At 42.4% G+C, this 71,665-nt stretch overlaps 3 protein-coding genes across 8 annotated transcripts; 2 read left to right on the top strand and 1 right to left on the bottom strand.

Annotated features, from left to right (window-relative positions):
• The first annotated feature begins 13,366 nt into the window (after nucleotides 1-13,366).
• Nucleotides 13,367-16,664, top strand: LOC121190959 (transmembrane gamma-carboxyglutamic acid protein 3). Its single transcript, XM_041051982.1, has 3 exons — nucleotides 13,367-13,439; nucleotides 13,521-13,681; nucleotides 16,113-16,664. Exons 1-3 carry the CDS (start codon nucleotides 13,367-13,369, stop codon nucleotides 16,662-16,664), a joined length of 786 nt encoding a protein of 261 aa, XP_040907916.1.
• Nucleotides 16,665-24,282: 7,618 nt separating this feature from the next.
• Nucleotides 24,283-36,127, top strand: LOC121191026 (mitochondrial fission factor). 2 transcript variants are annotated; one of them, XR_005895061.1, is made up of 8 exons: nucleotides 24,283-24,437; nucleotides 25,405-25,591; nucleotides 26,248-26,372; nucleotides 26,865-26,971; nucleotides 29,145-29,348; nucleotides 29,858-29,941; nucleotides 34,895-35,457; nucleotides 35,572-36,127. XR_005895061.1 is itself a non-coding variant. In XM_041052078.1 (8 exons), the coding sequence occupies exons 1-8, from the start codon at nucleotides 24,948-24,950 to the stop codon at nucleotides 35,191-35,193; spliced, it is 918 nt and encodes a 305-aa protein (XP_040908012.1). In that variant the 5' UTR covers nucleotides 24,520-24,947; the 3' UTR covers nucleotides 35,194-35,333. The 2 variants fall into 2 exon arrangements, 1 of the variants encoding a protein (XP_040908012.1); XM_041052078.1 differs by lacking the exons at nucleotides 24,283-24,437; nucleotides 35,572-36,127 and adding an exon at nucleotides 24,520-24,956 and having other exon boundaries at nucleotides 34,895-34,964; nucleotides 35,062-35,333.
• Nucleotides 36,128-41,131: 5,004 nt separating this feature from the next.
• On the bottom strand, nucleotides 41,132-71,007 carry amot (angiomotin). 5 transcript variants are annotated; one of them, XM_041051146.1, is made up of 14 exons: nucleotides 70,748-71,007; nucleotides 57,420-57,719; nucleotides 53,892-53,952; nucleotides 51,785-52,808; nucleotides 48,237-48,837; nucleotides 47,961-48,105; nucleotides 45,871-45,963; nucleotides 45,529-45,674; nucleotides 43,394-43,543; nucleotides 42,900-43,096; nucleotides 42,581-42,706; nucleotides 41,745-41,983; nucleotides 41,401-41,655; nucleotides 41,132-41,309 (listed from the first exon to the last, which is right to left on the bottom strand). In XM_041051146.1, exons 3-14 carry the CDS (start codon nucleotides 53,950-53,952, stop codon nucleotides 41,182-41,184), a joined length of 3,165 nt encoding a protein of 1,054 aa, XP_040907080.1. In that variant the 5' UTR covers nucleotides 57,420-57,719; nucleotides 70,748-71,007; the 3' UTR covers nucleotides 41,132-41,181. The 5 variants fall into 5 exon arrangements, with proteins under 5 accessions (XP_040907080.1, XP_040907082.1, XP_040907081.1 ...); XM_041051148.1 differs by having other exon boundaries at nucleotides 57,420-57,690; XM_041051147.1 differs by lacking the exon at nucleotides 70,748-71,007 and adding an exon at nucleotides 61,775-61,882.
• Nucleotides 71,008-71,665: the final 658 nt, after the last annotated feature.

Below are 71,665 nucleotides of genomic sequence, written 5' to 3'. Positions count from 1 at the left end.
TTACTTCAGTGTTCATCAGTTGAAGCCAATATGCTTTACTTTTGATTGTCTGCCAAAACTAAATGAAAGTGATAGCCAATAACTACCAGTAATAGAAAAATGCAAATAAATAAATATAAAAATAATAAAATAAATTACACAGCCCACCTTGTTTGGGTCTGTATCACAAAAAATAAACACACACATACAACAATAGAAATTTAAAACAATAAAAATTAAAGTGCTAAATAATGTGTTCTGAGGTAAAAAAAAAAAAACACAAAAAAACACAACCAGAACCAATTATACTGAATACAGAAAAGAAGACAATGCACAAAAGCTGTGACAACATTCTCCACAATGGATAATCAGTCCTGAATGACTGCTGTGTATCCCCCACTTCTTTGCGGTCCTTTGCTTCATCCTCTGTGTCATCAAATTTCAAAAATCCAACTGCACGCGCAGAAAAAGAATAATTATTAGAAATATGTAAAGGACATCTGCAGTCATACTGTACTGCTCTCACCACGCGTACCCTTACGCAAAAATACAGTGACTACATAAATACACAATTTACATTTACATTACGACACGACATTACGCAAAATGTAATGCGACTAGCAAGCAAACTCCACTAAACAATGATAACAACACAACACAATAAACATACCACTTTGAAAACTACACACACACACACAATACTTACAGACTGTACGTTCCCTGGCTGAAACGTGTGCAACCACATTCAACTTTACGAGCCCATCTCTATGTTACTGACCGAACTTATTGACTGAAGAAACGGAACGGAGCGGAGCGGCCAAGATGCGAATTGCAACATTAACAGAAAGACTCACTCTGTCGCCGTTTCCAAAAACTAAGAAAAGTACAGAACACTCACTCTGATACAATTTCCATGAACCAACGGAAAATACACATTTTACATTTTTATACTTTTTAACACTTTTAACTTATGAACTTTAAATATTACTTTTAACCTTTAAAGACAGCACACGTACACCAAGTCCCCATATCTGCTTACAAAAATATGTTATCTTTGTGGCTCGCTAGCATGTAAAAAGTATATTCCCTGCCATGAGAGAGCCGCTAGATATAAAGTTCGCAGCTTGTTCTTTTCGCTAGCTTAGCGAATTTAGCTTAGGCTAGCTACGAGCCTAGCTCTGGTTAGTGAGCAGTGACTTAGCGACTTAACAATGCTTGTTTACGTTAATGCTTCAGCTAACGTGAATATTTTAGGCACAGTCGTTTTCAAAAGTAATTCCAATTCCATTTAAACTATGGCCAATGTTTAGCTAACGTTAGCTGATACGATGACATGCAATGCCAATTGTAGCCACAGCAGTTTTAGGTAGTTTAAAACAACAAAGCTAGAACAGCTATAAATACATAAGAGAACATAAAATGAACAAACATGACCAACTTTCAACTTAGTGGAAAACGGTGGTTTTTGGTGTACGCTGAATAGAGCCGAACGGCCACTTGCTTCCACAGAGATGAAATCAGAGACGGAGAGAGGGTTGATGAAATCCGAAGAATCGCGCCAAAAGCTTGGCGTGTTGCCTCGGCCAATAAGGGTGCCGTTTACTGGTTGGCTTATGACGACGTTCTGCCTCAGCCAATCAGAGTGGCGTTAACTGGTTGAACTCATAAGAGTTATAAAATCAAGGCTCCTATACCATGAAATTATTTTCTGAAGCCTAATTTCCAACAAGTAGCATTTCCAAATAAATATATGAATAAAAACATAAACAAATAATAAATAAATAATTACTAACAAATAATGTTTAATCACAAATAATCTATAATGTATTCATTAATCATGTTGATAACAACAATGTTGATATTTGTCATTAAAAAAATTACATTCATTAATAATGTCAATTTCCTGCACCTGTCTTAGACGTCCACGTGACGTCCAAAAAAGTTACCTAGTTCGACGTTCAAATGTTGAACTGCATATTGACGTCCAAGCGGGGTCGTGGTTAGACGTCCAAATATCGGACCTAGTTTGTACGTCGTGTAAATGTCCAGAACTGGTCATGGACCGACGGACGCAATATACACACGATCTGCACGTCCATCAGACGTCTAATGTTTAGTGGGTATCTGCTCTGGTGCTAATATTACCCCCCTGGCTTGGTGAGTGTCAGGGAGTGTGTGGATCGTTTTTTTATTGTAGCTCTGTCTGTATACAAGACAAAAGAGGCACAACACTTCCGCTCAGCACGGCTGCAGGATTTATTCTGCTGAACATAAGAATAGCTAAATATTCAACTTCCAACTGTCAGTATATAACTGATTATCTGATTATCACTTTATTTGATAATTTATTTGTTTTGCACAATTTTTCAAATGTTTTATTTATTTTCTCTATTTATTTATTATTTTTGAATTGTACTTTAACAGTCAGTTGCAGATGTTGATACAACTATATATATATATATACATACATACATACATACATATATAACTAATTCATAATGTTTGACAATATGATGTTATGACCTTCGCTTGAAGAAATTTTCTCTCACTGGACCTCTTAAAACTTTAGTTGAATACCCCTGCTCTAAGGGTTTTATGTTCCTCTCTCCCGCTAGGCGCCACCTACTGACCTGTTTGCGCATTACGCCATTAAACACAGTGGAATACCCAAAAAAATGTGGGTAGGTGTAATTCACCTACATATTCACTTTAAAGCACAATAAAAATAAAAAATTATAAGAGGTGGCCATTTTTACACATTTAACTTAATTGTTTATGTCTATATAATCTCTGTCCTCATCAGCCCATTTTATAACCCTTCACACTAATCTGACCTAAAGACATTTTCTGGTTTACTAAATTGAAGCCAGTTGAATACATGAGTCTATTGCTGACCTGTGGTTGTCTTGTTTAAATCAACCTTCATCCTCTTTCTCTCTAGCGGACCACTCTCTGGGCTAAAGCACAAACCGAGTATTCTTTGAATATCTTCAGATTTAAGAGTTTCTGTCTATTTTAACATGTAAGTAGAGAAAAATCAGAAGAGGATGGTTGTAAGAGCCTCACCTTTCATTACTCTGTGAGGCCTCAAAAGTGTTCCTCCTCATTTTCCTCAAAGGTTCAATGTTGTCTATGGAGAAGTTGAGTTGCTGAAGTTGCAGTGGATTCTGGTCTTGGATGGAAAGGTCGTGTAAGATTGCTGTAGAAATGCCCAGTACGAGGGGATGTTCTTGGGGATTGTGCCAAGCAGGAGCAACTTGGTAGGAGACATTGTGCTGGTCCATGCTGGCAGTGCTGGTGGAGGCCTGCACATTCAGCCATGGCTGCTGGACTGACTGAACAGCGGACACCCTGTTACCCGAGCTCAGACTCTGATCCCGACAGACCTCCATAACTTCACAGCACAATTTCACGCTGGAAGAAAATCAACAATAGACTAAAGCACTTACATCCATCCACAACACAGGAGAGATTCTAAACACAGCATCTTAATGTAGACTTACTAGAAGCTGTTGGGGTAACTCCTTGCAAGGTCACTCATGGTGATGAATGGATCCTCAAGAAGGAGGCTGGGTATTATCCGTTTACTGACGTTCAGATGAAGCATCTGCTTCAGCAGCTCCACAAAGCTCTCCTGGTCTTCAGTTTCTGCTGCGGTGTCTTCCTCTGAGAGATGTATGGCTGGTTTGATCTGGATCAGAAAAAAAAATCACAAAGATTGTTAGAATCTCACTGGCTGATGGCAGTGTCTCTGTCAAATGCTCTCAATTTTTAGAACCAAAAATCGTACCTTCATCAGGTCATCCAGGCAGTTGAAATAGCTCTGGGTCTGGTAAAATTGTCCGTGTTCTACAGGTGACTAAATAGAAGTAACATTCTGTTTAGCTAATCTGTCTTAAACACAAGTTAAAAGATAAAAGCAGACTGATGGAAGGAGAGAGAAAAAGAAAGTTAGTGAGTGTGACTTTTAATCTCCATCGACGTTGGCGACATCTTCTGCTCTGGAAAAACATCCTGGTCTTGGATCCATTGCTGAGCATTTGCTGTGGAAGCTGACCCTGAGTCTACACAATATGTTGAAGCTGTATGGGCAACACACAACACACAAATGTCACAACTAGGGCAAGGACTTGGACCCGCTGACGTAATTAAAAATAATAGCTTTTATTCTGACAAAGTACCAACAGAAAATCACTCTTATGAGGAAAAAAGGCTAAATAACCAACTTGACAAAGTAACAAAACAATTCTGAATAAACAAGGACTAAAGAAAGTATCAAGGAAATACAAGACCTGACTTGACGTGGACTTAAACATGGAATAAGCCAGAGGTCGGGAACCTTTTTGGCTGAGAGAGCCATGAACGCCACATATTTTAAAATGTAATTCCGTGAGAGCCATACAATATGTTTAAAACTAAATACAAGTATATGTGTGCATTTTATGTAAGACCAACACTTTTAAAGTACAATAAGTCTCTGAATTCTTTTTTAATAACGTAAAACAAAAACAAAAATGTCATTATATTTTGGTTAAAATTCACATTTTAGTGCTGTCCCCAGGTTTTCACTCATTGCTGTTATCCAGACATTTCCCCCTCTGAAAATTTTGGAACACTCCACCAGTGACAGGTTCTGCAGGAAGTCACATCATTTGGGTCTTCTGCAAGTCATGGGAAGACCAAAACTAAGTTATCTCATTTATTTTTCCTTAAATTTAATGATATATTGGCTGTGTCAGAGATGGTCAATCTAAAAACTCAGCCCTGTTACCTAAATTATCTCTTAGAAAATATTTGTTGATATCAAAATAAAATATTCAGTTAAATCTTAAGAATGCGCTCCATGTGCTCAAGCTACTAGCATAGATGCTAAGTGGCTAGATTTCACACAATTGTTAATTTTATGCTAAAAACTCATTGCTGTTACTCAAATAATTAATAATAACAATAATTAATATGATGTTCTGTGCTGAACAAAACAGCATCGGCCCCTGGGACTGTCGGCCCACCGGGAAAATGCCCGGTATGCCCGATTACCAGTCCAGGCCTGCTGGTTAGTTCCTCCCTTTGCTCTCATCAATTCACCAGATATTGGAAACCTTCCTCCGAGCTTCTGCTCCATGTTGACATGATTTATCACATCGCCAATCTCCTGTCCAACTACATGCCAAAGGTGTTCTACTGGATTCAGGTCTGGAGACTGGGGAGGCCACTGAAGTTCACTGAACTCACTGTCATGTTCATGAAACCAGTTAGAGACGACTTGTGAAAATCCCAGGAGATCAGCAGTTGATGTGAACATTAACTGAATGGTAATAATGAGAATATGGGTGCGGGTCTCTACCAGGGGTTGTCACCAAACCTGTTTGGAATTTTCATGGACAGGATTTCAAGGCACAGCTGGGGGGAGAGGAGAGTGTCCAGTTTGGAGGCCTCAGAATTGCTTCTCTGCTTTTTGTAAATGATTTCGTTTTGTTTGGCTTCACGTGACCTTCAGCATGCGCTGGGGTGGTTTGCAGCCAAGTGTGAAACGGCTGGGAGTCATTACCAGGGTGACGGGCTCCATGAGGCTGAGTTGTGCAAGGTGGGAGCAGGAAAACCAGGCCCTTGTGGCAAACAATGCTCTTTTCTGTGCCTTAAACCAACAAAAAGCAAACAAAAAGCAAAAAGTAAGACATGTGAAGAGTGACACAAATGTCCAATGAAGCTTTTGCTGAGCTGAAGAGACTAAAAATGGAAGTGGACAAAACCGTCAGATCAGTGTGGAGTGGTGAGACAAACTGAAAAGCCACTTTTCCATCACACTGATCTTTACCTTTTAAACTTTGACTAATAAACTAATAATTACATCATCTTGTTGTGCCCTCTTCTTCTGCAATGCGTTAATGGCACTGGCTGGAAATTGAGCACCACTAGCTTTTTATCTTAATTAACCACCTCCTAACATTTGTATAGCAGTGGACAGAGATGCACATTAGCATTTTTTTTTTGCCAATTTTCTGTAATTTCTTTTTCAAATTTATGCTATGTGAGGATGGCTACTGACTGTCAGCTACCTGGTTACTGACAGTCACAAGAACAAGTCAAGATCTGCATCAGCTCCTGTGGGAAATAGTTGGCACATCAGTTTTTAGGGTGTAAGGGCAACAACAAAGGCAGACACTCAGGTTGTCAGGTGCAGTGAAGTGACTTTAATAGTGAAAATCACAGTGACCACAAAGACTTACAGGAAAACAAGCAGGTTGTCGGCTACAGGTTCAGGTACAGATGCCTGTACAGGCAACAGGAACTGGAACGGGTAACACACAGGATGGCAGGAACACCCACAACATAGAGAACATTTAACTCCACGGACAACCACACTGTATGCAGCCGAAATGTAGCACTGACATTTTTTTGTAGCCCTCCCCGGATCTGTGCCTCGACACCATCCTGTCTCTGAGCTCTGCAGGCTGTTACTTCAACATCATGGCTCGGTTTCTGCTCTGACATGCAGTCCGCTGTGAGGCCTCATTTAAACAAGGAATGTCACAACACCAGAAATTTGGTAATGGGCACCAATACCACTGAAATTCCTATGATTCTAAATACCAAATTCAATACCACAATGCACCCACCCACACACACACACACATTTCATTTAGTGCTTGCTTTTGGAACTCTGCCTCATGCTCTGTCAGACCAGTGATGTCTGCTGCCTTGTCTTGTGGTGGCACTGCCGACAGAGCTGGAATCTCCACATACTGAAAGGCTGTCATTGTCCAGCAGTGACACAGCAGGCACTGGGATGCATGACTTGAGACAAACACCTGTATAATAAGAAGTGACTGGTATACCACTGCATACACTGCACTTGCATTGCCTGTTACAGTGTTACACGTGCTGAATGGTGATTCAGGTGCCTAGTATTTTAACTGCAAATACAAGAAAAGGCACAGCTGCTATCGTGACTGTTCCACATTCAGACAAAGAAAACTTCTGCTCTTATGCAAGAACTACAGCCAGCCACTGACATTACAGAGCCCTACTGCCATCTACTGGCAAAAAGTTGAGTGACGCCAACTGTGAACTATAATAAACAAAGCAAGCAGCAATTTGTGGATTCTAACCTTTTTGCGGGCAACAGAAGGAAACTACTCGATTGCCCAACTCTAAAGCTGTGAGAAGTAAAGAGCGGGTTTCAGGCAATAAAGGCATAAAGCCAGATTTTAATAACTCCTCACTCAAAGTCCTGCCATTTGTCCCTCGTTCATCTGATTCGAATGATACTCAGGACATTATGTCTCTAATGACTTTAATGAAAATTGCTCAAAAGCATCTTGAGTTACAAGCTAATATGTGATAGGCCACACCCACTTTCACCTACAATGCTCTTCAAATGTTGCTTACTACTTGCCCCCAGAGCATGCACAACAATTTGGGGTTTTCAGATGGGGCTGGCTCTAGCCATTTTGGTGCCCTAGGCAAGATTATGGTTTGGCACCCCTCCTCACGCGCACACACACCAGCCCAAGCATTAATGGTCAACAACTGTATGACAGGCCTTTAAAGTTTAATTGTTGATCAAACACACCAACACACAAACAAACACACACTATAATATAGCACAAAAATCTTATCCAAACATACCAGTGTATGTTTTAAGACCAATCTTGCTCATGCATTATAGAAATGATTCATTACAAAACGTCTGTCTCCCAGGCCTGTATGTCACACTTGGTGTTGGTAAAGTCAAAATCCACTGTTACCATACAAGATGTTATGCTGAAGATGTGATGTTGTGACATACATTGTTTCACAAACGGACTGTGAAATGGAGGGAGTCCATGCAAGAGATTCACTTAAATGTAGTTTATTAAAACTGGCAGTGTGGCAAATGATCAGTGGGTCCAGGAAAAGCATGTGTGTCGTGAGCTGTGGAGGTGCTGATGTGCAAACCAAGAGGAGAAGGTCCAGGGTGGATTTACAGTGTGGAAGATCCTGCTGGACCACCTTAGGGAATATTCCTAGAAGGGTCTTTGATGGTTCCACATATTCGACCCTACCCAGCAATTCCTAAAATGTTTGCTGAAGGTTACAAAAATGGAACTTTAAGAGAACGTTCTGATGTTCCTTCAACCCTTACAGTAAATTCAATGAAGGTTACCTGTTTGCTGGGGATTTAGTTTTCTAGAGTGAACAAGTAAGTGAAAGTTTCTGATTCTTCTGGACTGGAACTTTAAGGCCACAAGACTCATATGACCTCTCCTCCACACACACCCTCAGCCGCTCTGAGAGCCTCCTCTCAGTTCTGTCTCCCGCCCCTTCCCCCCCCCATGCATCAGTCGAGACTTCTCTGCGCTGTGATTGGCTAGTAGCAGGGATTTCTCCTCTCCCATTGGCTGGCGGATACGTGAATCACGGTCACTGTAGTGACTCGTGTGGGAGTTCCCTGGAGCCTGGAATGGAAGGGAGAAGGCTTTCACACTGTCAAAATGAAGGTAAGGAAGATTCTCTATCGCTCCTGTAAACAGGGAAGAGCGGGAGCTGAACCGCTAAGCGCCTGAATGAAGCTTTAGACTGTGAATGGGAAAAAAAAATCGGACATAACAGGTGTCGGCATGTGTCGCTAGAGAAAGAACGACTTGAAGTCAACATGAGTCTTGATGATGAATTTTTCATAATATAGAAGATGCAGACAGGGAAGCATGAAAAGGCGATGAGATGTCCACGGCTCCTGGACCCTGTTTCTGTCCTTCTGTCTCAGTATCTGTTTATGTTTCGGCTCACTGTTAAACTATACAGTATTTTTGACTTAGAGTTGGAGAAAGAAGGTACGTGATGGATAGCATTTAGTGTGTGCGTGAGTGTGTGCGCGCGCGCACGGCTGCGCGTGTGTTAAACGTCGGTGTATATGCTGTTCTAAGACAGAGATAAGATTATTTGATATTCTGTCTCTCCGGTGGAAAACTGGGTCTCCCTGTATCCTGATTATTAAGTTGTCTGAATTCAGAGCCTCCCCTGTCTCTGTCTCTGTTGCTATGGAAACCCCTCACCCCATCCCTCTCCATTTATATTTATAGTAGCCTATATTTTCCAGGAGTAGGGCTAAATGGGGGCCATCTGCACATTAGAACACACCCTGTAATATTTCAGAGAGCAGTGTAACACATTGACTAAAATATCTTAACAATATTGATAGTAAAGAAGAAAAGAATGATGCAGATATAAAGACTAGAGCAAAGAAAATATGATATTAAAGCATGTTTTCATGATATGATGAAAGATCATGTCACCTGAAAACTGCATTAGAGGAAGACTTGTAAGTAAAAGCTAAACCGTCTCATCGGTTTGACGTAGACATGTTACATCTCCACTTCCTATGCAAACTGTGTCTCAACCACCACGAGTAGTTGGATTTGCAAACACCGGAAGTGATAACTTCCCATGTAAAGGCCTATGCTTTTGGTTTTATATGTTATAATCCATGAACTACAAGTAATGTACCGGTACAGATTACTACGAAGAACTACAAGCACACCACAGGTTTCACCTAGAGTTCCTACCTTCCTGACCGCCATTGGTTTTAAAATCCCATTTGCAGACTTGAAAGAGACCTGACACAGTAACTAACTGGGGCCTAAATGAAGTATTTGTGTAGATTTCATGACCTTCAGTTGTGGATAAATTCTGAAACTAGAAAGGTTGGTTAGAGTGTGTATGTGTTTGCCATTGAGTTTATTCAGTCAAGACTGGCTCTCAAGGTTTCTGATTGTGTGTATCTGCATTATTATCCAATAATTATCAGGCAGTAATAAGTTGACAGGTGTATTGAGTTTTCTAGATCTGCAAGAACATCATCAGCAAATAGAGCCAGCTGCTGTTTCTATTGAGGGATTTTAAAAAGGCTCAGATTTCTCTATCATCATCATCATTTTGTGGTTGAGAGAACAGTTCTTCATAGACTTTTCAAATCTGCTTTCCATACTGTTAGTATCATGATATGTGTGTAAATGAGTATGATATGTATTGTTCTTCTAATTTTGTCTAGACTTTACATGTTTAGTTGTGGGATCCCTAATGGAATATGTTATGTTTGCTTCTGTAATTTACAGGCCTATAGTTGTGCATATTTACAACGTCCTTCCTAGTAGTTTAAAGTTGTTGTTTTTTTAGTTTCTTCAGTGTATCATTCATTAATCGCAAAAAAAACTCTCATCTCTGTTTTAATCTGGACTTTAGTGAATGTCCATGCTGTAATTCCAGCTGCTTTAGCTTTTTCTTCCCTTTTTCTTGTTTTTCTGTCTTGAGTTTCATCAGTCGGGATGTTAAAGCAATTACTTTTGCCCCTCATTACTGCCTCACAGGCATCCCACAGTACTGATAGAGACACCTCTGTTTCCTTTTTTATTGTTCAACCATGTGTTTATTCAGTTCCCATTATGTTAAAGTTTCATCATGTTGCTTGTTGTCTATTCCCTGTTTTTACCATGAAGTAAGCCAGGCCGTGGTCTAAAAGGTCCATAGGTCCTGTGTGGTAACTGTCCACCTTATGTCTGTCTTTCCCAAACATTAGTGTGCAGAGAAAAAAAATCATTGAACTATGTGTTTGCTAAATCTTTTTCCAGGTATCAATGATGCTACTCAGTTTGTACTTAATTTGAATGAATGTATTGAGAAATGAAAGGAAAAGACAGCATACACGGCATATGTCCAGATCAACTTCTGTGTTTCTTGTCACAGATTCTTCCAGTGCGTTGAACTATGCTGGAGGGATGAACAGCATTCTTCCAAAACACATTCCCTCATATGGTGTTGGATGACGGTGGTGTAGAGCACTGTCTAACACGGAGTCCAGTCCAATGTCTGCCATAGGTGTTTACCTGGGTAGAGTTGTGGTGACGGTGAAGGCCACTGATTTTGGTTTCAGCTAGGAAGATACTTTACTTTGTAATGATCTCATTTTCATCACCAAATAAAAATCGCTGGAATGACTAACTGGAATGTCCAAAACTATCAAAACTACAAAAATCATTTCTATCTTTCCAACGCAAGTGGTGCGGTGGCGCCGAGGGTGACCCCCCCTGACGGGGAACAGCCAAAAGTGGAACAGCAACTCCTGAGCATGACAGTCAGCTAATATTTGGAAGCGACCAGTTCTTTGTAGCATCATTACAAGGAAATAATTCAGGGGTATAAGGATTCAAGGATACAAGGGATTTCAGGATACATTGTTGGATTCCAGTGGAGATGGTGAAGCGTCTTGTTTATGTGGAGCATGTCAGGAGCACAGAAAGTGGCGTGAACCTCTGAGACAGTGATCCGCTTTCATAGTTTCTGTCATGGTGTCTCATGCTGTGCTGTGTTCTCCCTGCAGGTCTGCACTCTGTCAGTGTGTGAGTAGCAGGACAGGAGCATGGCTGCAGGTGAGCACAGAACACACACAGATCAATAATGTTCACAAAGGTCTGGTTTGTTGCTTGACTTGCAATTTTCTCCTCTCTCACACACACACACACACACACACACACACACACACACACACACGCACATACAGCAAGCGCTAGTCCTTCATCGTTATATTTTCAGCAGAGGTGACTCTTCTGTTTAGATCCCACAGTGGGAGCAGGTCTTTAGTGGTGGCTCTGGTTATGTTATTTATATCCTGCAAGAGTCTAAAGAAATTATAAATAAATGATTGGAAATCAGGATATGAGTGAATCCATAATTATACTTTTGTTGACTGTGATATGTTCACTTTATTTCAAAGCTTAAGAGCACGTTATTCATCGTAAACAATTTTCTTGTCATCTGAAGAGTTCTCTGTGTGAAATGAGTCATATTTATGTTTCCCTTTCATTCATTTGCATTTAAAACTATAACAACTGCTTTTCGTGGAAACACAACTCTGACATGCTGCTGAAACAAGCAAAGAGTCAGAGTGATGTAGAGTCAGAGTGACATAGAGTTAGTAAGAATTCTGGATGGGTTCATCACTATGAACAAACCCATTCACATATAGGAAATCAGGTGAGCCACTGTTAATGTAATAGTGACAGTGGCTCACCTGATTTCTTATACAGCTGCAAGAAAAAGCATGTGAACCTTTTGGAATTTCATGGTTTTCTGCATTCATTTGTCATAAAATGTGATCTGATCTTCATCTAAGTCAAGAGTATTGACAAATATAATGTGCCTAAAATAATCGCACAAAAAAATTCAGATCTTTCATGTCTTTATTGAACACACTCATTCAACATTCAAAATGGTAGTGGAAAAAGTAAGTGAACTCTTGGAATTAATAATGGTTGACCCCCGCCTTGGCTGCAGTAACCTGAACCAGGGGCTTCCTGTAACTGTGGATCAGAGTTGAACATCGTTCAGGAGGAATTTTAGCCCATTCTTCCTGACAGAACTGCTTTAGCTCTGTCATATTCTTTGTACATACTGTAGACTTATGAACACAGATGTAAGCCAGTTCCAATGTCGCCTTCAAACCTTTTGCTGTCTCTCGGGGTTGTTTCTTTACCTCATTGATGAATCTTCATTGTGCTTCTGGGGTCATTTTGTCTGGGCACCCACTTCCTGGTAGAGTAGCCACAGTCCCAAAGTGTCTCCATTTGTAGATCGTTTGCCCCTTTGTAGACTGGTGAATTTCTAAAGTTTTCGAAATCACTTTGTAACCTTTCCCAGCTTTATGTAAATCAACAATTCTTGATCATAGATCCTCTGAGAACTCTTTTTAGCGAGTCATGACTCACATAAGCATATTCTTATGTGAGTCACATTCAAGAACTAGAAGAAATGTTCAACTAATGTGATGTCACACTCTTGAAACAATTGTGATGTCACACTCTAGAATCACATAACATTCTAGAATTCTGATGTCACATTCTAGAACTAGATTTAACATTCTAGAATTCTGATATAACATTCTAAAACTAGAAGAACTGTTCTACTATTGTTGTGACACAGTCTAGAACTTTGATGGGATGCAGATGTATGTGAAAGGGTTCATCACTATGAAATCAGGTGAGCCACTGTTAATATAATAGTGATTATAGCAGAGTACACACAAATGATTTGGGAGGGGCAGTTGTATGGAAAATGCTCCACCTCTAAGCAATGAGTGAAACTTGAAGCATGAAGCTTTATCTGTCCTGCGTGAAGGGCAATTTATAGATAACAAGGACTGATGGAAAGCAGCATCTGAGAATCTCACCACCATGTCAAAAGAGCTGTAACCCACTCTAGGAAAATATATACTGAAACACTGTGCAGGAGTAAAAAATTATTTCTCTTTGAATAACAACTTGACCACTACAACTACACGAGCAATGTCTGCAAAATGTTTTCAATCCTTTCCTTTCACAGTATCTGTAAAGAGATTATCTGGATTTAATTACCAATGGAATTTGAACCAATCCCTGTCAAAATATTCAGAGACATATCCACAACAGTGCAGACTTGTCTGTGGACGGGTATGAGGCCAACTATTGCATATTTGACTAACCCTGGTGTGTCTGCTGAACTTTGGATTTAGTTTCATTTCTGTGTTACAGCATTCCTCAATGGCAAGGATGCTCACTCTATCCTGAAGCGTTTCCCTCGAGCCAATGGATACCTGGAGGAGCTGAGACAGGGAAACATTGAGAGGGAGTGTGGCGAGGAGAGCTGCAGCTTTGAAGAGGCCAATGAAGTGTTTGAGAACAAAGAGAGAACGGTGAGCTGTGTAAAGCATGTGTGTACTGCTGCTGGAACAGATACAGTGTCTACATACTATCACTGTTACCATATTGTCTCATACCTGTAACGGGTATAGAATGAACCCAATTGCAGTCTTTATTCAGCAAGTACACAATCAACCAGAGGATGCAGTGCAGGTGAGTACAACAGGATTCGAACCCAGGTCCCCCGTGTGGTAGGCAAGCACTTAACCACAGGACCAACGGGGCAGACAGGGAATGGGGGAGACTTGTGAGCAGGTAATCAGTCCAACAGTTCTTAAACAGGCTCAACGAGTTCGGGGGAAGAGAAATGGCTCAAACTCACTGCCTTGCTGGAAGGTGGTTAGAATGAGGGCTTGGCGTGGATCCGGACCTTAGACAGAGTCTAAGAGGAGCTGACGACAGAGGGGGTGAGCCGGAGAGGTGAGGCTGAGTGCCAAGCAGCCACAGGCAGGTGAGGAATGGAGAACAGGCAGGTAGAACTCGTAGTCAAGGACAGAAGGCTGGTGGATTACCGGGGCAGAGACGTGAAGCAAGGTCAGGAGCAAGACGGGTCGATACCAGGTAAGCAGTCCAGAAATAAGTGCTGGAGAGTCAGGCATGAGAGCAAAGACAATCTGGCAATGAGTGAGAGGAGTGAAGCTGCATATATACTGGCTTGATTGGAGATGGTGAGCAGGTGACAGCAGCAGGTGGAAGCAGTTGGGCTGATGAGGGGGCGTGGCTGAGCAGCAGGGCAGGAGAGGGGCAGAGCAGAATGTGACAATGCTGTCATATAACTGCTATAATAAAGACCCTACTACAGCCAGTACATTTACATGTAGCCTATGGCCAAGTCACAGAAACCCAGTCACGGTGTGGAAGAATACATGTGATCATCCACTCAGTACCTGTCCTGTAAAGAGTGGAACGGGATGCAAATATGATAATGACTTTGGGTCCAGCCACCACCATGAAGCAGACATGTTTGATCCACACTAGTTGCCATTTTTTTGCCTCATTCCCCACATGCAAACTTTGTTTCTGAATTTGAACTTGTCTTTAACAGTGCATTGTTTGCCAAAAAAATGTCCTCTTTGTTAGAGGACCACAGGGACGCCCTTTAACTCCGCACCACACAATCATCCACAACCAACCGTGATACAAACTCAGTGACAAATTAGCCAAAGTATCAAAGCTCTGGAGCCTTAGCTAACAACCAACCAACCAACAGCTAACACTCCACTGATTTAACAGGATTTAATATGTGCAGGAAGCTTTAGCTTGACTTCTGTAATGTTCAGTTTTGGGTATAAGCAGCATATAGTGTTAAAATCCCATAGTGCTGTGTTCAGCCACTGAGAGTAAGGGAAGTCCTAGTTTTGGATGACACTGATCATTGAAAGGATCCTGCTGGTCTAGGAATTTGTACTGTGGGTACTGTTGGAAGCAGGGTGGGATCAGAAAGATTGTCAATACATCACACGACACTCATCAGGTGGGAGTGTTTAGAGGGTGTGAAAGTCATAACCAGTCACATTTAATGCATTCACCACCTTTTACACACTGTCATGATGCACTGTCAGTTTTGCAGTCGTGAAATTTTTCTCTGAGTAAACCTATTGTTCTCTGGGATGTTCAGAGACAATGTCTCTTTTAAATTGAATTCACAGTCATTACACCAAAATCTGTTTCCCACCCATGTCTTTGTGGAACAAAGTGAGACATATTCACGTCCACTCTGGAATTGACACCACATCCCTCATTTTGGGTTCAGTCTGATTGAGCTTTGACCTGCCAAATTGTTTACAGAGTCTTGTATAAAATTACCACTCGATCTAGATGGATGATATATACCGCAGTGCAGAGCAGGGGCAGATCAAGTCCAACCTTGATCAGCTGTGATTTAAAGATTTCACAGGACACTGCAGACAACATTCAGCAGCTAAAGACCCCTCCACCTTCCGCCTTGAAGAATTAAAATAGCTGCAGTCCTCAGGAGAAAGTTCAGTTAAAACATTCAGCTTGCCAGTGTTCACCCAGGTCTCATATAGGAATAAAAAAATCCAAACCACAAGACTTGGGCCATGTCTCCTTCACCTCCTGGAGCAATCTGTGTGTATAGCTTTACTGCGGCACAACTGAATAGGCGGGTCTTCAGCATATCAGGGAGGAGGAATCACTGTTTCAGCCTGTCAGATTGACTGTAGCTCTGAGGGAAAGCTAAGCCAGAAAACTAACCTGACTGTGACCAGGTCAGAGGGATCAGTTTCCATCATACCTAGACGTATTTAAACCTCTTTCATGAAACAGAATTCCCTGAACATAAGCCTGGTTTGAGTGGTATTCTGATTTTATGAAACGCCGCTCTGGTTGCAGCTGTCACACTTCATCTCTATCCTGTTTTTATTTCCAGTAAATGTAAAATGTCTCCTTCATCCCTGCCAGATGGAGTTTTGGAAAACTCGCAGTGCCTACACAGTGAGCAGCAACGGCGAAGGGCGCTCGGAGCGTGCCGACACCGTCTACATGGTGGTTCCTCTGCTGGGCGTGGCCCTGCTCATCATCATCGGCCTCTTCCTCCTTTGGAGGTGCCAGCTTCAGAAGGCCACCCGTCGGCGGCCTGCTTACACTCAGAACCGCTACTTGGCCAACAACCGCAGCGCCCGCAGCCTACCGCGTATCCTGGTTTATCGGGAAACACTGGCCCACGCCGAAAACTCACACCAGGAGTCCAGCTCGCATCCCACCGTGGTAGTAAGTGGTGCTGAGAGAGGAGGAGATTTCCAGTTGGAATCCCGTGGCCTCCACCAGCAGAACTCTCATGCCCTCTATGTCCAGGACTCCTCCGTGTCTGTGGCCTCACGGCTATCCGGTGCCACGCCACCTCCATCTTATGAAGAGGTGACAGGACACCTGGAGAGCAGTGGTGATGAAACCTCGGCACCTTCCTACAGTGACCCCCCTCCCAAATATGAGGAAATTATAAAGGAGAAATGAAAGAGACAAATATAATGCAGTTGTGGCTTCTCCTCCTTCATTGGATCCGAAGGAGAACAAGGCTGGTGAAGCAGATTCTGCCTCAGTTGGTGGAGCTAGCTGCTGGTTGCTGAAACCCATAATGTAGTTATCATTTTTCTGCACCATATAATACCTTTGTTTCACTCACAGGTGCAACATGAAGCCAGTCACCCTGATGAATCTGAGTGTTACCCGGGGTTATTTACCCCGAATTTACCCCGAACACCTCACCAGATACTTCATGTCTTTGGTCCTGTTCACACTTGACATTAACCTGTGTCTCAGGGGATCTGATCACCTGTGGACAGCTCTCAGTACATCAGTTCACACCTGGCATTGAAATGCGTTATCTCAAATGTGTCCTTAATGCATCTTGGGGGGATTCACTGCTGTACCTGTACTTCACAACTAGGGCTGCCCACTTGTGATTGAATCACCTGAGACCCAAGTTAGTGCCAGGTCTGAATAGGGGCCTTTGGTTTTCATTTTGCTTTGGCAAACTATGAAAGGTAGACTTGTCCCTGTGCAGCCACAGTGGGGCCTACATGTATAGCAAGGTGTATGGAGAGGATTTTACAAGGAGGAGGCGTGTTTATACAATGACAGGAAAAATAATATCATACGCATAAGAAAGTTCTGCTGTTTACATTCATCAAGCATGTTATTAGGTAGCAGTACTGTCTCCAGTATTCTGCCTCAGTTCTTTGCTCTCATGGATTCACCAGATGTTGAGTTTCTGCTCCATGTTGACATGATTCATCACATCGTTCATGCTGCCAATCTTCTGTTCAACCATATTTTAAAGTTGTTCTACTGGATCCAGGTCTGGAGACTGGAGAGGCCACTGAACTCATTGTCATGTTCATGAAACCAGTTTGAGACGACTTTAGCTTCGTGACATGGAGCATTATCCTGCTGGAAGGAGCCATTAGAAGATGGTGAACTGTGGCCATGAAGGGATGAACATGGTCAGCAACAATACATTCAGACCATGACTGATTGGTATTAAGGCCCAAAGTGAGTCAGGAAAACCTTCCCCACACCATCACACCACCACCACCACCAGCCTGGACTGTTGATACAAGGCAGGTTGGGTCCAGTTGAAGACTGGACAGTTTCCATCCTCAGAGCTGCTGCTTCACTGGATGGTTTTAGTTTCTGGCTCCATTCTGAGTTCAACTTTAGAGACTATTGTGTGTGAACATCAAAGGAGATCAGCAGTTTCACAAACACTCAAACCAGTAATCACATCACTGCCAAAGTCACTGAGATCACATTTTTTCATTCTCATGTTTGATGTGAATGTGAACCTCTGTGTCTCAAGCCTCTGACCAGCTTGAGACACATGCTGGTCAGACAGAAATAGGCCTGGCATTATAGAGATGGCAGAGATGGGAAACGAGCCTGGGTCAGGTGTGACTCATGGACCGGGCTGGACACACACACACACACACAGACACACACGCACACGCACGCACACACACACACACACACACACACACACACAGACTGGCTAGAACCTAGCAGTTGCAGCAGGCAGTTTGGATGATCTGATCTGGTCTGATGTGACTGCCAGTTGACACAAGCCTTACTTACTGAGGAAGACTGTAAAGTTTCCTTGCCTAAAGGTTCCCACTGTATCATTTCTTATCTATCAGTGTGTACATAGTGTGGCTCTTTAAACTGTACATGCATAGTCCATAAAGCCAAAGTTGTTGTTTCGTTGGATGTTCTCATGGTTTATTGATGTTTTAGATGGTTTGGTTTTCACAGATATAATGAAGTGTTGAAAAGAAAGTCAGCTGATCTGAGATTGATCAAATTCCCATACAGATCATTCAACTGCAAACAGGACTAAGAACTGCAGACTAACCTACTTTCCTAATGCTTACAGTACTGAGTGTATTTTGATGTTTTGAAGGTCTTCAGACCACCTCCACACTTCAGCTGTTGTTCACTTGCTATCAGAGAAAATCACAAGCTCACTGTTGGGTGATTGCAAACTCCTCCAGCCAAACAAATAGCCACTTAGTTTACATGAGCCTCAGACAGGACAGCCTCAAACTCTATTTCAGTGTTTAAACTGTGCCTGCCGTGGTCTTATGCAAATGTGTATGGACTGATTCTCATGGGGTCACCAAGTCCTTAGTCATCATTTCCTCAGTCCTGCGTGCCATACAGAGGCAGCTGTATTTGTTGCCAAATATGCATTGTCTTAACATACGTGCTACCTTAGTAATGACCACCATTCTTGCCATCGACACATGGTCCAAATAGTAATAGTAACAATAAGATACCAGCTCAGTACAGGCCTTCTCCCTGCTGAAGCTTATGAGGAGGGCTAATGAATCAAAACAAAAATTAATCAGCAACAGTTCTGATAATCAATTTATCAGTCAGGTCATTTGTTAAGCAAAATTGTCAAATTGTCAAATCAATCTCCTTTTATGAGTCACAGAACTTTCATCTCCTAAAATCCCCTACTTGTCTTTCTGTGACTCTTTCCTGGTTTCCATGGGAGAACAGGTTGTAACTCTCTACGCAAACACATACATTCACACGTGCACAATCAAAATGACATGTATTGTACTGTGTGTATTGGAATGCACGCACTCTCTACGTGTAAATCCACACCGATTCATGCATCTTCACACAGAGCACAGCAGTCTGAGCTTTACAATCAACACTATCATCAGTCACTGCAGCTGCTTTATATTTTGTTTCCCCAGCTTTGTTTAAGGTTGTTACATTTCACATGGTTCAGTTAGTGTGGAGGTGTAGTTGTGTGGAGACTAGATACAATCTAAGTAAATAATTGTAAATAATAGTCCTGTACATGTTGGAGACACAGTCTCACCATCACTGGAGACATGATGTTCTGTAATGCTCACAGATGTTCAGACATCTGGTGAAGAGGCTCAGCAGGCTTCTGTGGATGTCGTGTTTAGTTGTTTGGCTTGTGTAGGATTCATCACACCGTGCAGGACGAGTGACCGTGACGAGCTTTGCGAACCCGCTGAGCAGCTGCAAAGTCGAGCATCTGTACCAAGCCCTTACCTGTAAGATCTCTAAATCAGATGTTAATCAATGAACACATAGTGACACATGCTGATGGCATAGCACCCTCTGTGTTTTCACTGAATCATTTTCACTTGTGTTTCCTCCTCCTCCTCCTCCTCACACCATCATGATCAGAACTCACATCGCTTCAGAACCATACATTATATTAGACACAGCGGGCACAGTGTGGATATCCATGAATAATTTCAAACTGTTAACTGACACTAGTGAGCTCATTCCTCATCATTTGTAGAAAAGCAACAGATCTCCAAACCACATGTTTTATGATTTGGATCCGGGGACTGAGGGACTGTTGTTAGAGCAGAACTGTGGAGTGTAGAGTGGATTATTTCATCTCTATTAACTGTATACTTAAGTTTAGTACTTCTGTGTCTTAGGTGTTAATTAGGGGTTCTGAGATCCCCATATTTCACACTGATGGAAACCAATAGATGCATGGACCTGTAAGAAAACACATTCAAAGTTTCATTTGATTCAGCGTGAATTCCACTTCCTTTGGGCGATTCCTCACATTGATCCAAAGTCACCTGCAGTCTGTGCCTCTAATAATGAGGGACTGTTTTTTATTTTTATTTTGCAGGGATAAGGTTCCTTTTTTTTTTTTTTTTTTTTTGCATATAGTGGAGTTTTGCCTCGCTGCATCTGATCAGGTGCACCTTCCACCAGTGGCTTATTTTTGTATTCACCACCTTTCTTATAGCCTGTAACAGTTTCACATGGGCCTTTGCTTTACCATGTTCCAGGAAGAAATATCTCCTGTTTGAAAAATAATAAATGACTGATTTCATTCGTGTGATGTTTCACATAAAACTGACTTTTCTTTCCACCAAAATACATGGATTGTGTATTTAAATATAATTGTATTTCTCTCTTGTACTACTTTGAACTAGACCGTTTTTTTTTTTTGTTTGTTTTGTTTTGTTTTTATAGCTTTGATTACTGTCGAACTTCTATATTTATAGAGATTTTTCAGCCAAAGCTGTGTGGATAAAATTTTGTACTTGCCAGACCACTGTCTCACCAGCTCTAGTACAGATTCCAATGTGACCAGCAAGGAAATCCATATTTTGAAATCGTCCCTGCACTGCTGCTTTACGGTCACTGTCAGCCAGAGTGGAACTTTTTGGAAATCTAGGATTGCTAATGCAGCATATTTGCAGCATGAATCTCTTGAGTGTCTAATACAGGCTAGTTTATTACTCTGACTGCACAGAGTGTGTAGGTAACTCAAAAAGAGATTGTGTCTTGTGTCTGGGAATCAAATGTCCGTCCCTTCTGTTGGTCAAACCGTCATGACAGCCTGTCCTCCTCTACTGCCAGTGATCAGCCCAGAGCCTCATCAGAAAAAAAAAGCTGCATGGAAAATAACCAGTACACCCGAGTGTAAAATGCTATTCAAGTCCTGCAGTTAATACTATTACACTGAAGATTTTAACTAATTATTGTTATGACTGTAAGCGAGGAGGTGATTCAACTAATCAATTAAATCATTAATGGATTCATTGATTAGTTCAACATTCACTCATTCATGTTCTGGTTCTGGGAAATTATAATGGGCATTGCAAGACATAATAACCTAAGGGCTTTCATGTGAATTTTAAGCACCCTACAGTTAACATCAGAGCTCTAAGCCAAAGAAAGATAACTGCACTCTAAAATTGAAAAATATTAAATGGACCAATCTCGGGTGGGGGGAATGCTTTTAGGCTTAAGTAATCTTAAATCATCATGTTGCCTGTAAGATACATTTTGTCAGTTTATTATGCACAATATATCTGTATAATTACAGATTAATTAGTAACAGATCCACCATTTCTGATTGTGTAGAGATTGTAAGAGAAATCCTTTTCATTTTCAGAATGAACTGTACACATTTTATTTTACGGTTTCTTTCCCTTTATTGTGAATCTCAAGCTCCCAGTTTTTCAGCTGATTGTTTCAGAGATGTCACAAAGAGACGATCATGTACAAATATTCCTGTGTGGTGTCATGATGGTTTTAATGTCAGGACCTGTCCTGGGAAGGACAGAAGGGAAGCTTTAATCCCACGGTACATGGATGAAGCTTTGGGGTGAAACTGATCCAGTTCCCGGTTACAAATATCAGTGAGCTGAGGTGTAAAAGTTAGATTAGTGATGTACATTCACAAAGTGACCGTGAGTCTGGTGAAATTCTGTTCATCTCTGCTTTAAGAGGCAACCTGGCTGTGAAGTGCACAGTATTTTCTTTACCCATGAGTGTCTCTGTAAATATCTGTAGACAATTGTAATGTTATTGGCATATTCAAATAAAGCATTTCATGTGTGTGTGAGTGTGTGTGTTAGTTTAACTTATAAACTTAAACTAACACACAAACACACACACACACATGAAATGCTTTATTTGAATGTGTGTGTGTGTGTGTGTTAGTTTAACTTATAAACTTAAACTAACACACACACACACACACACAAAATGCTTTATTTGAATGTGTGTGTGTGTGTGCGTGCGTGCGTGTGTGTGCTAACATGCACATTTTTGAACTGTATCTATTCTACTATGATGCTTTCATGTCCACCTCCTCATGAAAGTAATTTTCATACAATGATTGATGTTCTATATCTACAGTTTATACAATAGTTATGTATCCATATACTATTTGAGTGTGTATGCATAAAGAGCACCTTCAGTTGATGTTTGATGTGACATTCTATTAATAAAAAATAGTAAAATCCAAATTTACCATAATGAGCCTTTGCTGCTGCTAATGATTATTCTTCTCATTACTCTTCTCATTATTCTCACTATGACATTAACTATCAGATGTATTTATAGATGTATTTATCAATACACAGGATATGCTATTACTTTTGCAAGCATACATGTAGAGGACCAAGGTTCATCATGATATACTTTGATATTATATGATATATAATGATATACTATCATGTAACATAGAAAACATCAGGCTATGCCATCATAAATCTACACCGGCATTAGACAAGTAGTAACATTCATGAGCTTTAGTGTCAGGGTGAAGGAGTACAGGCAAATTGTTTATTATCATGTGTCCAAGCTTCCTTTACCATTAGACTTTGTTTTCTCCTCAGCACTTTGAAGCAGCTCCTCCTTATCCTATCCTTCTGTTGACATGATCATGAGAGTTCATTGGCTCTGTCCTCCCCAGACACTTCACCTCCTCCAGTGTCTCTACCAGTTTCTTTAGAACACACTTAAGAGTCTAAAGTGTGCTCCCATTGTGCTATATGAGTATTCATTCACACTGCAACACTTCAATGTTAATATATTCAGTGCATTGAATCTGATAAACCAAAGCCTCCCTGAATGAGCAGATATTCACTTTGTGCATTTGTGATGTTGGTAGTTGTGTTGGTAATCATGCTGCATGCGCATATATCACAAATCCTGGCAGCAGACATAGGAAATATGCCTCTCTGGCCTTCTGAAGCTCTGGATGTTTCTGAATACACTGAATACCAATAAGGAAAACCAGATCAGTGGAACACCAGCTCCTAATTAAAGGTCTCTGAAATCATTCTTCGACATCAAGACTCAACATTAAAGACAGAAATCAAGTCATTTGAAGGCTCATTGACACAACTGACATTATCCATGACGAAAATATGTTAATTTGCATGACATGCGTCTGTGCGTTACAGTGGTAGAGCCCAGTCGAAACGTGAACTCCCCAGAGAACAGGCTGCAGCTGCTCCTTACCCACCATCATCTTCAGAAGTATTTAGACAGAGACCCAACAATGTGGTCTTCTATGAGCTCTGCCAATTGGAAATGGCTTATCATGGCAAGACAGCAGTGAGAGTGAGACAGCACCACCCTGTTCACGTCTTATCAGCACCTGAGCCTCATATGTTATCAACAGGACTATCAACACACAGGGCATCTTTCTGTTAGTAGCCCCTCCATCTTTCACTGACCTCCTCCATATTACCACACCCGCCCGCACCCTCAGATCCTCTTCCTCCAGCTATCTCGCTACCCCCCCCCCCCCTCGCCCGCCTTGTTACCATGGGGAGCAGAGCATTCAGCTGTTCTGCTCCCCAGCTCTGGAACTCACTCCCACCTGAACTCCATAACACTGACTCACACCCACATTTCAAATCCAAACTCAAAACCCATCTATAGACTATAGCCTACTCCCTGTGACCACAACTGCATTGTCTTAAATTGTATTGTCTTTTATTCCTGTTATTTAATACTGTGTCTGTTTTTATGATGTAAGGTGACCTTTAGTGTCAAGAACGGCGTCTATAAATAAAATGCATTATTATTATTGTTATTATTATTATTATTATTATTATTATTATATATAATTTTGTAATTGTTAAATTTCCTCACAGCCTATAAAAGAGTGTTTTATTTTCTTGACGCCATCCCGCAGTAAAGTCAGTAAGGACCCAGCGGCAATGAGCGGGCAGGGACACAGCAGGGAGTGACACTAATGCGCATGTGCAGTCGGCGGCACACCACAGAAGCAAACCCCGGAAGTTAGAAAACTTTTTTCCCTCCTCTCACGACGCTTTTATTCTGAAGGACGCTTTTATTCTGAAGGTTTCTGACCATAGGAGCTGGAAGTACAGAACTTGCTAGCAGAGCAGATCCTTGCTGTTGGTTTGACAGCGTCACCAAGTCACTTTATACACCCCAACCAAGGTTTGTCAGTTGTTGTTGAGCTGTCTTACTTAGTACTTACTTTTAAACATAAACCTATTGCCCCTTGCCATAGTCCTGTGTCCTGTAGTGAGTTGTGAAATTTGACCTCCGGTTAGCTATCGTCTGCAACCTGTTGCTAGCTAACTAACCTTAGTTTGCTAGGGGGCTATATTTGGTAACATCATGTGCTTTGTTGCGTGTAAAAAAAATACTGTTGCGCGGATTAGAAACGCTTCCCGGGACTGTGTGTTCACAGTGACACAGGCGCTGTTTGTTAATGTTCTCGTGAGCCTGTAAAGGTCCGGTGATAGCTCGTGTTTCTCGAGTAAAAACAGTTGAAGAGAAGTTGATCTATAATATTTACCAAAAGAAGATGTCACGCCCCCGCGTGTAAAGCAGTTGGATACTGAAACGGAACTGTTTCATAATGCGAACAAAAGCTGAAACCTGCCAGCTGGTTTGAGAAGAAATATATGCAAATACAGCAAAGTATCATTTTTTCCGGACTGTATGGAACATGTATGATATAATATAATCCATTCATATATAAATGAAAAACTAACCTTCCATATGCAAATGAGCGCTTTGAAGATGTCTAACCTTTTCTGAGGAGGCTTGTTTATTTACGTATGTAAAGTCATCTGATGACAATAAGGAAAGATTTTAAATTCCTTGGCCCAAACCAGGGTTAGATAAGTTTCTGTAAGGAGCGTGTACTGCACAAGGAGCCGTCTGTAGGTTTATGAACAGTTTCTACATAATTACGTAATTACGACTTGTCCTTCTCCTTCCCTGGTTTACATCAGTCACTTAGATGTGTGTTAAGATGTGTTTACAACTAGCCTAGCCTGTAAGTGAAAGATGCTCAGGATTTTTAAGTAAGTAAGTAAGCTAGCATAAACTAGAAATGTTATTTTTTTACAGCTGTTTTCTTCATATGATGATGACTTTCACTTTGTACCCAAAGGAGATGTCCCACATACCTAGCCGTGATCCGGCCTTCATCGAGGTCATCAACAAAAACATGCGCGTCCCGGAGCGCCTGAGTGTCGGCCCGAGACGGCAGGAGGAGGAAGGGGAGGACGCCGTGAGGTGGCCAGAAGAGCCCCCACCTGTTTACACCATGCAGGTCCCTGACAGGCTGACATACACAGGTAGGTTCTCAAATGCTCTGTTGTGAGAAGACTGAGCAATGGATGCTGAGTGTAGGAAGTTTCTAAGATCTGTCTTAGTTTGGAAAAATTGTAAATTGTACGTATGCCACACCAGTACAGCGTCTTTTTGCTTTCATAGTGATTTGCAAAGCGCTTTACAATTTTTCCTCTCATTCACTCTGTCATTCATATACACACACCAGTGGCGAAGGAGCTGCTCCATGCAGTTCACTAAAAGGTGATGATACTGTGACAGAATTCTCTTCACAGTGTGTTTCTGCTGCCCCCAAGTGGGCAAAAAAAAAAATCAGTTGCTGCAGATTTAAGATTTAAGGTATAGAAACCATGTTTGTACCATAATGAAAACGCAGCTTACTGATAAAGATTTCAAGTTGTTGTTAAAGTATGTTCATTCATGCCTGCTTGACCAAACAAAGCCTGTACTTTACATTTTATTTTGTCCACATTCTGTTTTAATGAATGCTTTGACTTACAACTGAACATTTATCCCACTTTCCTGAGATATATATTGTGCATCACCATTCAGCCAAAAAAATGCAGAGAGAAGATTTTTGGTCAGTGTTACCCAGCCCCTGTGTGCATGAAAGACTCATCTTCTTTCATAAAGTTAATGTGTTTTAATGTGTCACCCACAGAAGCCCCTGACATGAGCCCAAGACCTCTGTTCAGCCCGTCTAGACCAATAATCTGCAGCCCCGTGGGTCTAGAACCATGCTGGGAGAGTCCATCTGGAGAGGCCTTTTACAGAGAAGCGCTACAGGTAGCTAGGCATTCTTCTGTCATGATTCCAGGCGAAGAGGTTTCCACAATGAATGAGGAAAATGTGGCTTCTTTAATTTGTCAAAATGTATTGAAATAGTATAAAGTGAAAATGGAAACTGGCTGTATTTATATGGCGGCCTCCGGATTCATGGTGGTAGCGGCCAATAACCCTGTGGTGAGGATGGAATCGTTAGTTTGCCTCTGGCGCACACTGCTGTATGAGTGTGTCGATTATCATGTGGTCGTGGTATGAATCTCTGTTGGGCTACTCACTCAGGCTGCTCCGACGCACGCACGCACACACACACACACCAAAAAAAGAAGGAAGAAGGAAGCAGCATGTTCTGTCACTTATACAGTTACATACATGTATAAATTACACATTTCATGTTAAAATTATTAAAATAATTATTTTATGTACATGTGTCACTTCTTTCAGTACCTTACTGCAGCTTTAAATAAAGTCGCCTGCCTCTCTTTGTTATGACAGAGTCCCATAAGGAGATCTTACAGCGACCAAAGCTTTGGCAGGACGCCGCCTGGCACACCAACCCGGCTGAAACAGGCGCTGGCTCTGCCCAGACACCCATCGAGCTCGTAAGTACTGCAAAATGACCCATGCAGTTTGTAGCAGTAGTAGATCAGAGTATCAGGGATATTTCATGTATTTGTATGTATGGAATATTTGGCTGGGTTGGTCAGCAGTACAGCAGACTGCGTTCTTTACCTTTTCTATCATGTTAATGAAGCCCAGCTTTAATAGTGTAAATAGGACAAAGAGAAAAGATGACAGACATGGGGAGGTTCTGGGACAGGAACATGACACAAGACCTAAATAGCCGGAGTTGAGCCGATAATGTTGCTAATGTTGCTGTTCTGGATTTGAGTATCATCACATTGTCTGTTGTGGTCTACGTTTTACACAGCATGTTTATTCCACAGTTAATGGAATGAGATTTTCAGGAAACAATAGTAAACAGAAGTCCTGCCCCCTTTGCTTACTGTTGCTGTGCCTGTCAAGCTTTTGCACCAGGCATGTCAGTCTATAGCACTTTAACCATGTCAGAGAAAAATATTCCAAAGGAAATAACTGGAGATGTCAGAGAGAAGTGAACTGAATGGACTACAAAAAATCCATTTCCCAGTTCCTCCAGGACATGGTGGGGGGATTGCTGCTGCCGTCGTTTGTCTGTTGCTTACTGCTAAAAAGTTAAACCAACTTCTTGTAACTGAGTCTTTGAGCTGTTTGATGGTGGGGGATGAAGGTCGGTCGGTCGGGTTTAGGGTAAGGTTGGTAGAGATAGTAGTAAGTAAATATAATGTCCTCTGAAGTGATCACAGAGCTAGTTTCTCACCACGTGGTGCTATCATTGCCATTTTTGAGTGTGTGAAGCATTCCATTTTGAGGAAGCTATTCACCAAGTCTTGTAGCCTTTATAGTTTTTATGACTCTGCACAACTGACAGCTGTGGTAGGAGACATTATGTTTTCAGGTTGTCCATCTTTTTGACATCTCAGGAAATTAAGAACATTCATCCAAGATGAACTGATTTAATGATCACAGGTCAAGGGCCCTATGGCCTCACATCCTGTTCTTGTGAACGCAGTATGTAAGGAACACTTTGAGGGGATGTCATTACATCTGGCACAGACGTCCACGTGGACTCCAGGATGAACTGATTAGAATCGGATGGTCACAGGTCACTGCAACCTCACAAAACACACTTTTTGACAAACTTCAAACATATTTAACACTGACGGTGAGAGTTAGCAGGAGCTTAGCAATGTGTTGAAAGTCATTAAGCACAAACCCCATACACCTGTGTGAGGCACACAGTCTGGTGAAAGCTGGAAGTCTCAACACTTTTATCCAAGCCGGGGGATCAAACTCACAACCTGTTGCACCCTTAGCATGAGGATATACAGCAGAGATGGGCCGGTGTGGCTGCAGGTTTGTGTTCCAACCAAGCAGCAGCAGCACACCAGACTTGACTCATTTAATCAACTGATCTCAGTCTTCAGACAGCTGATTGGTCAAACTGTGTGCTCTTGATTGGTTGGAACAAAAACCTGCAGCCACACCGGCCCTTTGTGGAACAGTTTGCCCACCCCTGATATAGAGTGTGTTCCCACACTCCAAGCGCAAAGGAAGATATTGCGAGTTTAAGTTGATTAGTTTTTCACTAAAATGTCGTGTGACGGTTGAAAGCTCGTGCAGCTGCCCTGCAGCTGCTGAAGCTGGCAGCTGGATGCAGCTTTCTTCCAGCTGCAGCATCAATAACTGGCCACTCAGTGGTGCTTTTGACCATGGACCATGACCATGACAAAACAGATTTTTTTTTTTTTTTTGAGAAATTGTATCAAATTTCTTAAAAAAGAAAAACTGAGATATCACATTGTGGTAAATTCAGTTGATTGGGCATGATTTGAAAAGCTTGTCTATAAGGTCTCACAGCTGACAATGACCAGTCAACCACGAGGTGGATTCCGGTTACAGTGAAACAGAGGAAAGCAGAATGTCCTCACTTTGGTTGAAAAATAAAAAAAATGCAGCTACAGCTCATGGGCAACAAAACAGTTCTTTGTCTTGTGTTGTATGCCGTTAGCATATCCCTCCCAAATAGTAATTGTTGCCGCTTCTCTCTATCCCTCCCTCCTTTGGTGCTTTCCTCGCCTTCGTTTCCTTTCTGTCCCTCCACCCGTCCGATCCCTGCTGTCTGTTGGTGTTCTCCTCCACCTTCCCCCGTGGCCTTCCCTTTCCTCTTCTCAGCCGTAGTGGAGGTTCAGGCCGTCCTGTCCGCCAGTGCAGCTCCGCTCCTCTTTCCGCCCAGACCGCAGACCCGCAGACCCAGGCCGAGCCTTTCCCTGCCGCCCCCTTCGCCTGCCTGTCTCCACAGTCCGTGCTGCAGGCAGCCAGGCAGCTGGGCCTGCAGGCCTCACAGCGCCTCCTGAAGGCGGTCAGCCAGAAATACAGGTCTGAGTCATATTTCAAAGCATCCAAACAAGCCCCCCTCAAATATGCAGCGGTTCACCTCTAAATGTGAAAAGGCATTGATCTATGTACAGGAACTGTGTCTTAATTGGAAAGTAACTGGGCCCATTGCTTGGGTAAAGAAGTCAGTGATAGTGTGCTGTTGAGAAACCGTAATGTAGATGTTGTTTAGCCTAAAGTTTAGTTTTGCTTTGTAAATTACACCTTTTAAACAATTTAAAAGACACTATTTAAGTTGAAGTGCTTGTATCGACATCTTAATGATTTTTAATTTTCATTATTATTATTGATGACCATCATCAAAGGTGCATGTAGAAAAGACAGGGCTTGCAGTAGACGGCTCGGACACACGTGTGCGTTTGAGCCGCAGCAGTTTCAGCGAGGTAGCCATCATACACAGGTGAGGCAGGCGATGTGGCCCCAGTTGTCTTTGGTGCTTTGCTGTGGCTAACATAACTCACCTCTGGCCACCTACTCCACCTGGAGTAAAGGTTTAACAGCCAAGAGAAGCCGCCACCAGTGAGAGTCGTTCCTGAGGTCCCTCCTTCAGCACGTGTGGAGCACAGCCAGAAAAGGTGACTGAGAGGGAAACTGTGTGTGTGTGTGTGTGTGTGTGTGTGTGTGTATGTGTGTGTGCTAACTGCTGCGCTTCATCTTGTCCTGTTGGTTGTGCAGTCTTTGTGACACCAGTAACTGAAACTTTGACCTGTGCATCTTGTAACATCTTGATTTGCAGTGATTAAAGGTTCAGAATGGATTTTGAAGTTGTGTTCACTCCCGCATGTTTTAGTCAAACCAGCCTGGGTATTTGTATTTCAGTGGCTCCTGCAGCGTTATTTTGAACAGTGCTGTTCAGAGTGTGTGTGTGTGTGTGTCCATGAAATGAATACTGACACGTCTCACCTGTTCCACATTCATTTGCTTGTGCATGTAAAGGCTCATTCATATGGTCACTATCTGGGCCTTCATGTAGAGTTAGAAAATAAGAATAAAAAACCACGAGGTTAAGACCCTGTAGCGTTTCCCAGCATGCACCAGTTCCTGCATGGTTCCTGGTTCTTGAATTTCTTGTGTTGTTCTGTGTCTAACCTTTTTCACTCTTGACATGACTGTTACACCTGAATGTCATGAACTCGTGACTCTGAAAGAAATCATCACCTTGTTTTCCAAAAGAAACCTGAACTGTACATTTAAATTTTTTCAATTTTTATTTTTTCAATTTATTTCGGTTACATACATTTTATAAAATAAACAAAAATCATCTCACACAAATGTCACAGTCAATAACTGAAAAAGGAATAGGCTGAAGCACAAAGCTTAGTATTGCCTATCCTATACCATCCAAAGAATAACCCAGAATATCAACAGCAAAACAAAGAAAAAAAAAGAAAAAAAAAATACAAGAACTACATTACACCTACCACATTACACCTAAATTCTAATCCTTTACTGTTTTGCATTTTATTAACTCTCATTATAGGAATTAATTACTTTGCATTTTAAAGTTTTCTTAAACCTCAACAGGGAACTACATCATTTCAATTCATCTTTAAGTCCATTCCACAATTTGACACCCAAAACTGAAACACATCTGTATTTTATATTTGTTCTCACTTTACACGTTTCAAACATAAACAGTCCTCTTAAATGATAATTTCCTTTATTTTATTTAAATAAAGTCTAAATGGAAATAGGAACACTATTTTTCACCACCTGAAAAAGCACTTCCAGTGTCTGTAAATACACTATATCCATAAATTTCAAAATAGAGGATCCTATAAACAATTGATTAGTTGGTTGTTGGTATCCAACTTTGTTTATTATTCTAATGGCTCTTTTCTGGAGTTTAATAATTGGGTCTATATTTGTTTTATACCAATTTCCCCATACTAAAGCACAATATGACATGTAAGGCAGAACAAGTGAAGAATACAGTACATGCAGACATTTCTTATTTAACAAATCTCTTACTTTATAAAGAACAGCAACTGATTTAGATCATTTACGTTTGATATAATCTATGTGTGGCTTCCAACACAGTTTATGATCTATAATCACTCCCAGAAACTTAGTTTCATTTACCCTTTCAATTTCAACACCATTTAAATTCAGTTTTATGTCACAGTTGGCCTTAATTCCACCAAACACCATAAATTTGGTTTTATTTTCATTTAGTGATAGCTTATTAAAATCAAACCATTTTTTCAACATGATCAATTCCCTTTCTATAGTTTTTAATAACTGAGTCATGTTCTCCCCAGAACAAATTAGTATCATCAGCAAACATAACAAATTTTAATATATTTGAAACTCGACAGATATCATTTATATAAAGTATAAATAACTTAGGTCCCAATACTGAACCTTGTGGAACACCACAGGTTACTCTTTTCATCTGTGATTCAATATTATTAATTTTTACATCTTGAAATCTGTTGCTTAAATAACTTTTTAACTAACATTGTGCAACACCTCTTATACCATATTGTTCACATTTCTGCAGAAGTAGGGAGTGATCGATAGTATCAAATGCTTTACTTAAATCAATAAACACACCCACAGCATGCTCTTTCTTATCTATTGCTGTAGATATATATGTTCTACAAATTCCATCAATGCTAGATATGTAGATCGATTACTCCTAAAACCATACTGATGGTCATTTAGTAGCTGATATTTGTCAATAAAGACATCAAGTCTTTCAACAAAGAGTTTTTCCAGTATTTTAGAAAACTGAGGTAGCAATGAAACAGGTCTGTAATTTGATACAGTGTGCTTATCACCATTTTTATAAATTGGAATCACTTTAGCTATTTTCATTTTATCGGGAAAAGTACCTGTTAAAAAGGATTTGTTACATATGTAGGTAAATGGTTCAATGACACAATTAATTACTTCTTTTATGAGTGACATATCAATCGTATTACAATCAGTAGATGTTTTATTCTTAAACTTTTGAACTATTTCTAACACGTCACTTGAACAAACCCCTCCAAGAAACATAGAGTTATAATTATTAAAGTCACTATCAAATTTAATATCTCCATCTCTTGGAGGGTCAATTTCTTTTGCCAGATTCCAGCCTATATTAACAAAAAAATCATTAAACTCATCAACAATCTCTTTATTCTCAATAACTAAAGTGTCATTTTTAACTATGTTGGAAAATCCTTATTGTAACTATTTTTAATCAACTCGTTAAGAACACTCCAGGTAGCCTTTATGTTTTTTTAATGTCTTTGCAGCAACTGACCAAACTATTCTTTTTTTTGGCATCTTATAATAGATGTCAATCTATTTTTATATTTCTTATACTTGTCCTCCTTTTCCCTTGTTCGATGTTTCATAAATTCCCTGTATAGCCTATTTTACTTTTTACAAGCTTTTTCCAAACTCTTTGTTAGCCATGGTTTCCCCTTTTTCATGGAATTTTGTCCTATTTCTTTAAGGGGACAGTGTCGATCATAGAATGTCAAAAATGTATCTAAAAATGCATTATATGAGTCATTTGTGTCCTCTACATAAACTTCCTGCCGATGAGGATTTATAAGTTCTTCTTTAAAAGCTTTAACTGCTTCTGGCGATTTTAATCTAACTAAATTACAAATCTGCCTTTTTGTTCTTGTCTTTAGTTTATTCATTTCTAATACTGCAAAAACTGGTAAATGATCACTTACATCCATCACAAAGAGTCCACTTCCCATTAGTTATATTTACAAAAATATTATCAATTAATGTTGCACTGTCCGTGGTTATTCTGCTAGGCTTTAAAATTAATGGATAGAAACTCAAACTGAACATAGTATTAACAAATTCTGCAGTTTTCATATGATCACTTGATTTCAACAAGTCACCACAAACCAAAATCACCTTGTCATTATGTTTTTTGTATAACTCAGAAATCTTCTCATTAAATTGATTGATACAGGATCCAGGAGTTCTATAAATACAACTAATTCATATTTTCTTAAATCTTTCCACCTTAATTTCAATGGTTAGACATTCCATCAAATTGTCAATAACAGCTGTCATATTACCAATAACCTTACATTTAAAATCAGATATCACAAACAGGGTAACACCCCCCCCTCTTTTTGTTGGCCCTGTTTTGTACAAACATTTCATAGCCCTCTAATCCATTCTGCAATTCTTTATCATCACTCAGCCAAGTCTCTGACACTGCTACTACACTAAATTTTTGCTGAAGCTGCTTAAGATAATCGTTTATTTTCAAGAATTTTTATTCTTACTTTTATTTAAAGACTCCTACTATTAAAGTGGATCAGTGAAAAAACCCTTAAATTCAAAACTAAACTTATCTTCAGAATAATACTCACAGTTCATATTTATATTCTGGTAGAAGTGGGTCTCTGGATCAATGTCATTTTCTAACTCGTATGATTTGTGTTCTTGAAAATCAAAAGCAGACAATTCTGTGTATTCACACATTCTCTTATAATAAAATTATCTCCTACTCGTCATGCAATTTCAGCATTTCTCCTTGTGAGATGTTCATTTACATGTACTCCTGTACCCTTCAGTTTTTTTTTTTTTTTTGCAAGCTTTAGCACTTCAATTTTATGTTTTCGACTCACAAAGCGAATGACAATGTTTGGTCTTTTGCTTTGGTTTTTTTGATATGGTGTAACAACCAGCTAGATTTTTACTTGCTAAAGGGATGTCTTTGTTGTTAAAAAAAAAAAAAACTGGATAACTTGCTGTTCAAGTGAGTGCAGTTCACCTCTTGGTGCATCCTCCCCCTCTTTGTCACCTGCTATGATCCGTGCACAAGTACGATGGGTCGCCTCAAGGCCGGATTTCACCAAATCATCCATCCTTGTGTATTGTTCCAAATCTTCCACTCTTCTTTCCAGCTCTTCAATCTTCTTGTCTTTTTCTTTGATCACAGCGTTCAGTTGTCGCACTTCCTCAATTAAATCCAGTAGGCCCATCTGTTGTTTTACCACCTTGCTTCGTTCCTCTGACATAAAGCTCAGAGACTTTTCCACTTCCTCCATATCTTCTGCCAGTTTCTTAGTTGCCGTTTCTTTAAATAATTGTAGAAAAATGAGGGAAAGAAGAAGAAGAAAAAAAAAATTGTCTTGCTGAGATTCCAGGTAATCCAGTAATGCTGGTTGCCAAGCACATGTCACGAAAAGTGCTCAATACTGCAAAATAGCAGAAAATGCTACTTCAGGTTTAAACTTCACTTTCTTGTAAAGTTAAAAAACTTCACAGAGAGCTTAGATGTCAAACTCTTTTCATGATATTTGAGGGATTGTTCAAGCTGACCAGCACAGTGTGTCTAACCAGCAGCCATCTTGATTCCCATGGTAGAGAATAGTGTTTGTGAGAATAGTGTACGTTGTCTTCTGAATCGATGTTGTCTGTCTGTATCCAGTCCTGTCCAGTCCAGTTCAGTCCAGTGGTACTGAAAGTGATACCAAACGTTTGGATAGGTTTAGTAAGGTTCTTTATTTGTCTGCATGTTTCTGCCTGTGTGTCACTCTCTTCCTGTTTGTGTTCAGGGCGATGGAGAACTGGAGCCCAGAGGAGGAGGGAGGAGCTGCAGTTGAGTTCATTATCCTCAGGAGACAGGTAGGCAGTGGACAAGCCTCATACTTTGTTTCTTTTTCTGTTACTTTTCCAGCCTCTGTCTCTCCAGCCTCTGTCCGTCTCTGTCTCGTCTGTGCAGGTGATGAAAATGAGCCGCCGGCTGGCATCACTCGAGAGGCACAGCGCCGAGCGGAGGAATACCGAAGTCATCCTGTTCTCCCTGCTGTTCTCTGCCTGCCTGCTCAACGCCTGGCTGTGGATCCGCAGATAACACACACCCACCGACGTGCACCGATGAGCCCAAACACTATGACCACCCCCTGCCTGATATGCCAAAACAGTTGCTGTGCACTGAGGCGTGGACTCTACAGGACGTTGGGGAGGTGGAGCTGCTGTGGGTCAGACTTTGTCCCGTTATGAGATCAATCCGTTATTGACTTCATCAGTGAGTGGCCATAATGTTTTGACCCATCTGTGCACGCACATTTTACATTTGTTTGACTAAACTTGTGAGCATCCACAGTCATCCCTCACCCACTGTCCCTCACCCAAACGTAGGCAGTGAGCCTTCCATCACCATCACCGGAGTGTTTTCTTTTACAGCAGATTATGATCCATTACAACACTTCCTCACAGAGTCCGCGACGTGCAGGAACGCTCGTTGATTGGAGAACGGTGGATGTGCAGGTGTCTCATACTATCAGCCCTGCTCTCCCCCTCCTCAGGTCAGGCCTAATGTGGGACTGTGCCCTGGATCCTGATCCCAGAAAGGCTGAAAAGAGCTCAGTCAGTAAAAAATATTCTTACTTCAAATGTCAAAACGTGGGTTCTCTCAAGAGCAGCCAAACAAGTGTATACACACACATACAAATACACGTGTAGTACTTGGAAACCCTAGTACTAGGCCTCATACTGTGTACAGTTGCTGTACTGTCAGTGTGTACATGTATAATAAGTAAAACGTAGTGTGTGTTGATGGATTAACGCTGTGTGTATAGTTTTGGATGAAGGAGTGAGTACACAGTTTGTAAGGCTGATCCCACTGTTTGGACTATTACAGAGGAATGTAGAGACATTCATCTGGATGGATGATGCCTGCAGTGTGTGTGTGTGTGTGTGTGTTCTAGTGGCACATTTGACTGATGGACATCCTGCAGTTCTCGTGTGACTCAGGTTTGGACTCAGACACTTAAGATGCTGTTTGTCAGTTTGTCTCCACAGTTAAATGTTGCTCACCATGCCTGTCACTGGCAGTTGCTCTGTTTATTTAATATGCCATTATCGTTGTATGTTTATTTAATAAAAGTAGGTTTTCTATTTAAATTCAGTGCTTCATGCTGTGTCTTTTTTTTTTTTTTTTTTTTTTGGACCCTTGATTCAAAATTAGAAATCTGCTTTCAGTGCAGTTGGGACCCAAAGTCTCAGAACAGCCAGCTCTCCTGAGCACAAAGTTCTTCCCTTTGTTTTCCAAACGTCTCCCTCGACTTGAGCGCGGCGTGTTGACTGATGTGGACGGAGCAGTGAGCGGGCTCAGGAGGACAAAACGACGAAACACCGGGAACAAGCTTCAAGTCTGTGCATCCGTTTATTTAACAAAAGAATTAAGTTAATACTAACTTAACTCATTTATATTATGTAACAAACATTTGGTTATTTTCGAGGTTTGAAAACTAAATGATTTCACACCATAATACAAGAAACTATGAGATGAATGTTGTAAAAAAAAAAAAAAAAAAAAAAAAGATGATTAATCAGAAAATTGCTTTTATGTGAACTGTGATTGTACAGCAATGACAAAATGAAGCAGCATATATATATATATATATATAAACAGAGTGGAAACACAAAGAGGAATCACTGCGACGCTGACATTTGTACTATTCGTTTAACAGTCCGTAAACATTACAAACTGCTGGACGTGATCTGTCCACTCGGAGACACTTCACAACAGTTTGAACTCAGCTTTTCTTTGCCAGGCATTTGTCACATTATGGGAAAACTGTACATTCAGGAAGTGCAGTGAGTGACAGCTGATGATCAGCTCTCCATGCTAACGGACAAAAAAAAATAAAAATGCAGATAAGACTGAAGTACCAGTACAGATACATTACATGACAAGTGCCTGGTAAAGACAAACATGACTCCCACACTGCAGATCCCCCCCCCCCCCTCTCTGTCCACAAATAACAGTCATCTCTGTCACGGCAGGTGTCGAGGCACTTGTAACCACGTGAGTTGGAGGAGTGAAGAAAATGGCTTCGAAGTTTTGTTTTCCTTACACAAAAATCAGTTACTCCAGTTTGTGTGTGTGTGCACGGTGTGACTGGAAGCTGTGGGGCTATGCTTTGGTGCAGGCTGGAGGCAGGACCTGGCAGGCCTGTGGTCAGCTCTCAGGTGGGTTGATATCTGTAAGGATATGAGACTGTAGGTCTAACAGAGGTTGGAGATATTTCCCCATTTCATGCTCTGATTTTTCTGGAAGCCCCCTTCGCTGCAGATTGGAAAATTAGAATTTATACTCCCAGCGTTGGATGATACTGTACTCTGTGTGTTTGATATAGGCAGCAACAGAGGTGTGAATGGTTTGACTTGAAACTGAAGGCTGCAGTCTACCATCAGATTCCTGCACCGAGCCCACCTGAGGCCTCATGAATCCCACAGGGTCCACCATCTGCCAGAACTCAGCTGAGCCCAACAAAGACACATGGCGACGCTCCGATAGATATTTTACAGTACCAGTATAAAGGACACTTAATAATGTGCTGTGGATAGCAACAATTTGTCCACATGTATTTACCAATACGAATATGAGCATAGATACCAGGACAGCAGTGAACTAAAAGGTGTTGGAAGCTATAAAAAAAAAAAAAAAAAAGAACATGTTTCAGTCAAAAAATACAGAGTGCTGTACGTTCTGTGCCACGAAGCAAAGCAACTTGATTTTTTCAAATGATTTCACGAACGAGGATTGTAGATTTCTATAGTGGAGAAAAAAAAAAAAAAAACAACAACCCACCAATCAAATGGCGGATGAGGTTAATAAGTAGTGGTCTAAAGTCCTCATTCCTCACTCAAACATCAGGTTTATTCAGTGCATTCAAAGTTACGATCCCCTGTTGAAACACAGTCTTTAGTGAAATGATTCCTACTGAAACAGCAGCGTCAGTCGGATGACCACTCTTAAGCTTCTTTGGTCCCACAGTTTTTGGTTTTCAGTGGACGTCTTGAATCTAACTAGATTAACCTCAGTGGAAATGTATTAATTATACACATAAGTCTAAAACATTTACATTTGATTTTTTGCAAAGGCTCAGCTAATGTGGACTTTGTGTGCTTGATTTAAAGTGGAGTTTTTTTTGGGGAGGGGGGGGGTTGCTGAACAGGTTCAACACCTGTTACCACCATGAAACCTCTCATATAACAAAAAAAAAAAAGAGATGCAGGTAATGTACAGTCCATTCATCTACACAACTCATGTCATGCTAGTATCTTGAAATGATTGGAGAGACTTGTCTCGAAATATTATATTTCGACAAAACTCTTCAGGAATGATCTCACCCCATTTCACCTGAGGGAAGAGCGAACATGTGATTACTTACAGGGATGGAAAACGGGTCCAATCTATGACCTTTGATCCACACCCAGCACTCCACTGTGCATCAGGAGTCAAAAGTTAGATTTGATCGTATTTAACATGCCAGCAGACCAGTGATGGATAATCAGAGCAATCCTCAAATCAAGTCAGATGACATCTGGAAATACTTTTCATGGTTTGTTCTGATCTACTGACAGCACAGGTGGGTGGTAGGCGTGATAATACAAGCGGGAGGAAGCTTGGAAAATTCACGATGACATGTACGGTGGTCAAAATGAGTGACACGATGTGGATCACGCTCAAAGATAAATCCTCTCCGTGTTGTTCTTCGAGCATGGGGAAGTGAAAATACTGAATGAAATACTTTAAGAGCCTTTGCTACTGAAGAGCGACCCCATCCAGTGGGGTCATGCAGGCGCGCCCCCCCCCCGCCTCGTCTTCCTACACCATGTCTCCAAAAGGAATTCACAGGCCAACCTGCGCACTAAGTGGGAGGGGGGGAGGGGGTGCTGAATGACATGAATGAATGAGTGCATGCAGGCCTGTGTGCACCAAAGAGCTAAATAAGTCTGCAGCATCCCAACTCACCGATCCAAGAACTCTGGAAATGTAACACAGCTGTAAGGTTCAGCTCTCAGGTCCCTCCACACAGTTACACAGGCCATTACAGTACATACACAATGTAAATGCTCTATATATACAGTTAATAATTGTTTTATAGTTTAAATTATTTCTGATTACCCAAGTGCTATGTCTAACTACAGTAAAAAAAAAAAAAAAAAATACACATAAATACAATACCTAATGTCAGGTGACTTAAAGTAATATAGCAAAAAAAAAAAAAAAAAAAAAACACTTGAAAAACAATTAGTGCAATAAATGCAACAAAAAGGTCGCCGAGACATTTGGTCCAATTGAGCTAACCAGCCTCCAGCAACACTGCTCGGGGGACAGTTCACACATGTCTACCACTGTCACATGTCCAAGTAACAAGCTTCTTCTTCTTCCAGCTAAATCCTTGTTGCTTTTCATCATCATTTACTTGGATGTTGGGAAGGGGAAAAAAAAAAATGCTTCATTTGATGCTGCAGTTAGTAACATGGCCACTATCAGTGTGTAGCCTACACCTAGTGACAATGACACAAAAGCCCATAGGTCAAACACTAGTGCATTAAAACAAAGCCTTCATCGCCAACCGCAGCAAAGTCACAGCAAAGAGTGACGGAGAGAGGAATCCTTCACCTTCAGTGGAAAAAGTTAAAGATGCAGGTGTGGATGTGTACGCTAAACGTCAACAGCAAGAATTTGGCTTTCAGCTTTCGTCCACAACCTTGACTCAGAGGTTGCTGGAAACGACCAACAACCTTGGAGTTAAGCAACTACCATCAACACAGGACACTAAAGCCAGCTAACAGGCATTCTGACAGCTGTTTCTTGCTGTGGGCAGTAGCCCGGCTGATCTTCGACAGCCATGTTGCTAAAGTTACTGCCAGCGACCAGAAAATGAAGCAGGAGCCTCAAGGAAACCAGGAGCAGCTAGAAACCAGCAGGCTTCTGTTAGCAGCTTCGTTACTGTGCAAAGTAAGAAACAACCATAAGAATCCCCACTTTGAACTAGAGCTGTGTCGATAAAATCGATTCTCCTATTCTCATTTTATTTTGTAAGGATTGATAAGCACGTGCTCACGTACGAATTTGCGTCAACGAATTCACGCATGCGCGCTTGGTGTGAAGCTAACAAACGATGAACATCGTCGAACAGTAAGCAATGCTTAGTTAACGTTAAAAAAAAAAAGAAAAAAAAGTGCAAACTTGGGCATTACTAAATTACGTAAGACAGTTAGCGTCAAACCACGCGCGCATGCATGAAATTCAATGACGCGCGTTCGTACGCGAGCAAGTACGTATCAATCCTTACAAAATAAAATGAGAGTAGGAGAATCGATTTTATGATTTTAACACTCTCCCCTCTTCCTCTTCTTTGCCTCCTCCAAACAATGACGCTCTTTTTCTTTTGCCGGGTAGAGTTTCCACAGTTCTTCCACCCTCCACCATTTCTGTCAGCTGGGGATAGCTACTGATAGTTTCTTGGGCGACCCAAAGTGCTAACCTCTTTGTGTTTTGTTTTTGCAAGATGGCAGACGCGCTTTCTTTGCGCCGTAAATCGAGCCTTCATTTTCCCGGGGGGGATGTCGTACCCAGTGGCAGACAGATTTGCATAGTGAAATCAAAAGCTTACAGGGAGCCGCCACGGTTAAATCCACCGTTGTTACGCCAAAGGCGTCAAAGAAAAATAAGTATGAGGCTATGAAGGTCCACATCATGTTATTACATGTTTTGGAAAACTGTTAAAAAGCTGGGATATGTGAGGAAGGGCTGTCACACTGTAGCGATTTGCTTATGATTTCTGTATTTTCTGAAGATGATGATTTAGTGAAGGAATGAAGTAAAGGAGTAAAAGCCCCCGGTCAGGCTGGAAGTGATTGAATGAATGCACATGTAAACATAAAGAGTATGAAAATGTGTGTGGTCGGTGTGTGTGTGGGTCCGTCATCGCAGACAGGACGTTTACATGTTTACACGTGTCTGTGTTTGTTCTGATGGGACTACCATCTTCGTTTGGATTATGTTTGTTTTTGTTTTTTTTTTCTTCCTTCCCAGAGGTCAGATGAGGATCTCCACCATGTCGTTGTCCACTTCCTGTTGGGAGGATGGGGTCGGTGGGGGCGGCTGTTGCTGTGGGTGGGACTGGACCGGGAGCCTCCGCTCTAGGGTGCTGCTGTGGAAGACATCTGTACAGAGACGACAGAGAAGAAGCGAGAAGTTTACTACATATTTTACTACAGGAGGAGTGTGTAACTGCTGCCTGAAGACTGCAGAGACCTGCTATGCGGTCAGGGATGTAGACAGGGCTGGGGCTGGACAGGCGGGCAGGCAGTGTCATGCTCTGAAGGGCTGGAGTGCTGGGCTTGCTGGTGTCCTGATTCTGGCCTTTCTCCGTCTGCGTGCAGCTGTCCCGGCTGCCCGTCTTTGAGTGTCCTGCAGTCATTGGGGTGGAAGGAAGCACTGGGGAGGGAGACGAAGAGATGGACTCCGTCCTGAGAGACTCTGTGCGAAACTCAGGACCCAGCAGAACCCCTAGAGAACCACGAGAAGAGAGCAATCGTTACACAAAAACGCTGACAGTAGCACATGAGGGCAGCACTCTGCATCAGCTGAGGTCTTACCCAGACTGCCTTTCCAGCTGGTGTCCTTGCGTTCTTCGGTGATGGGCGAGCTGCTGAGTCCCAGGCTGTGAGAGAGCAGTCCTGAACCACCGGAACCAGTGTTGGAGATGGACATCAGGGACTTGGAGGGCCTCATGGCAGATGGCAGGTCCGACTTGATGGGCTCCTTCCTCGAGCGCTGGTGGAGCACCTTGATCATGGCATCCTTCTCTATGATCTGCGCATGGAGATTCTTAATCCTGGATCAGGCGAAACAAGCACAGAGAGGAGAGACAGAGGAGGAGGAGGGATAAGACCGAGAGCCAACAACAGGTCTTGCAGCACATTCCAGTGCCTCATGTTTCTAATTATTTCTTCTGGTGTCACACAAAGTTCCCCCGAGAAATAACTCGCTAACGGCTTCATACATCCAAACTGTGAGCTGGACCTCGTCCTTGATGAATAGCAGCCCGCTTGACAGGATTCGGATGAACTAAGGCGTCCGGTGCTGTAATTTTAGGACACGCCTCTGTTTTAACTGCTTCACTTCGTGATATGTCTGGGAAAAATCCCTCGTATGCTGATGTGTGTGAGGGTTACCGTGGTTACTGTATGATTTGTGTGTGCAGAATGCTTGAGGATCTCTTCTCTGACGGTTCATTATCAACAGATGGAATCAACAGCGCTTTCATGTTTGAATTCCAGTCAGTTTTTCCTGAATTCCGCTTACTCTCTCTCTCTCTCTCTCTCACAGTCCTGTGATCGCTCTGCTTTGCTTTCACAACACACCAGAGCACCAGAGTTCACCTGGAGTGGAGCGAGAGCAGGCTGAGCAACGTAACCATGTTTAGCTTTACCGGCTTTCCATGTCCAGACAGCGCCGATTGGCCATGAGAATCTCTTCTTCTTCCTTCTGGATCCGAGCCTCCACCGACGTGTCGTAGCTGCTGCTGGGAGAGTGGCTCGCTGCTGCGGATGTGTCCCTGCCAAAACAGGATGGGAGCCTCCATTAGATGACATCTTCATTGTCATTGTACACGGAGGAACCTACTTTCTGAAAACACCAGACCTGAACAGCTGATGATAATGGGGTCAACAGATGAATAAGGTTTTGGTAAACTGGTTCTTCCATTGGGCCCAGTGTCTCACAGAATCAAACGTTCATAACTCCTGTACCTCTGAGTGGCCACAGAGGCGGCAGCATCCAGGGCAAACTGCCTCATCACGCTCTCCTCCAAGTACTTCTGCTCCCACTTGGTCATGTCGGCCTCCAGAGCCAGAATCCGCTCCTCCTTCTCCCTCAGGTGCTCCATCAGCACGGTGGCGTTGTACTCCGACGGGACCGCACCGCTGCTCTGAGAGCCTCCCTGACGCTGGGACACGAAGAGGGGAGACGGGAAGAATGAGGTCACGAGTCGGTCGTTTGCAGACTCAAAACAAAACATGTCGCTGGGCGCTAAGGAAGCGTCTGCAGTCAGCCGACGGAAAGACATGAACTTAAGTCAAACTGTACAGCATGCACATTGTTTTTTTACCATGTATATGTATAATATGTAACCTGCACTGTGCTATGTTCTCTTTCCTCCTGCTCTTTCTTAACCCCCTTCTTTTCTCTTTCCCTCCCTTTCTCTTGTCCAGTCTGTATAACCCAGTCAGCACAGGCGTGTTACCTGCTGCATGCGCAGCGACTCCAGCTCTCTTTCCAGTCTTGTGCGGAGGCGATGCTCAAGTTGTTCTCTCTTCTCACAGGCTGCCTGGAGCTGAGCCAGAGCCTGCTGCATCCTCTCCACCTTCTCCACGTAAACCTGCTTCTTCTTTAGCTACACACACACACAAGCACACACACATAGTAACAAAGAGGATCAGCAAAGAAAAATCCGCAAATACAGCTGTTTGAAACTTATCGTCATACCCAAAAAGACCTGAGGCTGTAATCTCTGCTGAAGGAGCCTCAACTAAGTAACTAAGTGTCTGAATACTTATGTCAGTGTGATATTTCAGGTTTTTTTTTTTTTTTTCCTTTTTACTGAATTTGCAAAAATGATTTTAGCATAAAGCCGCAACATAACATCGTGTGCCACATAAATGCAGCCACGTTTACCATTTACATGAACACACTACCATTACGTTGTGTCCAAACAAATAGAGATCTGTTGGACAGATTACAGTCGACATTCTTCTCACGCTCAGAGCACATAATCCAGGGTTTGTGCTCTAAAGTCTCTCTCCGCTGAACTGCGGCTTTCACTGTTGCCCGACCGACTGATTTAGATGAGAGCGACTATCTTCAGCCCAGGGAAAGAAAGAACAGAGTGAAGAGAAAAGAGGAGAGGAAGACAGAGCCAAGAGGAGCTGAGAGAAGGCAGGCGGAGGGCCAGCGCTTTCATTTTTGCAGAGAGAAGGATGGAGCAACAGAAGAGCTCGCAACTCTTTTGTCCTGACAACAAGCAGGCGTTTTGTGTCAGAGGCCAGGCTTTGGCTCGGCTCCGACCCATTTCCTGTACTGTACGGGGCCTAAGTTACACACCTCCCCCCCCCCCACCCCACCCCCATCCCCCACCCAGCAGCTGGGCAGAAAGAGCCCTGGCTGGCAGATCCAAGATGGACGGATGGCAGGAAGAGAGGTGAGAAGAGTGGAGGGGGGAAAGAAGATGAAAAGGGATGTAGAGGGGGATGATCCTCTGACTTTTCATCCAGTGACAACATCAGGTTAAACAGCATATCTTCGCTCAGCAGTCAGACAATCCCGGGGCCACCCAGAGCTTTTCTATAGAAGTGTATGTTTAAAGCTGTTTAATACATGTCATTTGTCTCTCCTCTGTATATCACTCTGCTGTATTTTTTTTAATATTGTTTTCATCAGTGAGGAGAACACCGGTGTCAGATAGCGGTCCAACACCAGGCCAGCGCTGGCGGCAGCAGCAGCAGCAGCAGCAACTGAGAGATTTTCCACTTAAGTAAAACATTGGTAACCAGGAGACGAGAGCTATTCGCCAAGAATCCAAACAAACAATAAAGTGACCTGATTTTCAGCTTTTTTTTTTTTTTTCCACCCAAAGCAGACAAGTGCTCAGCAAAAGAAACGCTGAAAGAAATTTACAGAGCAGCGTGCGCGGTTACACAAATCATATCGAATATACGCACGCCGCTTTGTGAAGACTTCACACCATATAGGGTTAAATCGGGTTAAATTTGTTGTCTGAAGTGCACTTTCATGTTAAACTGAGCTCTTTAAAAGTTCTGGTCAAAAACAGAGATGATGGGAGTCTTTAAACTGTGACAGCTCCAATAGTGTAAACAGTAGGGACGTATATAATACATCAGTGTCTTCACTGAAGCCTTGTGATGCTCACTGTGAAAAAAAAGTTGTTGAGAGGACTTAAACCTTTCAAGCTCTGAGGGCATTTTTAATGACAAGTTGTTTTGGCTCATACACTGTTTCTTTTTACTGTCGGCCATCTTGTCCTCTCCCAGCAGGAAATATACAAACAGCAGGGTTAAAGGCAGATCAACACAGCTGTTGCTGATTATATTAACAAGGCCTTGATACCTGACGTGACACTGATTAGGATCTGGATCAGTCTCTAGCACATGAATGAAATGTAATGTCCTCTGTAGTGATTCAAACATGACTTTGTGTCTGTGAACCTCTGTGATACAGTTACTAATGTGTCTAATTGTTTGATTAATTAAACATTATGCTGCTTGGCTGTCCCACCTCAGCTGCACCTGCGCTTCTTTATCCTCAGTAAACCAGTTAAACCAGGATAACGTCCAGGAAGAGCGACAGGTGACGCTCTCTTACCTCTTCCTCCAACTTGACCACTTTGGCCTGGGCATTGTTGAGCGCCTGGTCTCTGATCTCGATGTGTCTCCTCTGGTCTTCAGTGGTGGAGCGCAGCGCGTTGAGCTCCATCTCCAGCTTCTCCTTCTCACGCAGTGTTTCTTTGTCTGAACACACACACACACACAGAGACGCATGAACCAGCGCACAAATGTTTTCCTCCACACATCACTCACATTACATTACATTTTACTTCATGCATGCATCAGATGGAGGACAAAAGCTGTCCAGATGCTGACACTGTGCCCGGCGTTGGTATGATGAACGCCCTGTGCTCTGTGTGTGTGTGTGTGTGGTACGCACGCTGTGTGAGCAGCTGGGAGATGGTTTTGCGGTTGTCCTCTGAGCCATCACACTCTTTCGCGGCGAGCTGCTTATTGGCTGTCTCCATGCGCTCTTTAAAAAAAACATACAACACAAATGCTCAGAGTTGGAATAAACGCACAAAACAACTGGCTGATCATCCGTAGCAGATCCTGTCACTTTACCCGGGCTACAGCAGGTGGTGATATTACCTGAGGACACATTTCATAACTTAATTAATTAACTCACCAATCAAACATAGAAAAACGCTGACTGGCATAAAGAGTGTATCTATAATAGCAGCACAGTGTCATTTAGTTGTAAGCTTTTCTTTGTAACAGTCATGTAAGGGCTTTTATATTGAAGGTGTAGTCTTAACGGTCTGAGCAAGAAAAATAAATGAAATAAAAAAACAGCCAACGTGTTTCTCGTGCACGTGTGCACTTCCTGCAGGCATGTTGCGAATACCGGCTCATTTACACATGCAATGTTAACACTGGCAGTTGCAGCTATAGAGTTGTCTTACTGTTTTTTTTTTTTTCACTCTCTTAATTCAATGTGCTTTTAATTTTGACTCAGCACACACACACGCACACATTTATTTAATTTTTCATCTTCTGACTGCCAGTCTCTTTCTTTCTCTCTGTCTCACTCACATTCTCGGTCTGTTTTCCTCCATATTAAAAGCACCTCTGGGAGCTGGTTGCTCAGTGAATGACAAAAAAACAGAATGATACAATTGCCTTGTTTTTTTTTGTTTTGTTTTTTTTCTTACCACATATGACTGACATGAGATTTGTTTTGTTGTGTCAGAGGAGGAAAAAGGAATGGCTTTCTTGAAGTTGCTTTCCTGTGACTGTGGGCAAGAATACTTGGTTGGAAGTTATCGGAGTTCCAAACACTAATACTCTGATTAAAATCAGCATAAGATGATTCGTCTATTGTGATTCTGTACTATGGTTTGGTTTCTTTTGGTGATTTCTTCAATACAATCCAGTGTCAGTTATGTGAGATTTGATTCCAGGCAAACATGGTGGGCTCCCTGCTGAACAGCTTCTTTTTCAGCTTTTCTTTCTTTCTCTTTTTCTTTCAAGATCTCCAAAACCATTAGCTACAGTTGGTGTATGCTGACCTTTGACCCTGAACGGTGGAGCGAAGTACACGTGAGTATGGTCACTGGGTGGTGCTTATCTGTGTCACTGACAGTCCTACTAACACCTCTGTAAAATGGTCCTCTAATTATAAACCCAGAATCTTTTCAAAATTGTCTGCTTCTGCCCAGATACTGCTGAGTCACTGCTTACTATGGTGACTGGGCCCCTGGTTCCAGAATGTAAATACACAGACGAGCCACTCTGAAGCCACTCCCAGCGGACAACAAGTGTATAAGCCAAGACTTGTCATCAAAAATGCCCTCAGAGCTTGAAAGGTATAAATCCTATCAACAACATTTTTTCACAATGAGCATCACAAGGCTTCAGTGAAGACACTGATGTACTGTATATGTCCCTACTGTTTACACTACAGGAGCTGTCCCAGTTTAAAGACTCCCATCATCTCTGTTTTTGACCAGACCTTAAAGAGCTCAGTTTAACATGGCAGTCTATGGGAGTTTTGGTCAGCACTCTCTGTGCTTGGAGGGGATTTATTTAAAAACCATGAGTCATGTCACACTGGGTGAGAGAGGACAAATTTCACAATGTTTTGATATGGAAATTGTCCCCTGAATGTTGGTAATTGTGGGAATTAAAAGAGGGTGAAAGAGTTTTTTTTTTATGGGGGGGCGGTGGGGGGGGTTGTCAGGGACAGTGTGGATGATGTCAGTCACTCTATGCAATACACACCCATTATAAAATCTGAGAGTCCAAAAAACAGCTTAGAATTTAAACTGTGATTTCACAAAAACCATATTAGGTATCAAAATACCGATTTAACCCAATATGGCCTGAAGTGTAGCGACCCTTTTAAAGTATTAAAAGTAATTAACAATAATAATACGAGCCCTCTGTGCTTCATGCAGCAGGCACATAATAAGGAGAGAGTGATTTCCGCAGGTGTGATATGGTTATGGCACCTCCCTGCTCTCTCACCTCGGAGGTCTCTGTTGAAGTCGTGCAGACGGCGCACCTCCAGCTCCAGCTTGTTCCTCATGGTTTTCTCCAGGGCCTCTCTCTTGGAGGAGGACTTGGCGAGGTTTTCATAGGCCTCTGACACCAGCTGGATCTCTGTCTCCAACTGGCCCCCCAGACACGGCAGGAACGACGTGAAAGAGAGGGAAGACAAGGAGAAGGTGAAGGAGATGCATGAACTTTTTTTTTTTTATTAAGATGTTGTAGAATTGTACAATTCTACCGAGAAGATGTTACCTTGTGCAGCTTGGTGACTTTCTCACGGCAGGCCTCCATCTCCTGCCTCAGCATCCTGTTCTCCTCTGTCAGCACGTCGACCATCTGGTGGGCACGAGCCATCGTAGCAAATGGTTCCCCCTGTAGGTGGGAGAAAGAGTGCGGATGGGGGAAGTGTCCGGCCTGGACAGGCAGCTGGAGCTGGGGAGATGCTGATCCTTGGAGCTGCTGCTGCTGCTGCTGCTGCTGTTGTTGTTGTTGTTGTTGATACTGATGGTGCTGCTGCTGCTGCTGATGGTGCATCCTTTGGGTGGAGCCGTAGGGGTCATGTGGGAAACCATGACTTCTCTGTATGGGCAGGTGTACAGGCCCCATGAAGGGCTCACCTGCATGGTGGGAGCCGGGACTCTGCGGACCACGGGGTCCCATGCTGGAGAAGGGCTCTCCCAGGCTCTGGGGGTGCTGGTGGGGGAAGGAGCCGTGGGAAGAGTGGGAGGCGCTAAGCATGCTGCTGAGGGTGGAGGACTGAGCACGGGACAAGGAGCCCACAGAGGTGACAGAGGAAGTGGGACTGTGCTGGTGAAGGGGTCTCTGGGAGTGAACCGAACCCTCCTTACTGGACCTGAGGAGACATTAGCTGTGTGGTTACACGGCTCCCGGACAAAAGCGAGTCTAAAGAATCAGTGTAGCAGACAAAGAATTAGGAATACCTCAATATAATGCAGTCCAGTACAACACTACCGTTAACTTCTAACTCATCTCATTTGATGATATGTTCTCAGGTGTTTGGTTGCTACTATGGATCCTGTGTGGTTGATAAATGGTTAAATGAAGGCTGTGTAACATAACTGTCCTTTGACTAAGTCTGATTCACCTGCTGTTTGCTTGCTCACGTAGTGAAAATTGTTGTTGAGGGAGGTGGGAAAACACCTGCCATCAACTGGCTTTGTACAGAGCAAACATTCCTGCCTTTAAACCCTCACATGGAACGTCATCAAAGCCGAGCATGTCCCGACTCGTCCCGTCCCCGATGATTCAAATTCTGCTGTATGGATGGCTGTTTGAATCTGGTTTGCTTTGAGGTAAACAGAGTGAAACAGGCCCGACAGGCTCCGTTCTCAACGTTTAAAAACCCACGATTGGGAAAACATGAAAACGTCTTGCATCTTATCTCTGTTAAATCTTTGTTTTTGTCATTTCGACACGATCTTGTCATGAAGACTAAAACGCTAAAAATAACCTGAATATTTGCTGGCACCAGGCGACTAATTTAAACTGATTGATCATTTCAGTTCAGAAGTTGGAGGAGTCCGAACAGAGCTGCGTGATAATCACGGGGAGGCCAAGGGTGAATGTGTGCCTTTGTGGATAATGTCAAGTTCAGCATTTCTATCATTTTTCCACTTCATTTGAAAGATGTGTTTTGTGGCTCTGAACTTGCTGTAGCACTTTGTGATGATGACACAAATATTATTATTTACCATACAAACTGTTTTTAAAAAAATAAATTATGAATGATCTCCATCGAGAAATGGCGTGTATGAAGGTCAAAGGTCAGAGCAGCTCTCAAAGAGAGTTGGCATGGATTCAAAGTCTTGCTCAAACATAGTTCATGCTCCCTTGTGCTGCTCATTATTTCACGGCTTGCCTTTGTGGCTTCATGCCAATGTAAAACTATTTGACGGTTGCACTTACTGTAAGAATCCATCCAAACAAGCTTGTGACTCTATTAACAATAAAATGAAAAAAAAAAAAAAACCCCACACACAAAGGTAGTCTCACAGACAGACAGTGCCTTTACACAGGCCAAGTGTTTCTGTGTGAAATACTGCATTCAGCATTAAGCACTGCGATGTAAACGCCTACATGCAAGTGTACTCATCTCTCTAGCTATTGTCAAGAAAACAATTCCGCTATACTGAATGCAAAATAATTATTTTACCTCAAAAACTAAAGTAAATCTGAAAAAACTGCAGCCTCGTTTTCATACATACACATAAAGACCCAGCAATTCGGTGCCGACCACCTGTTGATCCGAGCATACTGATGCTCAACAAAGACACAGACACAATGAAAAAGTTTCTACTCAAGATTGTTTATCTATTTATGCATTTATTTACTTATTTTTCTTTCTGTCTTTCTCTCCTAACTCTATTATTATTAAATCCCAGTAACCCAATTATTAGGATTTTATAATTGTTGACTCTTAATCATAATCATTACTGGCGTTAATGGTGACAAAGGTCAAATTCTACTACCCAATTCTACTACAAATAGACGTGATCAGTCCAAAAACATGGCCGCCATTAATAAAAAAAACTGCATGGGATTAGCAGGACATTGTTCCATCATTCAAAGGATTTGTCCAATCAGTTTGAGAACACACCTAGCAAATTATTTTGAGCCCAGCCCATAGGGTGGCACCACAAATACCTAACACATGTACCTCATCACTTGAATTTCAACAATTCTGGTGCACATGATCTGGGGGCAAGCGTTAACCTGAAGTGTCATATTGATTGATGAATGCGGACATGGTCTATTTAACAATATCTGCCATCTAATGCTGTGGCTCCATTTGCAGTAAGCTGGAACTGCCTAGAAGGAGAAAACCTGGTGCAATAAAAATGGCACTATAAAATTAACAGCCAAAAAAAAGTTTAACATCTGAAAGGCTGGCCCCCTCTACAGCTCAAGTACTCTACAAAAAGCTTCTTGGACAACAAAGGCCTCCATGATGGATATTTAGCTAATTTGCAGAATGTCAAAAACAGTAAAGTAACATCTACTTTCGATATTCGGGCATTGCAGGATTGAGCTACACAATTTTACTGTTAGTGGGCAATACCACTGCGGGCTCAGCGTTTGATTGATCCAAATGCTGTTCAGTGGACATACTGGTGATTTACTTTTATTTTCTGAAGTTGGAAAGATTTTTTTTTGTATTGCAGTGACTCAGTCATGAACATTGATTGTGCAAACATAATTTTGTACAAATCCATACAGCCGATATAAACGTTTCGCATTTGTGGTGCCCCCTAGAGGCAAAGTGAAATGCACGTTAATACGTAAGAGATCCAGCCCCGTACAGTGTTTCGTTCCAGCCTGAATTCTGGATCCATGAATGGACACTCTTTGTTTTCCGTGTTGTCTGTTGTTCTGTTAATGTTTTTTCTCTTGGAATTTAACAAAAAGCTTTTGAAATTCTCTTTTTAGCCCCATCAAATTACTCTGGTAGTTTTTGCAGGAACATTAGCTGTAAGTAAGACATATCAGCAAATATGCACTGAGCTACCATTACCACTAAGATTTATTTTAACTTAAGCTGCTGGAAAGACTCGAAGGCCACACACTTTTGGTTAACCCTAACCATAACCTGTTTTGGTTAATTTTATGACCACTTGGGGGCCGACTGGATTCCACAACCAGCTGAGAGACCCACAACCCTGACACACTGTCACTGCATAAAGCTGACTTGGTTTGAGTTGACTCTAAACTATATACTGCTGATGCAGCTTTAAGTGTGCATATGTTTGTTTTTGAAGGGCTGTGTGTTGCGTGTTCCTTACCTGAACGAGCCGTACTCAGGTGGGGGCTGGTATCGGACTGGAAGCACCTCCCTAGAGTGCTCCCTCCCTCTCTGCTCCTGGTAAAAATGGCCTCCAGGATCCTGCTGCTTTGTTGGCGAACCCATTCCTTTGAAGGGGTAGTCTGGAGGGGGGCCACGAAGCTGTGGCTTGTAGTAGTCGCCAGGCGGCCCTGGAGGGGGCAGCTGGGGGGAGAGTGGGGCGCTGGTGACGGGAGCATGGGCCTTCACGCCGCTGGTGGCCAGGGAGAGCTGCATAAGTCGTTCACTGAGAGATCGAACATGCCCTTGTTTTAGATCCTTCAGCCCATCATCCTGGTGCACCTTCCCCGTGCCGCTAACTCGTTGCACGGTCGGGCGGCCCTCGGTGCGCACCTTGGTGTTGGTCACCCCAGTGACGTAGAAGGCAGCGCCCACCGACGCTGGGAGAGGAGGCTGCTGGGGCTGGTTGTTCTGCTGCTGAGGCTGAGGAGGAGGAGGATGGCCGCGGAAGTACTGTGACTGAACTTTGGCTTCTTCGTATGTAGGGAGGTCCTCAGGGTTTGGGCATTGCCCTTGGCCACTCCCACCACCTCCACTGCTGCCACCTCCTCCTCCTCCAGTCCCTAAACCTCCTCCCCCTCCACTGCTCCCACCCCCTCCTCCTACTCTGGTGGAGCTCAGCTTCTCCAGGCCATTGTCTGACTGTAGCTCCTGTCCCTGGGGCTCTTGCCGCGCAATGTGGGGGCTCATGGAGTGATCATCAGAGGGTCCCACCTGCCCCTGTCCCTGACCTGAGTAACCTCCACCCCCTCCAGCTCCTCCTCCTTGCTGTTGCTGCTGTTGCAGCACGTAATTCCGGTTCATCTGCTCCTGCAGGAGGCGCTGCAGGACGGTGCTGCCGCCACCTCCTCCGCCTCCCACACTGTTGCTGCTGTTTGACGACTCTTCGGCTGCGGCCCTCATCTCTGCCTCACGCTGGTTGCGCACCTCATGGAAGGACAAGCTCCGCCCACGATCTACGCTCCCTGAGAGGAAGACGAGAAAGAGAAAATGGAGGCGGTGTGTCGAAGGGATTAGAATCAGAGTTGTGCATGGGTGAATATGAAGGAATGGAAAGAAAATCAATAAGAGAAAGACAGAAAAGGCAGAGAGAGTGAAGTTATTGATGGAAGACCCACTGATGCATGATGGGACAGAAGAACAACAATGGGGGAATAACAATTTCTGAAAAACCTGAGGAACCAAACCACCAGCAAAACCCTGAACCCTTACACCCAAATCACAGACACCACACATATCAAAGGCTAAACTTCAAATCAAAAGAATGAAAAGTGACAGCTGTACGACAGAAAAGTCACTTTCAACTGGTCAGCACTAAAACTACTGTGGTTTGATGACTCAGCAACGGCTACAGGGCCAGGGGACCGAACTAATATAAAAGACTTACAGTTGTTCTATTGTTCTATTTGCTGTTGATTCCAGTCAAAATATGCCACTATGAGCTCAGTCACAAAACACTGCTCTCGCTCAGGCTACGTGCTCAAACCTGACCTAAGTGATTACATGATTTTTGAAGCCCAGTACCAAAGCATTGAGGACCACCCAGAAATCCCAGCGACTCCCTCTGACCCCCTTCATAAGGACAAGAAATATATCTGTAACTGTAACTCACTGACCACAGCACAGCTCACACGCAACCAAACCGCTGATACCAAGAACTTCGATTAGCAATGTCCACACAGCTTAAAAGACAGAAGCAGCGTGTTTTCAGTTAAACATCCAGTGTTGTCAAAGCGGAAACCACCTGGGATACATTTTCTGTGAACGCCCCGAATCAAAGAGGATCATTTCCTCCCAAGTCAAACCCCTCTCTCTCTCCGATCAGAGCCAACAAAAATGTCACAAGTAACCCATTAGGTAAGAGGTCTAAACTCAAAACTGGATGCAACATCTCATTTCCAGTCTCAAGAAACGAGGCTGTTGTTTTAAATGTTTGTTTGTTTGTTTGTTGGGGGCAATATAGAGCTGCATTAGTGTGGTTTCTTCTGACAACACTGAATGTTAGTAACTCCACCGTTTTCACACATAGTAAAGAAAGAAATCATTACATCTAGCGCTTTCTGTTATCCTTCTCATTCTCAAGGAGGAAGAGGCTTTTTTGCGAAACATCTGCAGGTAAATAAAAATCGTTCGAGACAAAAAAAAAAAGGAAACTTGGTCAGCTCGGTGAGGAATCAACAAACAGCCGCTTCTCTTCTTCAAGCTGAACAGACACAGAGACAGAAGAGTAAAAGGATTCATGGGGTACAGTGAGACAGTGAAATGCTTTTGATGAGCTCTCATCTGTATCTGACTTTGTGGTCACTTCAGCTCGACTGTTATTTTCTGCATGTAAATCCATTTTGACTAAAAATCAAATATCACTAAGTGACGCTAATGATGTCCAGCTTCATGGATTTGTGAAACCTGAAATGTAAATAAAGTCTTGTAGTTAAACATTTCAAAACCAGCAATGTGTTTAAATCAGCAACAAAAAAAAAAAGAAAATTTAATGTGGTTAAAGCAGAAACACAGATGAAGCAGTGTTGACTTTTACTGAATCTGTTGTCCACAGCTGCACTACACACTGTATGAGACACCACAAACACATACTGGCACATGTTCTGGTTTCAGAAGTGTCTCACACACAGCCGTCCACTGTGTTTATCTAGATTAAATCACCTGCGCGGGAAACCAGGCTGCTGCAGAATAACTTCACCTACCTTTACAGGCATCAGACAGGTCACTTACAGCTCGGGATTATGACTGTGTGTGTGTGTGTGTGTGTGTGTGCGTCAGATAAGATGCAGATGTGCGGTGCTGTGTCCACACAGTGTCTCCTCATCTGTTGAGTCATGCTTGCACTGTGATTGGCACAGCTGTTTCAGACCTATGAGACCAGTGATGTGTTTGGCTGAGTGTGTCTTTCTTAACCACCACACCCTCTGATTTTACAAGCCCAGCCTGTGAGGACTTGGACAGTCACACATTTTTTTTTTTGGTTCTTCAGGCCTCTGAGCTGAAGTCTCAGCCTTAACTAGAGTGAGAACTGTCAGGGAGATATAGCTGTCTTAACACATTTTCAAATTGTCGGACACTTGGCTACAAAATGTTTGTGTCATTTCAATGGAAATTTAAGCACAAAAGCTCAGAGCTGATTATAGTAATAATAAGATCTATCAGAGATATATCAAAGGTGGTTGGATTTCCAAAATCAACAGCTGGGTACATTCTAAAAAAAAAAAAAAAGGAAGTGTGCGCAAGAACAAACAGAAAATGGCAAAGGACCGAGGAGCACAAGTCTTGTGGAAGAGCAGAAAATCATTCACAAGAATGTTCTTCCAGGGTCCTCGGACGAAAGAAACTGGTGAGAGTTCGGGGAACAAAATTCTATGGACTCATCTCATGAATCATCTTTTAAAAGGCAGAGAGACCCCAGAACAAGCAAGAGGTAAAGCCAGCTGCAGTGAAGGTCTGGGAGAGCATCACCAGAGGGGATACAAAGCGTCTGAGCATATTCGTCAAAGACTTGAGGCAGTGACTGCAAAGGATTTTCCATAAGATATTAAATATGAGGATTTAGTTCAACTTTCATGTATATCTGCCCGACCCTTAAACTTTGAGCACTGAGTGTTAAAAGGCTTATATCTTCCTCAGTTATTTCTATTATTGATCAGGTTCAGAGCCTGAAGAACAAAAAGTGTCAAACCATCCAAGTACTTTAAGCCTGGAATTCATAATCACCTTCATCCAGCTCTTTGGCTCCTTGCACTTAACGAACCAAAACAGACCCAAACAGTCTGTGCGACTGCTCTCAATGTCTCATTGTTTTCCGCAACAGCGCAAACAACAAAAGTGAAGTTCTTCCCTTTGCCCCTCATCAGACCTTTGACATTACACATCATCAGTGAGGATCCCTGGCTACTGACTCACACTCAAACATTTTGTGGTTTTGACTAAGGCCCAGTTTGGGTAACCATAAGCCTTTCGTTCTGACATGGTGGTGCTTTCACTTTCAACCTGAGTCAAACCTGCCTCTGTTTCAGCCATATTGCTGTTTGGGATGGCTGACTTCTGAGGCCGTGAGGAGGTCAACCACCGGTACCTGTTCCACTGTTACTGCAAAGACCCTCGGCTTCTTAGCCACGGTCTGTCTTCATCCATTTAAGGTTGTGTGACCCCTTTGTTGGACAAGCCTTTCACCTACTTCTCTTGAAGGTCCAGCTGTTGCCATCCATCTGTCCTATGAAAATTGCTAAGTTGTGAGTGTAATGTCTGAAATTTGCGTGTCATTCTTTGCCCTTGATGTGTTGTGATGTCTGTGCCTTTTCAACAAACTTGCTGGAGACTCTCTCCAGGTCTTCACGGGGTAAATGTGGTGTCAGTTCCTCGAGCATATGGTCGATCTTTACTTTAAGGGGCGTTGATAGTGAAATGAACGTGTCTCACTGTCACTGGGCTCAGCTCTGTGGCCTTTCACGGTGGAAACCATGTTTAAGATGTTGGGAATGATCCTGTGTTTCCTGCATCAAGCTGAGGTGCAGGTGGTTTCTGTAATGTGTAAAGTTTCTGGACGTCCTTTTGTATTACACCTGTGAAGATTTTAGGTCATCCAGGTCATGGTGCTTCCTAAATGCTATACGAAGGGAACTGGACTTGCTTGAGGTTCTCCAGTTCAAAGTGACTGGTGCTGAATCCAGGTATTTAGCTCTGGGTGGGGTCGCTAACACCATGTGGATCATGTGCGTTGTTATGGGTCACATGAATCATGGTGTGTGTTAACTGAAGAAGCTTTTGGGATGAGTAAGACACACTGTCACTGTCATGAGTTTAAATGCTAATGTATTGGTTTTCAGTCCTTTCAGACAATATGGACTGACAGCATATCTACATTTCTTTGTTCAACAAGGACACATACTTGGACGAGCTGATGTCTTTACTACAGTCAAACTGTACCAAAGATATAAGTCTCTGATAGACAACATAAACCAACGAAAGCATATAATAATCAGCCAATCAGAGCAGATTATAAATCATTACTGACGTTTATATTCAGTGTTACCGACCAAAAACCACTGTGTGTATCTCTGACCATCATAAAGAAACTCTACAATGGCTGAGTCACTTGTTTCACTCAGGTATGGTAGATGCCTTTGTATTTTCACAATATTTATGACACCAGTTATTAGTCTGTTCTCTCATTTAGATGCTATATGAACTAAAATCTATATTACATTACGTACATTTTTATGTACTTTTACAGACACTCTACGCAAACGTAATATTCCTTATTTTTATTCTGAAAACCAGATGCATGTTGTGGAAGCCTTAGCTAAACTATGTGCACAGATCTGTCGGCACTCTTTTTAATTGGTACATACAGAAGGCTTAAGTTTTTGTTACTCTGTACTCAGTTCATTCCCATATCTTCCTTCCTTCACCCTTCCTTCTTGCTGTAACTCTGTCCTCTTGACTTCTGGTTCTCTTCCTCTCTTCTGCCCCAACATATCTACATCTGACTCCCTTCCTTCCTGCCTTTACTCCTCTGTTTCCCATAACAAACTCTAACTCATAAGTCCTCTCCCTCTCATACCTACCTGTACGGCTGCTCTCACTGTGCTGTCCAGGGGATGTCAATGGCAACAGCTGCTCATGTTGTAGAGCTGCAGCGGGCCCACTGGGAGGCCCAGACGGGGCTTGGCCAAGGTAAGAGCGAACAGGAAGATGGGGCTGATTATATCGTTGTGGGTGGAGGTGGTCCAGTGTAAGGTGGCAGTAGGCTGATGGTGGCAGGCTGGTTCAACTCCGCTGGTCCCTGCCTTCCTGCAGACTCAGCAGGTCTTCAAGATGGTGCTAGATGTAGATGTGCTGGTTGATGTCGCTGAGAGCCAAACGCTCTGCAGAAGAAATGAAAGACAATCCTTTTTACTTCCATGTAGAATACACAGCACACAGCTTTGCAAAGAGACCCACAAAGTTCACCTCATTCATTCAAAGCATCTACATAAGTAACCCAAGTTTTCTCCAGCGTTTCTTACGCGTTATGTAAATGAGAAACCTGTTACTGTAATCAAGGGAGGGAATTAGAGAAACCTGGTTTCCCACCTAGATTTCCCCTGGAAAGTTCCACTTCCTTGGCCATGTAAGCATGTTTTTAAAACTGCTTCTTACATGTGAACATGTGTGACTGTAAATATTTGGATGTCTATTATGATGCCAACCTTCAGATCAATTCAAAACTGACCCATGGGAACTGGTTGGGTGCTCACAAAAGAAAAGCAGCCATACTGTATTAGTTGACCGACTTATGTCAGTTTAGTAAACTCCAGCACCTCAAAACAGCTAAAGCAGACTATTCTTGGTACAGCAGAATAGAAGATTTGCAAAAAAAAAAATTAGTGCCACTTCCTCAAAACTGGACACATCCCCGTGAATGTGTATGATTTTACAATGCCTGCTCTGGGCTGAAATTCATTTTGGACATAGTACAGATATAAACAACTGCCATTACATTATTTTGGGTATTGTGATTTTATTGGTGATTTTTACATGAAACATGTTGGATAGGATCAATTTTGACACACAATGGCGTAGAGTGGAGGGTGGAAGGAAGAGGAAACTAGAAGTTACCGCTTGACCAAAAGTACCGCAAAGACTTGAGAATATACTGAAAGTGACACCTGCCAGGATGGCGGAGGCATACCACCGCTTGGTGGTGGTTTGAAAGCCATCCCTCAAACGGTTCTATAGCACATTACCATGCTAAACATGAATATGGTCATAGTGACCTTGTCCTTTGACCATTGACCTCCAAACTCCTTTCGGATCTGCCTTAAGTCACAGTGAACCTTTGTGCAAAGTGCAAAAGAGAGACCCCCAAAGCGTTCTTGACATATTGCGCGTAGAAGAATCCAGGATGGACGAACAACCCAAAAACATAATGCCTCCGGCCTTGGCTGTTTCCAGCCTTGGCTATCACTAGCACGGACGCATAAAAAGTGAATACAAGCCCACAGAACACATTATACCACACACACAAACACACTATGGGTAAGACAATCAGTGTTTCCTCCTCCCCAAAACACCCCACATTTCTCCATGCTCACCTTCATAAAAACAATTTACAGAATGTTCACGTCTGTATGTGCGTTTGTCATGATATACTCTGCTGACGCCACAATGTGTGTGTGTTAGTGACCATATATAAAGACGGCGACATGACAGCTCCCCAAAACATCTCAATCGTCCCCTGTTGGCTGGTTGCTGCATCTGTCATAAACCCCGCCCCCCATCCTTGTTAGCGGATGGGACACGGACCAAACATGGTTTCTGCCATTTTTTATTTAGTTCTAACGCTAAGGAGGAGCCCAACCACCGCACAAGGAAAATCATTTTGGCTGCTTGTATCTGCAATCTTGTTCCTCCAGTCAATACCCAAATGACCACAGGTCAGCTCAGAACAAAGCTCAACTGGTAATTCCAAAGCTCCATTTTACCCTCACTTGTTAACGAGACCTCAAGATATTAGAATGCCTTTACTTGCAGCTCAGTCCCAACCCAGTGGGGTTTTCCAGCAGGAACCTTCAGTCTTGGAGGTGAAGATTCTCATCCTGACCGCTTCACATTCAAATGCAGACTTCCCCAGTGTGTTAGGTCATGGTCTGATGAAGCGACAGAGCCACATCAGCAATTCTGAGGTCCCCCAAACCAGACACTCCACTCCCCCAGTGACACCTTGAGATCCAATCTATGAAAATCACATACCAAACAGGTGACAAGAGACAACTCTCCCCAGAACCACCAGGCACCCCTCAAGCTGGGCAACTCCCAGAAAAGGGTAGATGCCAGCTCCTGTCTAGGAGTTTGGTTCTAGACCCAGTGATGCATACAGAAGAGCCCAGCTATCTGGAATTCTTAAATTCTATAGGTACTGCTCCACCTCTCACACTAGCTCAGCTTTCTTACCCACCAGATGTTATGTTCTATGCTCCTAGAACCAGTTTGCAGTGGTGGGTGTCAGGGGTTTCTCTTATTCTAGGAGGGTGCTGCAGCTCCTTCTTGGTTGAGTCATGTGAGGTTCCTCTCTTAAACTATGGGGCACTTTCAGATACACAAAATCTACTTTGAAATGAGATGATATTGGTTTTCTCACTCTGAATTTAAGTAAATTTGTCTCTTTCAGGTTTTTTTTTTTTTAACTTTGGTCTTTGCTAAAATAACAGATACTACATTGAGGTGCAAGTCTCAGCTTTAACTGAAGCAGGTTTACATCTAGCGCTGCCTTCTAAAAGTTGATGAGTCGGTGCAACCATTGAGAAGACCCCGACTTATTAGATGTTTAGCTACCTCACAGTGCATACAGCAATGCAGGTGCAACAGCGTGGCAGGCTGTAAACTTTACAACCAAGTCAACCGAGGACAAACTCACAAAATCATTTTATTTAATATCTTGCAGAATATGTTTTGGGGATAAGCGTCACCAGACCCTTTGCATGTTCCCTCATGGTATTCTCCCAGACTATCACTGCAGCCACCAACAAGGTCTCTCTGCCTTTAATCTGGTCTTCAAGTAGTAGAAGTAGAATGCATTTGGCGCATTTGGTCTTCATATTTGTTTTTGTTATGTGTTTTTAGATTTTTTTGTATGGTCAGTTTTGCAGGGAAAATTCTTGTAGTGGGAAAAATGTGTAGTACATGTAGGATTATGTATGACTAAAAAAACAAATATCTTGAAAGGAAAATAGAGAAATTATTATTATTCTAGTCTTTTTAGTCTCTACAACCTAACCAACATTTGGAACCTCATCAGACTTGGTGTGTGCTGGAACCTACAAAGAAATTTGCAACAAATAAACACAACAGACAGCCTTAAGTAGCTGGGGTTTCAAAGTCATGTAATGTAAATTAACAAGACTAGGTCAAAACCTAGTATATGGACTGTTTATGGTCAAAGTGCAAAACTGAGGATGCAGTTGAATATTGCTGAGGAACCACTAGATTATGTAATATGCTATTTATGCATATTAATGACATCATATTCATCGTGTTGCATCATTCTGCCTAGTTTCAGATTCTTATCTATCTGCTTCTCTCCTCCTCTCTGTGCTCACATATAAAGTCATTTCATTCAGCTGAATTCACAGTAAAGCTGTTCTCATTTACAACCGATTTTTGAAATAGTGACTGAAACGTGGCTCATTAAGATCCACGTTAACCAGCAGTCACTTCAAGACATTTCCGAGCTGCTGCTAAAAATCCTCCACACACAGAACTTAAAAGGCTGTGCTGTGATTTCAGCTGGATTTACGTTTAAATGATCAGAGAGAAAGTTACAGGCTCATTCATGTCTATGTCAGCTGCCATGTGGTCAACTGAAAGAGAGACATAGAGAGGTGTGTCTGTGAAGGGAGATACTAACCTTGCGCTATGTAGGGTAATACTGGAGGCTCTCCACTATGGAAGGCAGCAAAGGTTTGTTCAAGAAGTTGCACAATTTCTCACTAGTCAAACTCAGGCATTTGCTTTTTCTTTTGATCGCTGAAATCTGAAGCTAATAGGAGACCCTTCACTCTGTTTGAATTGCGGCAACAACAGGACACAGCTGCAGGCACGCTGTCGTTTTAACCAGTGAAAGTCATGGTCATCAGCTATAATGAGAAGCTGCCGTCTGTGTTTTGTACACTGAGCTTTGACAGTGAGAAAGAGAATCCAGCAAATCCACTCTTTTTTTTTTAGAGGATATTGTCTGTCAGTTTTAAATTGTAGACATGTACAGATATATACAACTAACATGACTTTTCCTCACGGTCACAGTCTTTGATCATCACTCATTTTACCAAAGGCTTATTGTTTGGTTATCATTATTTTAGATTTTCAATTTAAAGTTTTACCAAAAAAGCTCTACCTGGCAACAGTCTGCCTGCTGCTAAAACTGTTTTTCAAATACTCCTACCTGTGCAGCTTCCTCAGAAAATCCCGGTCATCAACCCCTGAGTGAAAACCTAGAAAGTATTCCAGCATTCGTCCGATTCATCGTGTCCCTGTTTCACTAACATCGACCTCCTTTGTGCAGGTTTGAGGTGGCGCACCTCTCTTTCCACTCACTCACCCCCCCCCCCCCCCCCCCCACCCCCCACCTCTCCAAGGTGGGGCTGGGAGGAGACAGGTGGATCTGGCAACCGTTCAGCAATGAGCCACTCCCCTCATACCTGTGCACTAGTGTAACTGCCTTAACAGTGTTTATTTTACCAACCGTCAACAAAATAAATACCTGAGACTATAACTTCCACTTTCACTGCTTGGCACAACAGTAGAAACTGCTGGCTAATGATTTCCTTCTTTCTTTTAGAAAAGATAAGTCAGAGGAAGAAGATCATTTTGTCCCACGCTATTTTACACTGCAGAGAGAAAAAAAAAAAACCTTAAGCAGATACTATGCTTGCAATTTATTACACACAACACAGGCCATAAAGAAGACAGTCCTGTGTCCACAATGCAGAAGGACGCTGCCGTTAAACAAAAGGAAGTATGAGGTTTCTGTGTGCTGCAGCAGATTAACAGGAGACATGAAGAGACCAAAAACATGTGAGTCAACAGCAGTGTGTCTAGACAAGGCCACCGAAACTTTAAACGATGACACAGACAGCGAATTCACAAAACCTGAAAAACGTTAGATGGGAAAACACTGATAGAATAACTGTGGAAGGGGAACCCAGGCCTCATGGTGTACAACAGAGTGCTGTAATTCCAAAATGACACTGAGCAACCCAAACTCAGGCATTTGAAATGACCGTCAGAGGAAAGAGAAATCAGGTTCAACAAGTAAGATCACATCATTTCATACAACGGGAAAGAACGGAGATCTTGCTTTGCCACTTGTTTAGTTAATGATGCTGCTCGGACAATAAAAACGTCTTTTTCTTTTTTTCTTTTTCCCTGGGAGAGTTCATTTAATTTCTACTTCCTCTTTCAGGAAACGCCCTGCTTCACTTTCAGCCTCAGGGTGCTGCCCAGTCCTTCCACAGTTTTCTCCAACAACCTGCAACCTTTCTGTCACAGGCCCCACTCACTGGTGCCTCTACCTGCAGGCTTCCTCTGAATCAGTATCCCTTTCACCCTCATTTTGCTTCTTGCTTATTCCCTCTTTTCAGCGTGCAAAGTTAAAATGGAATTTCACTTTGATCTTACTCAGGCTGCACTGAGCCATAATGCCCCCCCCCCCCCCCCCAGGTATCTGCCAGCAAGAACCCATCATAAACCAGTGCCTTTAAATTTATTTAAAGGCACTATAAAAAAATAATTTAAAATATGCATACCTCAAAGTTTAGAACTTGCTTGCTGCTATAAACCAGAACTGGTGCAACTGTGCCAAAAAGCCCCATGATGAGATTCTGTCTGTTTGGAACATTACAGTATTTCTGTTCATCACTGCGTCTACATTTGATCTCAACACGTCTCTCTGCTTGGTCACATTAAATGTGTGTCGAGAATGAGGGATCAGACTCAATCTATAAATGGTAAGTGGCCTGCATTTATATAGTATTATTATCTAGACTTTTACACTACAAGTCACACCCACACAGCGTTTTTTTTTTTTGTTTTGTTTTTTTACTGAGCATGCAGTGCCCACTTTGACATGTGGACTGGAGGAGCCTGGGATCAAACCACCGACCTCCTGATTAGTGGACGACCCGCTCTACCTTCTGAGACACAGCTACCCCTCATTAACAGCTCTTGTCAGACTGAACTTATTTCAGTCTGACAAGAGCTACTGTATGTTTAGCATTGTAACTACTGGATTAATTAAACAAGCCCTTAGTTAGCTCGTTGTAACTTCACATTGTAAGATGCCCGTGTTGTTGTGCTGAAACAGTATATTCTTTATTAAGAATTACCTTTCTGACTGAGAGCCATCAACCGTCGATACCCATCCTCACACCAACTGACGCCACCCCACCAGCACCTTTAACCTCGCAGTGAACTTGGATTTGGAGATTCAGACAGCCACCCCTTGCATTTATGGACTCCCTAAGATACACAAAGGAAGGAGCCCCCACTCATCATCAGTAGCATCAACTCTATTATCTACAACCTTGCCAAACACCTTGGTAACACCCCGCACCACATAAAAAAAAACTGGTTTTAATAGCAAAATAAGTTTTCAAATCCATGCTCCCCTGGAAAAAATAAATAAATAAATACTACACAGGACAGAACAGAAAGCTCTCCTTCAATCAAAATAAAGCAAACCCTGATCATCTTTCTGGCTGATGTCATTTATCACAGCCAGTGATGGTTTACACGTGCATGTGCTAATTTGATTTTATGGACACGTTAAACAGACACAGCTGTGAATAACAGCTGCATGTCATGGCAGCTGCTTTTTTTTTTTTTGTTGTTTTTTTTTGGAAAACCTCAATGATGTTACTCTTATCAATAAAAATATAATATCAAATCTAATTTTACCTGTAATTATGGGTATTTCCTCATTCTTCCATGCCTCAGTGCATGATGCACTGATTCCAGGAACCAGCCACAGCTTTGCACTGTGAGACCTACACAAACAAAAGCCCGGGACTACTCCCACCACCTACTCCGTTTTCATATCACCAAATTAACTGCCAGTGATGGAAGCATAAACTCTGTCCACTCAAGTACTAACCTGACGTGACTCTACTGAGGCTGATACCAGCTAAATACAGAACAAACAATATATCACTAACATCAACACAGCTGTTCTCAGTCAGTAAACCACTTCATGATTTTATAAGCTTTAATCATTTGGAAGGATAATGAAGCATTTGCTTTACGTTCACTCGGTATCCACACATCTTGTTACTGTGCCTGGCACTCTTCTGGTCTGACAGGTGTGAAGTGCTTAATGTATAGATTGATATATAGTTACACAAATGACTGAGATTTATAAAAGGGAACCATGCAACCAGCTTTAGAAATGTAACAAAACTAAAACACATGTATATTTCTGCCCTTGTACAGAATCAATACATCAATACAGAATCAAGCCCATGCTGCCATCACCTAAACCTGCTAAACCAGACACTTTCTGAAGCTGCTGATCACAACATTATGATTATGACTCACTCTCTCTCTCTCACTCACTCACTCTGACTCATTTCCTCTCATCTCTTTCAAAAAAAAAAAAAAAAATCTAAGTTTCTGGGGTAAGAACAATTCCAGGTCAGTGAAGATTGCGGTCTGAGACGGACAGAAATTTTACTGGCTTCACGTGGATGTAGGCTGCTCTACACACACTCTGGACATTCAGTTTCAAACTTCTGTGGAGTCACATAGTTATTAAAAAAAAGAGTAGTCAGGAAGATAGCACTAAATTCTAACAGAAGTTATCCCAGGGCACTTTTCACACAGAGCAGGACTGTACTCGAGAGAGTGAAACAATTGTCCCAACAAGAATTGTCCCATGTTCCAGTTCATCACAGTTTCTAATAAAGCAGCTCACACATATGATCAGATCTACCTATGTGCTTCAACCAGAGCAGGGCTCTGTTCATATGAGCCAGCCATCAGCATGGGTCTTCACTGTTCACAGAGAATCCAGTCTGCAGTGCAGCTCATACATTTCACTGAATTATACAGTTACATGAGGCTGGATCAGCCTTCATCAGGCTCACAAGCCTCATGAAGTTTGTCGAGCTTTCACTGGCGACTCGCACGGCAGCTGTGATAATGCGTAACTCCAAAAATACTCCAAACAGCTACACTGTTCATACACATTACTCACTGCGGTGTTACCAGTTGTGGCAGCACCACAACAGCAAAGGTACTGTTGTACAGGTAAATGAATAATGGGCTGGTATTCCCATGCAACATAACAACATCACTGCTCAATCCTGTAGTAAACATTAGGTTTTTTGCTGTTGCAATAAAATGGAATAAAAATATCAATTTCTAATTAAACTAATTTGCAAACCAGATGGAGAGAAAAAAAAAAGACGAGCGTGGCAAGAAAAATGAAGACTCGGAGCAAAACAGCATGTGTACGTCAAAATGAAGATGCCACAGAGAGGATAAGCAAACAAGCAGCTCATCCAGCAAGCCATGCAAGATGAGCTGGGGTAACACATATTTTTATTTGTCATCCTCAGATCCAACCCATTGTGTTTAATATGCCACCAAACCTGCTCTCTTCAAGCAAAGGAACTTGGAATGCTGTCGTCAACTCACGCACCAAAAACTGAACGAAGTCTGACCTGCCTGGGAGCATCCGCCTGGGAGCATGAGCACCCGCCTGGGAACACCTCTGGCATTTTGTTAGAGATTATTGTTTCAGTTTTTTTTTTTTTTTTTTTTTTTTACCTTGTCAGTGGAGAGACAAGAGAAATGTTGGCAAAGAGAGGGGTATGACATGCAACAAAGGTGTCTCAACGACTTGACCCAAACCACCGGGCTCCTGGGGCACCCCACAAAAAAAAAAAAAAAAAATCAGCTGGGCAAGAGATCCCCCAACTTCATCAGGTTTCACTGCATCATACATAAAAAAGTCACTGGTATCAAAACACAGAAATAATGAATTCCAAATAAAAGTAAACTCTCCGCTTATTCATACATCAGCTCAGCTGACCCATACATTGACTTTGTACTGGGTAGCTGACAGGGTAAAGTCCGTTTAATGTCCGCTTCAACTTATTTGGACATTTGTGTTCACACATAACAGCTCCTCTGGGTGATGTCTAGACAAGTTCATGGTTGCAGTGCATGTGTGAAAGCAGCTCTGGACAGTAAGGGGGAAGCATAAGCCAGAGCTGGAACACCCACTGATGGAACACCAGTCACCTAACCTCTCTGAATCTGCAGCTTCGAGTGAGGGATAAGCTTTCAAGCAAACAAGCTGAATGCAAGCAGAGCATTCCAGAACAAAATCACTGCCCTGAATATACCTAACAGAGGTTTGGTTCACTTCCCAAAAAGAGCTGCCCCCCGACAAACACCCCATCTCCGGAGCAGCACTTCGGTCGCTGAGGATTTGTTGAGGGTTTTGGGAGAGCTAAAGGGAAAATGTGATCACAGATTCAATTATGTAAATGAGCACAAAGACATGTTTAACTTTATGGAAACTCCTTCCATGTAACCTGTCTCACTGGAAAGTGAGACAGCAGATCTGCAGACAAAGGCTACAGCTGAACTCGCCGGGATTTCAACAAGAAAATCCAAATATAATATGAACAAACACAATGCATTCCTGATTCCACTCATCCCAGTATTAAGATAAACCTGTTTTTAATTAGTATAGCAGTGGCTGTGTTACACATTGTATGTCATAGAACAACAAATTAGTCAGCAGATTTGCTTCATGGTTTTCGGAGGATTTGGTGTTTCATGGTAAGTATCTCCCCACCCCTACTTTCCACGTCCATGCCCTGTTAGTTGAGTGCGCACACGTTGGGGGGGGGGGGGGTGAACTGTAAAAGCCTTCACTGGATTGTCGTTAGAAGGATTATGGAAACCGGAATCTTCTCCATGTCACTGCTGCCAGCTTTCCCACAAGTGAATGTGACGTCTCTTTCCTTGACTTTCCATGAATGAAGCCGAGCCAGTTTTTTCCTGACTTTTCTGACAGAAAACCACCACAGGTGACCCACAGTAATACTTCCTGGCCTATTCCTTCAGAGCGATCCATTTGGTAAGATCATGTGGTATTTCCTGGCCTTTCAAGAGAATGCCTTAAACTCTCCGGAATTCCGTGATATTCCGTTTCAGATCAAATCACAGTCCCCCTTTCAAACGGTCTGTTCACTGCAAGATTTACTGAAGTCGGCTAGTCAGGACAAAAAAAATAAAAATGAGCAGAGCAGATGACAGGAAGTTAGAGGCATGAAGGGGGTGGGGGGGGGAAGCTTGAAGAAAGTGGTAAAAGTAGAACAAGACGTGTTTATATCTAAGAGAAGCAGAGCAGTGAGAGGAATTTCTAGGCTCTGGGTCAAACCCAGTGGGCCTCTCTGTCTCTAATCTGTAGGGGGGGGGGGGGGGTTTCATTCACACTCAAATATTTCCTACATGGAAATGGGAGACACTTGAGGGGGCCCCCTGTGACCTCGCAGATGGCAACAGCCGAAGTCGTCACTCGGCAGAGCCTTTACTAACTTGTCTGCTTGAAGAAAACAACTGTCTGCAACAAACAGACAAACATAGCAAACTCCATCATGGAAATGAAAGTAACAATTATAACTTACAGTTAGTCCGTTTTAGGAAACATCTTTGATATTGCCTGAATAGAAGGTACTTTCCTATTTCTGTATTACAATTCTGTTAATATTGAACTGTATTTCCTCAGTGTGTAGATCTGTAGCATGAGACTTTGATCAGCTCTGTACAGAATGACTGAGTGGAAAAATAATAAATTAAAAAAATGCAATGTTATGATGATAAAGTTCATGAAACTTGTGAGAAAGCTTTGTTTCGCCTTCTTAGACATTGGAAGTAGAAGAAAAACATAATTTCAGTGAGAAATGAATAATGAAATGTACCCTTTGCTACACTTATTTAACCCTTATTAAAGCCTTAAATGCATACCCTCGGGTCTTTACCATCCCAGGGCTCCATTACACCACACTACATCACTACACTTATTTAAATTAGCACTCATCTCCCTGATAGTCTTCAAACAAACTGGAGGAACTGGGGATCAAACTACCGACCTTCTGTTTAGTACACAGCCCGCTCTACCTCCTCGGCCACAGCCTCCCCTTTGTGCAACATGAATGACCGAACTAGCTCAGATGACGGTCAGGACATATCCAGGTAGCGGTCGTCCACAGAACGAAGGACTGACGAGGGAATGTCATACCGTTACCTCAGCTGCCCTGACCCTTGCTGCTTTAAACAAGCAATTAGTTTTTCTGGCCAAATGTCTAACTTGGGAGGCCAGAAGAGCTCACAAATGTGCACTCTGCTGGAAAACTCTGGCATTCAAGCTGTTCTGGCCTCGGCTGGAGAAAAAGAAAGACGTGCTACAACTTCCAAAAGCTGCTGGGTGCTCTGAAAGTCTGGTGGTACGGACAGAGAACGACTTCGGCTGAAAAACCTGCGCGAATGCTAGACATGTAACAACTGTCCATCCACACTTAGAACTGGTCTATAAGAAACATTCAGCAACCGGCCTGTCAGTGGTAATCATGCTAGCAGATTAGCTTACTAGCATTCGTGCTAGCTCAGCTAACCCCCATAGCTAAAAACTTATGGTAAACTTTGGAAAATGGTCACAAGTGATGTAACATCACTGCATGTAACATGTAACATAATCAGCCCTAACTCTGGCGGCAGGGAGGTGGCTGAGAAGATCAATTCTAACCTTAAACAGTGACACTATGTGTGCCCGAAGTCACGTGCCACAACCTGTTTCACATTGAAAAATAAATATAACTGCCTGCTGCCACTTCCACACCGGACCAGCACAGGTCCTGTTCAGACCTGACATTAGCCTGTGTCTCAGGGGATCCGATCACCTGTGGACAGCTGGCATTAAAATGTCAAGATCATCTCCAGCACAAAGGAAGAAATGTTAGAAGACCGAATGAAGAATAAGGGATGTTTTACTGCCTTTTCATCTTTAATAGTTAACATTAGCAAGAAAGACAAAATCATTTAATTCATTCAGCTGCTCAAAGAATAAAGTAGTGGAGTCTTGTTCCTCTGCATGTTCCAGTCCAAAACCAAATCACCCACATTGTTTGAAGCCCTCGTGATGTGTCTCTGTGGGCTTTTCAAACATTTCAGACACCATGGACAAAGACAGCTCGCTCCATTTATGACTTGTATTTGTTTCTGTGTGAGTATGTACATCTGCTCACACAGAGGACGTCAGGTGAGTATTCGGTCCACTAGTATGGCCCAGGACACATCTGTGTTCACACTCCGAGAAGAATGTGGATACATGCAGCCTACACCACTTTCTGAATGTGGCCTGAGTGATCGGATCTCAAATGCTTATTATGTTATTTTCATTTTTGAGTGTAGAGACTTTGGGTGGTGAGAATGATTTACCATTATCACTATAATTTATCAAGCAGACTGTTTTTGATCATTAAATTGTTTTTCTTTTATCTCAAGAAACAATCTGAGAATACGTCTCCACATTTTCATTTTTATCTGTGCCATTTTCAAACACACACAAAGGCCTGAGATGTGATGTGAATGGTTTTTTTTCTACAGGTCAAAGGTCACCTGATGCAGTCACCTGGATGTTGCATTAACTAACCCAGGAACGCGCTGCAGTGCATACACACTGAAGCTTTGTTAACCAGCCTGTTGGGTGAAATCATATTACTGTAAAGTGTGTTTCTGTGATAGAAATCCCAAGCTAAGCAGATTATAGCATGCGGGTCAGTGTTCTCAGTGTACGCAGAACCAGTGACAGAACAACTTTAACCTGTCTCCATATTCCTGGGGGACTCACCAGGGGGACCCCACGGTGTGCCCCCCCCCCCACACACACACACACACTGGAAAATCTCAATTTGAAGTTGGAAAAAGTAGCTGACAGAGGGACTTGTGCTAACACAGGCAGGGATGCAGTGAAGGATACACCCACCGACACTTCCCATTATCCAAGCTTCAGCTACAGTTATTTACACAAAACACTTTATCGTATCAAAGCCGTGAATTCACAGCAGCCAGCAATGAATGAAGTATGAAACCACCGCGAGTGACATGAAGATCAGATTAAAGCACAATCATTCCGTGAATCCGTTACCGACGTTTTGTCCTGGCTGTCTTCATGACACACACACACACACACAAAAGGGACTAACTTTCCTACGGGAACAGAGACTTTTCTGTCTAACATCCGTTTCTCATCCTTTAGATTTGTGGCTCTAACGTGAATACGCTGAAGAACCGAGGATACAGTTTCTTAGCTTACATGTCTGGAAACCTTTTTTTTTGTTTTTACCTTTGTGCAGAGCTGCTTCCGTTTACTTTCTGGATCCTTCAACTCGATGAAACATGATTTTTTTTTTTTTCTGTGAGTTTTCTCCTTTAAAGCGGACTGAAGCGACTCCTCTGGCTGAACAAACTCTTCCCTCCGCAAGTGGGGAAAAACTCGCTGCCCCCGGTCAGCCGTGAGCTCCGCCGCGGATTTCAATCATTTCTCCGTGAAAAGGAGGCTGTTGGCGACCGCAAAGTCTCCGTCCTTCCACGCAAATTTCATGTTTAACCGTTCACAAAAAAAAAAAAAAAAAAAAGGAAAAAGAAAAAGGAAGCGGTACAGGAGAAGTGGCAGGAAGCTCCCCCCTGCCTGGTCTGCAGTATGGGAGGAATGCTTCCCCCCCACCCCCCTCTCTCCCTCCCTCCCTCCCTCCGCCCCCGGCCGGCCGCCTGCCTTCCTCCAGCTAATGCAACAGGAGGAAAAAGTTTTTTTCGGTGCAAGGAAATCCCTCCTCCTCTCTTCTTCTCTTGTCTTTTTTTTTTTTTTTTTTTTTTTGATCGCAAAAATCTAATTATTATACAAGACTAAACTACAGAAACTATAGTTAAATTGAAGTAAATAATGTGATCCATGGAGAAATTCCAGTATATTCCAAATAAACAGGCTGATTTCGGATGCTAACTTTTAAGGTGTTTAAATGAATTCATGAATAAATTAATAATTAAAAGCTATTTTTAGGGGGGACAAAAGCAGAAATCTGATTTGATGTAGTTATTCTGGCGCTTTTGAGAAAAAAAGAAACGAATGAAAAGGGAATATGAAAGTGGCAAAAAAAAAAAGAAAAAGAAAGAAAAAAGAAAAACGACAAAGGGCTTTTGAGTTGGCGCAGAGACCGTGGGCCCCTCTGCTGCCTTTGAGTGCTGTCGGAAATGTCGGAATTTC

This window comes from Toxotes jaculatrix, chromosome 12 (assembly GCF_017976425.1).
Source record: "Toxotes jaculatrix isolate fToxJac2 chromosome 12, fToxJac2.pri, whole genome shotgun sequence".
NCBI lineage: Eukaryota > Metazoa > Chordata > Actinopteri > Toxotidae > Toxotes > Toxotes jaculatrix.
The sequence above is the reverse complement of the archived record's forward strand: the minus strand, read 5'-3'. Positions and strand labels throughout refer to the sequence as shown.

Excerpts from the sequence above, each read along its gene's own strand:
- LOC121190959 (XM_041051982.1), top strand. The coding sequence starts at position 13,367 with ATGGAATTTGAACCAATCCCTGTCAAAATATTCAGAGACATATCCACA. Across the intron at positions 13,440-13,520 it reads GCAGACTTGTCTGTGGACGG|CATTCCTCAATGGCAAGGAT; the intron begins GTATGAGGCCAA and ends TCTGTGTTACAG. Across the intron at positions 13,682-16,112 it reads TTGAGAACAAAGAGAGAACG|ATGGAGTTTTGGAAAACTCG; the intron begins GTGAGCTGTGTA and ends CATCCCTGCCAG.
- LOC121191026 (XM_041052078.1), top strand. Across the intron at positions 29,349-29,857 it reads GCGGTCAGCCAGAAATACAG|GTTTAACAGCCAAGAGAAGC; the intron begins GTCTGAGTCATA and ends CCTGGAGTAAAG. Across the intron at positions 34,965-35,061 it reads TCATTATCCTCAGGAGACAG|GTGATGAAAATGAGCCGCCG; the intron begins GTAGGCAGTGGA and ends TCGTCTGTGCAG.
- amot (XM_041051145.1), bottom strand. The coding sequence starts at position 54,126 with ATGAGAGCTCATCAAAAGCATTTCACTGTCTCACTGTACCCCATGAAT. Across the intron at positions 52,809-53,891 it reads GATAACAGAAAGCGCTAGAT|GGAGCGTAGATCGTGGGCGG; the intron begins GTAATGATTTCT and ends TCTTCCTCTCAG. Across the intron at positions 41,310-41,400 it reads CATCCCTGACCGCATAGCAG|ATGTCTTCCACAGCAGCACC; the intron begins GTCTCTGCAGTC and ends GTCTCTGTACAG.